This window comes from Bubalus kerabau, chromosome 1 (genome assembly GCF_029407905.1).
Source record: "Bubalus kerabau isolate K-KA32 ecotype Philippines breed swamp buffalo chromosome 1, PCC_UOA_SB_1v2, whole genome shotgun sequence".
Lineage (NCBI taxonomy): Eukaryota > Metazoa > Chordata > Mammalia > Artiodactyla > Bovidae > Bubalus > Bubalus kerabau.
In genome coordinates this window covers 170,367,506-170,428,453 of record NC_073624.1, presented here as the reverse complement: position 1 = coordinate 170,428,453, position 60,948 = coordinate 170,367,506, and the positions used below count along the sequence as shown (strand labels likewise).

The following is a 60,948-nucleotide window of genomic DNA, read 5'->3' as shown; positions in this document are numbered from 1 at the left end:
CTCCAGAACTGGCTCTCTGGCTTTCTATCTTTCTGCCTGATTCTACTAATAAAATTGGTGACTTTATAGGATCATTGGGGAAAAAAGTACAAATCTGAGTTTCACCCCTGTGTGCTGTGTGCAGGCTCTGGGCAGCCATCTCAAGCAGCATAACCTCCTCCAACATCTGTCGAGTGGATTGTCATTCCAGAGTTCCAAACCTCCTGCATTTTGTTCCACTCTGTTAACACAGTCCTCATTTTCCTCCTAGAAGCACACAGGTCATGGGTATGGGGACAATGCCAGTGACTACCAAGAAACAGGGCTGCCCCCATGAGTTACTGCTCAGTTTGTTTTTGTTTGTTTGTTTTTTTTGCTCAGTTTGTTTTGAGGAGCCCTCAAAAAATATGTACACGAAAAGAACAAGATTAACAAAAATCACACACACACACACAATTTTACTGTTATTTATTGTCTTAAAATTGCATAGTACTTTGATTGTGCATGCTTTTAAACAGAGGGCAGGGTAGCCCACTTGAAACTATTCTCTTGCATGGGATTTTTCAGGCTGTTTTTACTCTGGGCAGGAGCAGGGACCAAAATACTGCCTGGGCTTAAAAAGAACCATGATGAGATGAAAGAGAAGTTGGAGAGTCAGAGAGATTAAGATGAGAAGATACTTTTGAAAGGAGCTGAGATCTGATAGGACCTATGGAGGCATAGGAAGATGGGGGGAGGGGGCTTCCCCGAGGTCAGAGGACAGGACTCAGTAGCAGCCAAGAGAGGATGGGAAAGGAGAAAAGAGTCCAGAGGGGCAATGCCTGGCACTCAGATCTGAGATGTACATTCCCTGCCAGGGGACTGGGTGCACTAGGTAGCCTGAGGGCACCGTTGGCTACAGAAAGCCACATACTAGAAAAATAACTTAAAAGCTATACAACTGTCATTATAAATATTTTGTCTTTAGTGTTGGTTAAAAAAGGTTCACAGTTACTCTGAAGAGAGCTGTATCTCTATTGCACGGTATTGGAAGAGTCTGCTCAGATCCCCATGTGTAAACAATGATTCCCTTCTCCTCTGGCGACTTCAGGACACAGAGAAAACACTACCTGCTGTAAGCAAAGCACTTGGGTACAAGGCACATCAAAGCTGTCAAGCTCTATTGGGATCTACTGAGAACACGCCGAATGCCAGCTTTTCTTCCCACTTGGTTTCACTGGGACAGGTCTTGAAGGTGGTAGTGGTCTCCTCTCGGTTCTCATTCCACGGTTACAGACTTGGCCAGATTTCTGGGGAAGTCAACCTAAAACGACAGAAGGTAGCTGCTCAGACCCACAGGTCTCAGCAACACACTGCGTTGTAAAACCAGCTCTCAAAGTATTTTACAATAGGAAGATGAATATTCCTGGGCACCTCCAACCATGAGCTCCTTGAGACCTGCATCTTGGAAGGGATTTCTTATTCTAGAAACAATTATGTTTATTCAGTAAATGTTAATGCTGCACCTGATATGTGTCATGCAGTGTTAACACTATTAAAAGGATATGATTCATGCTATTAAAAACAGCTAGCTCAATTTTTTGGAGAAGGCAATGGCAACCCACTCCAGTACTCTTGCCTGGAAAATCCCATGGATGGAGGAGCCTGGTAGGCAGCAGTCCATGGGGTCGCTAAGAGTTGGACACGACTGAGCAACTTCACTTTCACTTTTCACTTTCATGCATTGGAGAAGGAAATGGTAACCCACTCCAGCGTTCTTGCCTGGAGAATCCCAGGGACGGGAGAGCCTGGTGGGCTGCCGTCTATGGGGTTGCACAGAGTTGGACACGACTGAAGCGACTTAGCAGCAGCAGCAGCAGCAGCTCAATTTGTACTGTTAAAAATTCACTTTTCTTGGAAGTAGACACACTAAAATATTGGTTAAAGGTGGGGCTTGGGAAGGAAATGTGACTGAGGATGGTTGATAAAGGGGGCTTCAAGTTTGTCTACAGGGTCTTATTTTGTTTACAATAACATTAAAGAAGAGAAGAAACAAATATAACAAAATGCTAGCGATTGTCAATGATGGATGACGTATGTACCATTGGATGTTTGTTATATTGTTTTTGGTGTTGATATGTATTTTTTAAAGCTCCTCAAAATAAAATTGTAATAAAACTTCTATATGCACACACACTTTCTGGTGAGATCATAAATTGGTTCTTTTCTGGAACAGAAATTGAAATATGAATCTCAAAATGTTGAATGATTTGCTAGATTGAGGATAAACCTTCTAATATGGGAGGAAGATATATATATATGCACAAAGATAATTCACTGCAATTGTTACTTATGCAAATATTCCAAAAGATTAGAAAGAGTTTAAACAACAGAAGACTGGTTAAGTCATTGTTAAAATCTATAAGACTGTGGTGGAATATTGTGCAATGATCAAATGCTGCTTACAAGTTCAAGATCTGAGAACTTGTAATGTGTTGTATACACTTGTATTAAAGAGAAAGTTGTGAAATTTCATCCTTGATATTATCTCAAAAAATCTTTAAAAATTTACAGGCACAAGGAAAAGAGCAAACTAAAAAATTTGCTCATCAAATTGCCTCTGGGTGAGGAGCTTATGGTTTAATATGGTCTTTACACATCTTGCAATTCCTGTCGTTGTTTTCAGGGGGTATAAGTTACTTTAAAAAATTATTTTGAATGAAAATATTTCCCTTATGAATATTTATACCCAGTAAGTATTTAAGAACCAAATGGAACTCTGGGATTATGTCTCTCCCCTGTGCTGGATGAGGTGCAATTTTTAGACGTACGTCATATCCTCGGAGTACAGCCAGGTGGAAGGAGAGGAGCTGCAGTGGAATCACACTCAGGATGCCCTGCAGGCAGTCTACGGTGTGGGGCAGCTCGATCGTTTTATATGCAAACTTGGAGCTTTCAGTGTCGTCCTTGGAGCACAATATTATCGGGCGACCCTAAGACAGAAAAATGTGATCACAAGATGCAGGTCATCTCTGAAAGGAGAAAAATCTGTCACACACAGCAGAGTTTCTAAGATCAACATATTGCAATAATAATATTGTGATCTTTTGTCTTTGCTGGAGTTATGAGTCAGGTGATGTATCTGATTTGTGTAAAGGTCAAAGAGTTTGGAGGCTTTTGTCAAAAAGGTTCCTATGCTTCCGTGGTTGTGGTGGTGGGGCAGCCTCCTGCTGCATTAATTCAGCACCCGTTTATTGAGTGGCTTCAGTGTGCCTTGCAAAGAGCAGGAGTTCTTACCCCTTACTCTAGGGGCTCATAGTCAAGTGGTAGGAAAACAAAAATGTCAATAAGCAAACCAATAAATAGCAGTGAATTTCAGATAAATGTAACCAAGGCAGTAAAACCCCGTAACATGATTGGGAGACAGTGGGAAGTTTGAGAAGTTCTCTGAAAAGGAGGCATTTGTATTGAGACCTGAATGATGAGAGGCCAACTGCTTGAAGAAAGGTGGGAAGACTGTTTAGGGCAGAGGAAGCAGCCTGTGTTTTCCAAGTTCTAGTGGATTACTGCACCTGGGGGTGGGGGTTGTTTTCAGTAATGGAAACTCCTGAATTTGGATCCAGTTGGTCAGAAATGTGGGTGGGCTGAGAAGCTGAAAGACCGCAGTTGGTGGCTGACGTGAGGGTGGTCTTGTGGAGGACAGAGCCCTTCACCTGTGAAATCTAACTCTGGGTGGCCAATATCAGAACTGCCCCCAGGGATCTCCAACAGACCTCCTTTGGTCTCATGTCTCGGATCCAGGAACCCCCAGGTCATCTGGATCACTGGGCCTCACCTAGGAGCTTCTGTGGGCATGGCTGCAGGCTGGCCAGTCCCTTTCTGAATGTGCACCATGCACGAGGGACCCCAGAAGTATGTGCTCACACCTGCTCACCAGCAGGAACGAACACTCATTGCTGGTGCTGGCCAACAGTGGGTGAGGTGGGCATGAGTGGAAGAGAACAGGAGAGAAGTGACCCAGCCTGCTGGAGGGCCCTCACCTGGCGGGCTGTGACCTGCTGCAGGGCGTTCTGGCATTTGGCAAAGCAAGGATCCTTCATGATGACCATGATGACAGGCATCTGTTTGTCAATCAGTGCCAGGGGGCCGTGCTTCAACTCTCCAGCCAGGATGCCTTCTGAGTGCATGTAGGTTATCTCTTTAATTTTCTGGGGAAACATGAGGCGGAATCAGTGTCATGCTGCTAATGGGAGCAGATCATCCAGTGGGGAGAAAGGGAAGCCAGGGAAAGGATGATCCAGGGAGCAGGGAGCTGAGGCCCACAAGGCAGATGGACACACTGGAGTGGTCAGTGGTACTGAGGGTAGCCAGTGAGGCCAGGCCCAGGGAAGAGGGTTACCTGCTGCCTAGCGCATGCACAAAGCCCAGCACACAGCTTGTGTCCTCAGTCGAGCTCTGGGGCACAGCCACCCTGCCCCCACCGTGATGGGCAAGTCAGTGTCAGTCTAGCTTGTCCCCTTCCCTTTTGAGCCAGCCCCATGGTTTCCCTAACAGTCATAGTTTGTAATGATGGCATTGTATTCTACACCTTCATTTAATTATCTGATTAACCGACCCCTCAATTCTAGATGATTAATAACTTCTAAAGTGTTGCTCCAACTTAACTATCAAGCAAAATGACACACACTGGGGTGTTATGGAGTTTTCCCCCTATGTTTAGAGAGATCCCTTTTTTTTTTTTTTTCAGTTACCATTAAACCCATGTCATTGAACTAGTGAAAGTGTCGAAGAAAACATTTCTCAACTCCCCTAGAACTACTTGGGTCAGGGAAACATTGTCAGAAGTGCGGTTCCACTCTGGATGCTGCAGACGGCGGAAGTACTGTACCCAAGCGACCACAGAGGGGCCACGGGCTTGTGGCAGCAGCAGTGTAAAAGCTTCCTTCTTTCCTCCAGGACTAACTTGGAGACACAGTTGGATATGCATCTTTCGCCAGCACACTCAGGAGCTGCAGCTGAGCACCCCACACTAGACAGCAGAGGCATAGCTGTGGGGCACCAAGAGGGTGCCCCACCCGAGCACTGAGTCTATTGCTCCTGAGAAGCTGTGTGCTTGGCCCCTCACAGGTGCCAGAGTCTGCACTGGCAGGATGTGGGAGCTGAAGCTTCCTGCAATCTGGCAACTCATGGCTAGCACCGCACCCCAACGCCCTGCCTGCTATAATACTCTGTTTCCCACTGGTGGCATCATTCTTCCAAATGGGGGTGGTGGGGGGTATAGGCAGTTGCTCCCACAGGGAGAGGAGGGGAGTCTAGCTGAGTTATAGATGCTGCCGCACTTGCTTGATCATCTGATCCGTAAACAGCAAGTGGATAGTGAGTAAGGCAAGCTCTAGGCTCGGGTCTCTGTACATCTCTTTCCACCCTCTTAGTAGCCCTGTGGTCCTGGTATCTTGCCCCTACTCTATCAGCTTTCTCTCAAGCCACATCTTTATTGCTGCAGTGGGCAAAACAGCCATTGATATTAAAAATGCAGGGCTTTCTATGCTTATCTCCTGCAGGCTCTCACCTCACCTCAGCAGTTTGAGGAGTAACAGGGGAAACTGTAGAGACTTTACCCTGCAGTTCTGGTGTGCCCAAATCCTCCCACACAGGCTTCTTGTGGTAATAGAAAAAAGCAAAGGTTTTTTTTTTTTTTTTTTAACTGAGTTTGAATTTTAGGTTGATCACTTCTACTATGTAATCTTGAGCGAGGTGAATTTTTTGGAGGCTCAATTTCCTTCTGGGTCAAACATGAACAATAACTGCCAGTCTCAGAAGATGCTTGTGAGGTATGAATGGACTATCCCAGATAGCGCCTGGTGCAGGCGAACACCCCAGGGCTCTTGGAAGGGCGCCCAGCCCCTCTCTGCAGGAGACTAGGAGCCTGCATCTCCATGTCAGCAGGGCTCGAACACTGGGTCAGAGAGCGATGCCCTCCCCTCCCCAGCCCAACGCCCTGGCCTCCTTCCTGTGGGTTTCCTGGGGTGTCTCCCACGCCTGCGCTCACTCAGGGGCCAGTGGAGGAGGGGGTTGGGCAGAGGGTGCTCACCAGGGCTCCTTCCAGGCATGTGGCATAGTTGTAGCCTCGCCCCATGACCAGAAGCGACCTTTGTGTGTAGAGCTCCAGGGCCAGGTCGTGGATCTTCTCATCCAGGGACAGCACCTCCTTGATCAGCTCTAAGTCAGGCACACAGCAGAGGGGGAGAGCCAGTCACACCAATTATAAAGCAAGATTCACAAAGAAAAGTCACGGTGTATAAGACAAGGCTTCCGAACTCACATCGCTTACACGCTTGTCTCCCTTGCATTAAAAAAAATTTATTTATTTTATTTTATTTTTTTAAAATAGCAATTCTACTTTATTATAACCATGGTATGAATCATAAGCCATGATACAGAAATTGATAGGAACAAGCAAAACAAAAAAGATAGGAGCAAGTTAAAATGAGAAGTAATAATGTGGCATATTTAAATGCAGATTAGGGGAAACAGCTTGTGTTATCGGCTAGGATTTTATTGTGACGGTGGTTCATATTTGTGCTCATATTTTCCTGAGCACAGAAGGTAAGCAGGGAAGTGTTATTTCTCGCTCCATTTTACAGGCAAGACAACAGAGTATCAGTGAGGCTAAACCTCCAGCTGGCCAGCCAGAGCTGACACTCCAGATAATACCCCTCATCTGGCCGTGTGCTCTGTCTGGAAAAAGCCTGTGTGAGATGGACCAGCACTTCTCAAACTCTTTGGTCTCAGGATTCCTTTATAATCTTAAAATTTATTGTGAATTTCTAAGAGCCTTTATTTTTGTGGGTTTTATCTATCAATATTTACCAGATTAGAAACTGAGAAAATTAGTTATTCACTCATTGATAAGTAACGATTTAAGCATGAAATTAAAAAATAAAAAATAAAAACAGTGAGAAGAGTGGCACTGTTTTACATTTCTGTAAATGCTTAATGCCTGACTTTTTCATAGAAGACAGATTCTCTTATCTGTTTCCTCATTCAATCCATTGCAATATGTTTTTTGGTTTAAGAAAATCTGGTCTCACAGATTTGTAGTTGGAGAAAGAGTATTTAAATAACTTTTTCAAATAATTGTGAATGTCTTTGATATTACAACAAACTTAAGAAGTGACAATCTCTTAAAAGGGAGATCATATTAATAAAAATTTCCTACTTTGTCAACTTAAAATGTATTAGTCTATTGTGTACTTACTTAAATGGATCTTTTACATGTGCATAATTTTGCAATACTGCATTGGCCATTTGCAAAATATTGGTTCACTGGGTTATTCAAATCTTCCAAAAATGGACACATGCATTATAAAATATTTTTTTTAAAAAAAATAAGACTTGTTAAAATCACTGTGGGCTTATCAGAGATGTTTCTGAGTACTGGGAGGTCATCACACTCGAGCTGACAGCTACAAGTTTTCCATATCCTGTTTTGGTTGAAAGCTCAAAAGTTATCATCGGCAATGGATACTATCATCAGCTTTTCTCGAAGTTTGGGGCTAACTCGGTTCACTTTTGAGAAAATGTCTGCCAAGTACCAACTCAGCTTGCTACTCAGTCAACCACAGGGTGCTTTCCTCTGGAACAACCATCAGACTTCAGGGTGCAGCAGAAGCACTTGCTGCATACCCCCCACGTGTCACATAGAATACTAAAAAGTATTACAATTTAGTAAGATTAATGCATTTTGCCACATAATCAAAGACATCCCTAAGTGAAGCTATTGCATTTTGGTCATGAGAACAGTTGTGCTGCCTTGGCCCTGAAGACTGCTGAGAGTGCCAGTGGCGGCCACCAGCGCGACTGCAAATGTCCACAGTGAGGAAGGCAAAGCATCTTCTTTATCATAAAAACTGCATTACTACAAAAATAGTTTTCACTGAAAGGGTCTTCTATGCCCCCAGGATCTTTGGGTCACATCTTGATAACTGCCCACTTACCAGAAGAGAGTCCTGTTTTTGCAGGATTATTACCTGGCTTAAAGTTAAAACGCTTTTCTTTTTAATAAAGAAAATTTTAATAAAAATTTAATAAAAGAAAATTTTTTATTTCTTGTTAATAAAAGAACATTTTTAGCGTGTTGTCTTGGTCCGATTCAGACCCTGAGGCCTTGCATGGCTACACAGTGGTTTTCCCTCACTGCCTTCTCTTTGCCCTTGGTTCCAGAAGAAAGTCTGGTAAGACTGGGAATGGCTCCACCCAGAAGAGCCTTGGGGCCATTCACTCCTTGTGTGTTTCCTGAGCAACTACTGATTGTCTGCCCCTGGCTGGACACCTGTAAACTAGCAGTGACTCTGACAGAGAGGGTTGGTGCTCGCTAAGTTGACATGGCTGGGGAAGACAGGTCAATACACAGAAGAACAGGTAATTTCAAATCATGGCATGTGATACAAAGAAAAGAAATGGGCTCCTGTTTTATAGAGAGCTAAGCATGGATTGGGCTTTTCTGGTGGCTCAGTGCTCCTGCAATGCAGGAGACCTGGTTCAATCGCTGGGTTGAGAAAATCCCCTGGAGGAGGGCATGGCAACCCACTGCAGTACTCTTGCCTGAAGAATTCCATGCACCGAGGAGCCTAGTAAGATACAATCCATGGGGTTGCACAGAGTTGGACATGACTGACTGACTATGCAGCAGCAGCAGCAAGCAGGGATTAAGTTCCCTATTAGGGTTGCCAAGGAGGGTCTCAGGAGGTGATTTTTGAGCTAAGACTTGGGTGACGGGAGCTGTTTGTCATATGAAGAGCTGGAGGAAGAGGGTTTTGGTAAAAGAAAGAGCCAGGACAAATGTCTTCTGGTGAAAAGCACTTGGTATTGCTGAAGATCAGAAGGTTGGTGAGGGAGGCCCTGGAGGGGAAAGGAGCTGGAAAGGGTCAGAGGCACAGGGGCCCAGCGTGCAGGGCTACGCAGCCTGAGGACAAGTGTGGACTGGAATCTTGGCCCAGTGGGGGGCTGCTACAGGAGTTTAGCAGTAAGGAGAAGTTTTGAGGAGAAGGGAATGATTAACAGTATCATTTATGGAGAGAGTCAGGCAAAGGAGCAGCCAGGAACAGTCTACAGGATTTGACAATGAGCAGGTGAGCTTGGAACATACCGGGTAGAGATTTCAGGCCACGGATGATCTCTCGCCTTCTGTTTTGCAGTGAAATGCGGTCTTCAGACATCATCAAACCAAACATCACCAAGGAGATGAACTGACTGGTGTAAGCCTGAGGACAGAACAGTGGCGCTGGCAGAACTCGGGCGATGTGCATGTGGTGACCACTCAAGATGAGACAGATCCCGGGGCTCCCCTCCAGGACCACCCACCCAGCGGAGGCCTCCCGTGGGTGCCCACGTGGCTCCTACCTTGGTGCTGGCCACACCGATCTCCGGCCCTGCGTTGATGTGGACGCCGCAGTCCGTCTCACGGGAGATGGAGCTGCCCACAGTGTTGGTGACGCCCACGGTCAGAGCTCGGCGGTCCCTGCAGTAGCGCAGTGCCAGGAGGGTGTCTGCCGTCTCCCCTGCCACACAGGTCCTTCTTTTCAGTTCACAGCTGTGTGGCTCTGCCAGCCTTAACCTCCACCCCGACTCATTTACTTCTGGCTCTCAGGCAGAAACTGGTGCCCAGACACAGTTTGTGTGTGCTTAGAATGGAAAATGTGTGCTCAATAATTTTTTCTAGTTGATTCTCTCTCTTTTTTTTAATGTAAGATGTTCTTTATTTAAGGGTTGCTAACACCAGAGACACAATTAGCACTTAGATCTTGAAAAAAGGAGAATTCTTTAGTCTTAAAAGTAAATAGGAAATAAAACATTCGTGGGGATTTGGATTCAAAGTTTGAAATTAATTTATCACTTCTCATTTTACCCTTTAGTGTGAAGTGCATGTTCTAGGGATGTTAAAACCTTTCTCATGAAAATTGGTAAATTATTCAACTGGATGGGGCCTCCACATGCGGACCACAACCACAGAGGCATATGGGAATCACTTGATCACTTGGGTGTTTAGTAATGCAGTTAATGTGGTTTACTGTGATCATTTCTGTAATTAGAAGATGAAAGCTGATTCGTAAGTGGACCTAACTTGGAAGGAATTTATTAAAAGTTTGTGTGTGATTGAATGTTAAACAGAACATTTAAATTCCATAATTGAGGTTTTCATGAAAAATATGTGAGACATGTTTTTCTAAAAATGGCTTAAGACTCTCTTGTCCCTGGTCTTCTCTAATTTTTCTTGAATCGTAAGACAGAGTGGTTTATACTTACTCTTCGGTTATCTCACTTCCCATTTCCTATTTAACCCACTCTGTCTGGCCTTGTGCCCTGGTGGATTCTCAGATTCAAGATTTCGCTACTATTTATGTGACAAGTAGTTTCTCATCCACTGTCTCACTGAATTCTCATGACAACTCCTCCCCGATGGGAGGCATCACCTCCATTTCCCCTTTAGGATGAGGTGTTCAGAGACGGAGGAAGTCAATGCTTCACTTGCTCAAGGCCAATTAGCTGTGGGTGATGGAGTAGACCTGGCTTGGGCCTGGCTCCCAGTATTCTTTTTTGGACTCTAAACGACCTCATTCAGAATGGGCTGAAATTTAATATTTAAAAAGCAAGAATGCTCCTAAATGGTGCTTCTCAAACAGATCTTGTTTTAAAGGAAAACATTTCTTGTAGCCTCCGAGTGTGGACTCAAATTATTTTTATTGAAAAAAAAATTTAAATAGGTTCTTGAATAAACTGGCAAGAAGTCCCTGTTGGTAAGTCCTAAAGAACTCAAGTGAAATTAGACATGATGCAGAACACAAAATCAAACATTCAGTGTCCACACAGCCACCACTCTTGGTTCTGCTGCCCTGACTTTGTTCCAGTGCTGGCTGGAACTGCGGCCCACTGCTCCTCTCCTGTTTCCACTCAGACTTGCATCTAGCACAATGGGCCACATGGCCCTTTCTCAGCACCAGTGGGGGCCAGGGCTGGGAGCTGGGGACAGATCTATATTCATCAGTGTCCCCATTTTTGATAGTTTAAAAAATTTTAATGTAAAGAGCTAAACAAAATGAAACTTTAAACTCCTTCTATGAAGTCACTCATAAGGTAAAACTGCATTATTTCCACATTAAATGCACCTCCATTCTTTGATTAGTTGAATTGGCTCCCACCAATTCACGAAACATTTTTAGGCTCTGACAGAATTATAAACCCAAAGGTAAGTGGCAACTGAAGTTAGAGGGCAGCACCTGGGAACGAGGTGGTCAGCTAGATAGTGGGTATGTCAGCGTTAGTTTTTCTTAGCTTGTCATTGAAGTGGAAATACTATTAAAAATTCAAACTGAACACAGCATAAAAAGATACGAGGGATTGTGTTAATGCTGCAGTTGTGATAATGATACTGGTGTTATATTTTTTCTTTTATCATTTATAGACACGTTTTGAAATATTTATGGATAAAATAACATGTTTGATATTGACTTTTAAATAACCTAATGAAAGGGAGAGGTTAAAGTGGCTTTGATAATACAAAATGGGTGAGGTATTTCATAACATAACTGCTTAGCCTAGGCACTTCCTCATGTGAGTCTTTCTTCTATAAAGGTTTGGAATTCTGCATAGTTAAGTGTTATAAGAATTCTCCCAGAGCTCATGCATATGAGTTCCAAGCACATGGCTGTGGATCACCTCTCTGACCCTCTGTCCTGCCTTGAGCTGGAGCAAACGCTCCAGAATGTTAGAAAGGCACCCAGACAGGGTTTCCTGAGCTGGGAGAGGGTGGTCTGGACTCTCTACATGTGAACAGTGTCTATGCCCCCTACTGCTGGATTGCTGGTGCCCAAACAGTTCTTAAAGGTACGACCAACCAGTAGCATGATGAAACTTTCCTCTAATTTAAACCCAGCACACATTTATGAGTACCTCAGTGAGGGGGCTCTTAAGTCCTGGACTTGGAATGTCAGGAGAAGGAAAAACTTTGCTGCATGGCCCTCCTCATAAAATGGGACAGCAGTTGATGGCTCTGAGGGTTAAATGACCCTGTGCCTCAGAGCATGTGGCACACAGTCTGTGTGCAGAGAACGTCGCTGGACGGAGGAGGCGAGGAGCTGTGCGGTGCCTCACCGAGAGGACAGAGCCCTGAGGTGAGCTAATGAAAACCTACAACCCTTACCTGACTGGCTTATGAAAAAGCAAACATCGTCCCTGAACACAGGTGTGTTCCTGTCCAGAAAATCACTAGCAAGTTCAACCATCACGGGGAGCTCGGTCAGTTCCTCCAAAACTTGCCGCGTCTAAAGCCAACAAAAAAGGGAATTAAAATCAGTTACGGACACTACAGGGACAAAGACAGCTGAGCTTCTAAGACACCACTGCGTGCAGGTGGGCAGGGAAATTCAGGCATTCACACACCAAACTGCAGGAGAAAGGGCTCCACGCCAGCTCTCATACTGGCTCATGGCAACGAATTTGGAAGCCCAGACACAGGACAGGATCTAAGACTCATCTTGCCCTAGCCGACACTGCCTCCCAGGCACTGTCGAGGGTCCAGCCTGTCACACTTACGGCCACAGCGGCGTGGTAGCTGGTCCCACAGCCAATCACAATGAGCCGCCGGCATCGTCTGATCTCCTTCAAGTGGTCTTTCAAGCCACCCAGGAGCACTGCAGGACACACGCAGGGCATTAATGCTGACACGACACAGGGACCACGCATAGGCCTAGGGCTTGGATGAGGGATTACCTGTGTTGGTCTCAAAATTCACTCGACCTCTCATGGTATTGAAAACGGATTCTGGCTGTTCAAATATCTCCTTTTGCATAAATGCACTGAAGTTACCTGGTCAAACAAACATCAACAAGATGAATCAATTTTAATTTTGTTACACTACCACTGCTTAGCTTTCAAACAAGAAGAAAAGTTGTTATGCAGTCACAGGGACACGTATGAAGGCCACTACAGATTACGAAGGGTATCTCCAGGTATTGTCCCATCTGAGACTCATGGTGATGAGTCAGGTCAGGCATGATTACTGTCTTCAGTGTGCATAGCATACCCCGCAGCTTGAGGGAGGGAGGGATGTAAGCAACAGATGCATGGCTGGCCTTCCTGGGCCATGCTCCTCTTAGCAAGGCCACAAGAAAGTACGATGCTTTACTTCCTACTACCCCCCTACTTAGGAAAGTGCACATGAAGCAAGTCCAAGGAAATAGACCACTTTTCAAAACCAAATACACTCCTAACTTCTGTATTGAAACAAAAAAGAAAAAAACCCTTTGAGCCACATTTTTCCAGGGCTCTGATCTGAATGAAACCAGATACTATCCCAGACCTCCTGACAGGTGTTATGCCTGATGCCTGTCAACAGATGTGCAAACAGGCTGGGAGTGCCTCTGTGACACACAGATGCATGATGTCCAGCATTGCAGCGTCCTTGAATGCTGCCCTCGGCAGAGGACTTGTACAAAGAGTGACATGAAGCAAACAGAGCAAGTGAGGAGAGGTGGGGGCCGCTGCAGATACAGATCAGGGAAGGGCTTTCTGAGGGAGTGACGTTTCAGGGGAAATGATTAAGAGAAGCCGGTCCTGTGAGAAGCTGAGTGAGTACTCCCTGCAGGTAAGTAAGCATTCGACTTGTCTGAGCAACGGTGAGGAGGGCGGGATGGGTGGACAGAGGCATAGTGAGAAAGGGTTGCATGAAGTGGTGCCCGGCTGGATGTGGGTGGTTGTGGGCTGTTGCTGGGAGGGTTTTATTCAAGGAGCAGTGGGAAGCCATTGGAGGGCTTTACGCAGCAGGATAAGAGGATATGATTCACGCTCTTAAAAGTTTACCCCGGTGGCCCTGTGGAGAAGAGTGTGTAGGAAGACCAGTGTGCGTGCAGGAAGACGGGCTCCCCTGGCAAGGAGAGAGTAGTCCACAGTCTCCTGTTACTGCAGGCCTGTAGGAATGTGTCCTATAGAGTTCTAAAGGGAGGTAGTTGATGGACTGGGGTCAGATCAAGCAGGAAGACCTGGTACCTGGACACAGTCAGGAGTTCCCTTTGGAGTAGCCAGGCCAGGCACCCCATAATCCTGAGCTGCATGAACCACAGACCACCTGCAGCCCCACCCCAGTGCTTAGGGCAGGCAGGAAGGCTGTGGTGCCCACCCTGGACAGGGAAGAGAGTCTCCCTCACAGAGTACATGCCCCTGAGGTTGCTGCACAGGGACTCTCAAAAGACACTTGCCTTTCATGATTTGCTGCAATTCCATCTGCAAGGTCTGGATGGCTCGAGATGGGTCATCACTAGCCAAACGCTTGACCCGGTGAATAGAGAGTTTCCCATCAGCCACTGCAGCAATGTCATCATCCTCAAGGAAGATGACCCGGTTGGTGTGCTCTATGATAGCACTGGAGCAAGGAAAAAATGGGTGTCAGAGACAGGGCCCACCCTTGACACTTACTCGCTGCATCTCAACTGTGGGTCCGTATCAGTAGCACTGAATTGCACTTTACAATATGCCATATTTACACTAACTCATATCTCCTGCCCCTTAAGCCAGACCCAGACATCAAATCATCTGTAAACCTTTTGGCTTATAGCTCTAAAAGATAAGAATTATTTTGAATCCTACTCAAATACCATTATCACGTCTAAGAGTAATAGTTATTCCTCCATATCATCAAATATCCAGTATGTTTAAATTTCCCCAATAATCTCATAGATGTCCTTTTATAATTGTTTTCTTCAAACCAGGATCCAAACAACGTCAGCTTTGGAGAATGTTCAAGAACTAACACATTATTCCGAATCATAAAAGGAAAGTATGAACATTTATCTTGCCTTTCCAAATGATCTATCTTTCAGAATAACCACATTTTAAGAAGGCAAGTTTCTCTTTATAGGAGGGAAACACAGCTAATAAAGAAGGACTGACAGAATTATAATAACCAACCTATGAACTTATAATTGTTAATAGCCCTAATCAAGGTCTATCAGTGGCTACTGACACGAAGAGATGAAAATCTGAGAGCTGCTTTATAATGGATGAAAGAGGCCGGTGATGCGGATTTTAACAATACTACAAAAAGACAATGAAACTTAGTGCCTCCTGATGGAAGTACACACTACCTATTCAATAGTCTTGCCAAAAAAAAATCAAACCTGATGATCAAGCTTCTAATGCCTGTAAACTCCTGTTTGCAGGAAATACAGAAGAACACGGAGGAGGCACACAACAAAATCCATTTAGAGGGAAACTCATTCGGACAAATGACTTCTGTTATACACACATACACATGCATGCAAGCAAAGGGGGGGAACTTAAAGGTAACTATAAGATCTATCCATTAATGAAATGTGCAGTCACTGTGTTTATTTTTAAACTAACTTTCTCTGTGTGGAAAGTAATAACGATTTTTCCCTTGAGATGGTAAATGAAAAAGAAAGGTAATCAATAGTACAGGTCGTACACAGATATGGCAAAAGCCATGAAGGCAGGCTTTCCTGGTGGTTCAGACAGTAAAGAATTTGCCTGCAAATGCAGGAGAGCCCTGGGTCAGGAAGATCCCCTGAAGAAGGGAATGGCTACCCACTCCAGTATTCCTGCCTAGAGAATTCCATGGACAGTCTAGCTTGGCAGGCCATAGTCCATGGGGTTGCAAAGAGTTAGACACGACTGAGTGACTAACACTTAACACTATGAAGGTGGTACTTGAAGGACCATGAGAGAAAAAAACGCTCATTCCACCAAGTGCTATACCAATATGTACCCTGTGCAGAAAAATGAGCACTTAAAACTGCTGGTACAAAGTTAAAAAGAGAAAACAATCAAGTTTATGGCTCTAAGAGAGGCATCTCCATATCCTAGCGAAGAAAGATAAAGTAGGATGGAAAGCCCTTGCACTAGAAAAAGTATTTTAAACAATATATGTTTTTTGAATAAAAAGCAGAACACACAAGTCAACAAGAGGAAGAAGTAAAAATGGCCTGATTCAATCTCCAATAAAGAAATACTGCTTACACTGTACTTTCCTTCAGACAGGGCTTAATATGTGTGTTTGATTTACATGTGCATGTAATCTGCATGTTTAAATATAATCATTGTTTTAATTTACAGAATGGATGGGGAGTCATCAAGATTATAGGTCCAGGAGTTAGACCTGAGGTGGAGTCCTCATCCCTGTCTCTTACCAGCCTGTGGCCTTGGACAGCACAGACATGACCCCTCTAAGCCCGTGTTGGGTTCCTCTACTTCAAAGTGGAAGGTGACCACTGTGCCTTCTCCAGAGGCCTGTCGTGACGACTGCACGGGAGAGTCTTGGTAAAGCCTTCCGCGCAGTGTCCAGCTGTAAGTGCACAGTGCATGCCGGTCACTGTTGTCACGAGAGCGCCACAGCATGCCTTCATATACGAGAGGGTCACCTCCGCCACTCTTATTTTCCAATATGTACTTTTTCATCTATACACACTACACTGTAGAATCACTTTTTTAAGTTCCAAGAACTTACACAAACAAAAGAATGTCAGAGATTTAATGACAGCATTGAATTTACAGATTAATTTAAGAAGAGTCAATTTCTTTAAAAATAATTTTAAATTATTAAATTAACTGTAAACCAATTAATGTCTTCATAATAATATTAAGCCTTCCTACCAAGGAATGTGGTAATCTCTCCCTTAATTCAAATCTCTTCTTGTTTCTCATGGTAAGTTTTTGCAGTCTTTTCCAAATAGGTTCTGAATTATTTTTATTTAAATTTATTTTAGGGCTGCCCTGGTAGCTCAGCTGGTAAAGAATCTGCCTGCAATGCAGGAGACCCCAGTTCAATTCCTGGGTCAGGAAGAACTGCTGGAGAAGGGATAGGCTACCCACTGCAGTATTCTTGGGCTTTCCTGGTGGTTCAGACGGTAAAGAATCCACCTGCAATATGGGAGACCTGGGTTCGATTCCCGGGTTGGGAAGATCTCCTGGAGAAGGGAACGGCTACCCACTGCAGTATTCTGGCCTGGAGAATTCCATGGACTGTATCGTCCATGGAGTTGCAAAGAGTCGGACATGACTTTCCTACCAAGGAATGTGGAATCTCTCCCTGTGTTCAGATCCTTCTTGTTTCTTATGGTAAACTTTTGCAGTCTTCTCCAAACAGGTTTTGAATTATTTTTATTTAAATTTATTTTAAGGGAGTACAACTTTTTTTTTTCCCCCAGCCATGGTAAATATATTATTTTTTCCATCCAACAAAGGTTTGCTGAGAGCCAGCCGTACCAGTCACTTATGGAGACATGAGTGGGGGACAGGGTGGATGTGGTCCCCTAATACCCATCTCATTGAGCTGACAGCAAAGTGGCTACTGCTGGGATGTCAAGTTTCCACATCTTTATACTCTGAAGAGCCATGAGTATTACTTCTGACAGCCTTTCAGGTGGATTTTATATAATTATACAAAAGTATATAATCATATTGCCTATAAATAATTGCTTACTCTTTCATGTACTTATGGCTTTTTTTTTTTGAGAAACATCTACCATACTTCAATGAATATAAGGTAATATTGATCTTAAGATTGTGATTATTTTATGCACTTCTAAAAAATTAAAACTATCAGATCAGATCAGATCAGTCACTCAGTCATGTCCGACTCTTTGCGACCCCATGAATCGCAGCACGCCAGGTCTCCCTGTTCATCACCAACTCCTGGAATTCACTCAGACTCACATCCATTGAGTCAGTGATGCCATCCAGCCATCTCATCCTCTGTCGTCCCCTTCTCCTCCTGCCCCCAATCCCACCCAGCATCAGAGTCTTTTCCAATGAGTCAACTCTTTGCATGAGGTGGCCAAAGTACTGGAGTTTCAGCTTTAGCATCATTCCTTCCAAAGAAATCCCAGGGCTGATCTCCTTCAGAATGGACTGGTTGGATCTCCTTGCACTATATAGCTAATTATAATTGTAAGATGCTACTCGTAGATACTGGGCTTCCCTTGTGGCTCAGCTGGTAAAGAATCCACCTGCAATGTGGGAGACCTGGGTTCGATTCCTGGGTAGGAAAGATCCCCTGAAGAAGGGAAAGGCTACCCACTCCAGTATCCTGGCCTGGAAAATTCCATGGGGATAGTTCATGGGGTCGCAAAGAGTCAGACACGACTGAGCGACTTACACTTTGACTCGTAGATACTAAAATCTATGAGATAACTATATGTCTTAGAACCATTGAAATATTAGTTTCTCATTGAAATGGTGCACTAAGAAACACAGTTTGGGAACCGCTGCCCTTTCCTAACCAGAATTAAGTACAATGCTGGCTGGGGCTGAAATAGGCCTTGCAGCCTGGGCTGCAGCTCCTGTTACTTCATGTTTCCCAGGAGACCTCACCCGGTGTCCTCCTTGCTTTGCATCGAAGCCCTACCAGAGGGTGGTGGGAAAAAAAGGCATAATCAAGATTTAGATAAAGGAGGTGGTGTTTATGATGGTTTTCTAGGGTTTCCCTGGTGGCTCAGCTGGTAAAGAATCTGCCTGCAATGCAGGAGACCCAGTTCGATTCCCGGGTTGGGAAGATCCCCTGGAGGAGGGCATGGCAACCCACTTCAGTGTTCTTGCCTGGGGCATCCTCATGGACAGAGGAGCCTGGCAGGCTACAGTCCATGGACTTGCAAAGAGTCGGACATGACTGAGCGACTAAGAGCACATGATGGTTTTCTATTTCAACCAGCAGGAAAGTGCTGCTGTCTTTTCTGAGTGTATTTGTGTGTATCCATTTTTTGGATACACTAAAACGGCCATGAAGCGTACTTTCTCAAGTTTCAGAATTACTGTTTGGCGTACAGATGAGAACATGGACTTTGGGATCCTTTGGGCCAGAATCCTCAATCTTGGCTCTTTTATGAACGGTCAGACGCTGGTAAAGGCAAGCAAGGTTCAGGAAGGACCGCAGGTCTGGAGACACTTGCCCCATCTAAAGGGAGCAGCCTTTGAATGGCCTCAGGAAGGACTGGAAGGAGCTGTCTGGTGTGCTCAAATCTGCTGGTTTTCCAGGAAAGTTAGATGTTTAGATTTTTATGGAAAATTTCCCAGTTTTACATTGTTGGCAACTAATTCAATTATTCCGTACAGCCCCACATGTTGTTAGATCAGTGGGCTTCGCCTTTGGCCAGCAGGGGTGCTGATGCCAGCCAGGCTAAAAGTGGTCACTGGACGAGGACTCCCTCGGGAGGGCCGTCACCTCTTCCCCTTGCTGAGCCTTGAGAAAACAGCTCAAGTGGGGGGTAAGTAAGAAAGGAGGGTGTTCAGCCAGTCTTTCTTGATTACATCATCCTTGGAAAGAAAGGAAACAAGGTCTAGCTACCTTGCATCAGAAGCAAAAAAGAATTCCACTGCTTTATCGCCCACAGCGTGAAGGCAGGTCGAGCTGTCCAGCCTCTTCATCCTTGTTTTACAGATATTCTTCACATTCTCAATATTGCCTAGAAAATGAAGGGAAGGATCACAAATCCTGTTCAAACTATTTCCTCTGAACAACAGGAAGAAGCCAGTTTCCCGTTTGAATACATGTGCAGAAATGTGGAAGTTTTAGCTTTGTCTGTATCAGCCAAATTGTGTAAAAGATCTTCAAATAGGAAGAGCTCTGAATTGACTGCTAACAAAACAAACCAAATCAACACTCAAATCAGGACATGGGTGCCTTTATGTAACAGAACCACATGGGGCTCCCATGGCTTGTGTGCATATTTGAAAATATACATGATAAAAAGCTTTTGAAAACATGGAGACAAGCCTCAGTTGCATGAAAACCGTTTGGACCTGGTCCCAGCAGAGTGAAGGGACGCATCCTGCCTCTGAGGGGAGCTGCTGCCTCTGGAACAGTGTGGCGCTGCTCAAGTCCTTCTCAAGAAACTTACGTGTCCTATATAAGACGGGGATCTGTTCTGTGGAGAGTTTGTATTTGCTCCTTACTCCGATGAGTAGGGGACTGCCTCTCCTGTAAGGATAAGAGGGAACTGAATTACCTATTGCCTTGACACTCTGGGCTGGGCTGGGTGTCCTCTGAACATGAGATGGTATCCACATCAAGCCCCCTTCCTAGGGCAAAGTAACCCCAAGACATCCCAAAGATTGTCCCAGAAGTTATAGAACCACTAATTATAGATAATTTAGAAAAATAAAGCTTTATTGCTTCTTCACACTACCTTCTTCTGCATTCAAAATAGTAACATCATGATAACAGATTTTTAAAAGGAGTTTCAAAATGTGACAGGGACCAACTAGCATTTTATAATTCTATAATTTGAAAGACTTAAATTCCAAATGGCAATTTAGTTCCTGATCCAGAAAAAATAAAATTATAGTACATTCACATAATGTCCTGCCTTGATATTGTGATGGTCTGGGCCACAGGTACATTCTCCATGGCTCCCCGGTGCCTTCAGCAGGAAGCCTGCAACCACAGGGCACCCTAGATCCTACAGAGCTGAGCCTCTGCCCACCTCCCAACTCCCCACCAGCTCCTGGGTTTCACGGGGTAGTGTCCAAACAACCTTGTTCGCTGCTGTCACCCATGCCTGGCACATAGAAGGTGTCAGTAGGTACCCACTGAGACTAGAGGAGCCTTAAGTCCCACCAGTGCCCCTCCCTGTCACCACCCTGGCCTAACTGCAGATCCCTCACCCGAGGCTCTGAGCTTTTTGCTCATGCTGGTTTCTCGGCCTGCCTTACCCAGGCCAACACCTGCTTCCCCTTGGGCCCCCTGTGCACTGCCTCCCAGCCCCCATCACAGAGAACGACATTCTCAGCCCAGCTCTGTCCTCCTGCACAACCGTCCAGTCCTTAAGGGTCCGGTGGCCCTGAGTCCCCAGCTCAGCACACAGTAAGTATCAACAAATATTGGTTGGAGTGATGGATAGATGAATGGGTAGACGGTCAGATTGACTGTGGATGGACAGAAGGGATGGACAGATGAACGGGTAGATAGACAAATGGTGGATGCACAGGTGGGTGGTTACATGACGGCACTCACACACCCGCTTGTGTGACCCACACAGTACTGGGGCCACACAGCGCAGGGCTCTGACAGAAGGATGTGTGGGCTGACCCAGGCCTCTCAGCTGACTCTTGGGTCACACCCGGCGTGAAGGTGATGAAGTTTAAGCTTTCAAGGCCTCTTCTTTACTGGACTCAAATCAACATTCATTTGTGTTCCTGATTTCATGTTCATAATTTTACATACTTTTTCTAAAGGGAATTTCTGAAACTGACCTGAAACCTGGATCTGCCCTCGCTATACAATTTTATTTTTAGTTTGAATTTGTTGTCAATTCCTAAAAAAATCTAGAGATTTCAAATAAATATCCAATTTTCTAGTTTCTCTTTTAATTACATCCGAAACTCCAGCCACGGCTGTCCCTTAGTCCCTTCCACTCTGCCAGAAGCCCTGCTCCTACATTGTGCCTCAAGCTAAGTGATTTTATTTATTTGTAACTGGAAATGTCAGGGCATTCCACCTTACCTTGTGGCCACGGCTTCTCCAGGGTAGTGGATGCTCTTGAAAACCAAGGCAAATGCGCCTTCCTGAAAAGACAAGAAAGGAGAGTGAAGAACAACTTACTCTGGCTAAGCTAGGCGGCTGCAGCCCAGTCAGTCCACGAGTCCAGACAGCTCTCCCGGGGCCTCTTCACTGCAGGTGGTCCTGGGGTCACTCACCCAGGGTACTGAATGCAGGACGGTATGTGCACAGGGATGTCAGGAGGGGAAAGAGAAACCGACCATACCACAATCAAGTGCCAAAGACCGGAACTTGGGGATTTCATCATGAGCAATACGAATCACCCTGTCCAGGCCCAGAGGAACAGTTTCTGGCTCTGTGATGAGCTGGGTGGACTGCACAGCTAGAACCTCAGGAAATGAGAACTGCAGCCAGGGGTGCTGCCCTGGGCCTCAGGGACTGTACCTCCTCAGGGAGCAATCGTGAGGATTAAAGGGGCTAAACTAGGACCTACATTTAGCTCAACACACGTTAGTGCCTGGGTTCAAATTCTGGCTTCTCCCCTAAACTGGGCAATCGTTTCAGCCTTCTTTGTGCCTCATGGCTATCTTGTATGGTTTCTGTGAGCCAAAGCATTTTAAGTGCCTAGAACAGTGCCTGACATATGGAAGCATGAGTTGTTATAATTATTATTTCTATGGCAATAACGACTCTGTGTCTTATCTTGTTGGTTTGTGCAAACCAGAATTAGAATATAGCTCTCCTAACTCAAGACTCCAAATTTTCTCCCTATTTAAAGCCTTGATGCAAAACTCTCTCCTACATTCTGACCAGCCATACTAACCAGGATCCTACTTGACTTTATGTACAGCCAGCTATCAGTCTGGATTTCTAAGACTTGGGAACCTGGGCAGACCCAAGGTCTCATGCTATGGCCAGTGTGCCAGAGATATCCCAGGGCCAGCAACTCTAGGTTTCTAAGGGTCTTTCAAACTGCCCCAAATGAAGGGGGTTTAGACAGAATCTGAGGAGCTTGATATTCACCCTGCTGGTTTTGTCAACAATGAAGTAGGACTGAACAGAAAAGTTCTTCCCAGTCTCTGCCAAAAAGAGCTCTGTGTTGCTATGGGTACACTGCTGACGTTTAAAAGGGCCACCACTGGGATGCATTCCCAAAATTTAAAATTACAAATGGAAAAGAGTAAATACTATGCTGCAAACTAAACTGGTTCACTGTGCATTAGTTATGGGACAGGCTTTTATTTATAAATTAAGATCCCCTAAGACAGGAGTCATAGGGCAAAGGGTTTAACAGTAGACTTACTTAAAAAAAAAAAAGACTGAAAAGACCAAAGGGTCACATATTTTAAACTGCAGTGTTTGTACCCAAAGAAGCCTCTGACCCCAGATGTTCTAGACTCTTGGCCCTGAACACTGTCTCCAAACTGTCCCCATCTTGGGGGAGCTATGGATGGCACCGATGCTCAGAGGGTGGACTCTAGCAAGTCTGGAGCCCTCTCCTCCTCCCTCCACCATCCCACGAGGGCCTACTCTACCTCCTCCTCCAAGGAGGGGTCTCTCCTGGGCAGTTCCCCCACCAAAACCTCAGAACTCCTCCCATATCTACAAGGATGCAACCTTTTAAGGCCAGACACTGTAGATAAGCCATCTTTAATCCTCAGGTACCTGGTGCGGGTTTGCCTAATAAATGCCGATGAAAACTGAAAAGGAATGAAGGGAGGATTTAGATAAGTGAGAACTGTAACTTACCAGCTGCTGAATGACTCTCTCCACCAGTGTTGAAAATGTAATGTCCTCAGTTTCTCTGTTGTCGAACACATATTTAATCAGCTTCGCAATGGTTTCTGTATCTGTTTCTGACTCAAACTCATAGCCTTTGCTTTCCTGGAATATTTGGTTAGACAAACTGTCAGATAACGGTCATTGTGCAATGCTGGCCTGGCCAGCTCCCTCTCCTCCCTTATGACTTGTCCTTGGAGTGACTTAAAGCGAGAACAAGGAAAACAGGGAAGGGATGAGAAATGTCTGCCTGAATCCCACAGCCTAACACAGCTGAGTCACTGTAGTCCTCCCTGAGATCATCCAGCCTCAGAAGCTTGTCCTTGCAATTAATCTGGATGTTGCAAAAAATGTAGCAATCAAAATGATCAAATACACTGAGTCAAATCCACCACCTCCCAACCAATACCACAACCTCTTCATACTTGAAACACTTGCGTCTGTCTTCCCACCCTGCATTCCATTTGGTGTATGAGTCGGTATGTTATTTAGTGAATACACTTTGTTCTTTAGATTCTGCTGTGAATCTGAAACAACCTTTGAGGTAAATGAAAATGCCCTTCTCTCTCCTCCAGCGAGATCCGGGAAGGAGGCTGAGCTAGGGATAAGGTCTGCGTCCAGTGTGGTGATATGGCCAAGAGTGGATGGCAATTCGCCCCTGCCTTTTTTTTCCAGCAGGAAATAAGCTGGTTGGAAAGTTTCTGGGAAAGACCAATATCACTTGACTTAGACTTTACCCAGGGGAAGTATCTTACCAGAAATTTCCTCAGGTCTTTGTAATTTGTGATGATCCCATTATGGATGACAACGAATTCTGGAAGAAAAGTTTAGTCAAGAGAGAAATGTTATGAAGACACGAAGTTCAAGTCAGATGTGAAGACAGACAATTTGACAGTTTGAAACTCTATGAATTTTGCTTATACAGACACTTGTGTTGAGCAAACTTCATTTATAGAGATGAGAACTGACATCTGCCACGACTTTAGTTTAAACCTGAGGAAATAACACATTACTCCTTTGATAAAAAGCATCCATCAGGCTGGCCATGCACTGAGTTCTGATTTGTGGGCTACAATATCATGAAATAGACTTTGGTATTTATGTCAAGTGAGATGATTAACCCTTCATTCTCTATTAACCGTCTTCATATCCACTCCCTTCTCCATTTTTTTCATATCTACTGTGACATTGTTTCCTCACGTTGTTTTCTTAACTCTGTCATACTTTCTCTCATCAGAGCCTATTGTCTTAACTTCACATCAGTAATTTGTTTTCAGGAATCTGTGTTTTCTTTGTAAAAGACTTCTTTGTGTACTTTTTGTATGCAATGCAGCTGGTGGGTATAAGTCTTCCTTGAAGTATGCTCTTCAGCTATCACTGATGAGTTAGAGAAATCTTATAAATCTTATTTCCCAGTTGTTTTATTTTCAATTACTCATCCTGAGTCAGGGCATGCACTTCCAAGTTTGGGTGTGGGGGGATCTCCTTGGAGCCTCCCTGCTTTGGGGACACAGACTCACTGTCTGCAGTGAGGTGGGGTCCACCCTATCCTGTGAGTGGGCAGGAGGCTGGGGCTGATGTGGCTGCTCTGCTGAGAGGCATGCGCCGGGCTTTCCTGTTCTCTGGAAGACGCTTCACCCTTCCAAACTGGGCAGGAGGGAGGTGCCTCCAGGCACCACAGTATGAACAGGGGCAAAAGCACGAGGGAGGTGCTATCTCCTGTGGCCTGACTTCCACAACAACTAATAGTAAGTGAGGCTTGTCAAGTGTTTAGTTAATAGTATTGAGTGGGCCAAAAAGTTCGCTTGGGGTTTTCCCCTAAGATGTTACAGAACAAATTTTTTGGCCAACACAATAAATACCCCTGGTGGCTCACATGGTAAAGAATCTGCCTGCAGTGCGGGAGAAGGAAATGGCAGCCCACTCCAGGGTTCTTGCCTGGAAAATCCCAGGGACGGGGGAGCCTGGTGGGCTGCCGTCTCTGGGATCGCACAGAGTCGGACACGACTGAAGCGACTTAGCAGCAGTAGCAGCAGCAGCGGGAGACCAGGGCTTGATCCCTGGGTCAGGAAGATTCCCTGGACAAGGAAATGGGAAGCCTAACCCTGCAGAATCCCCATGGACAGAGGAGCCTGGTGGGCTAAGGTCCATGGGGTCACACAGAGTCGGACACAACTGAAGTGACTAACATGTTCAATGTGTTCAATAAATACCCCACAATGACTCTTATGTATCTGATCCCTGCTCTGATACGATGCTTGGCAAGAACTTCCATTATGCTGTGTTCGGGAATCAGCCTGGGGTTGGGGGCCCTGGCTAACTCCAGAAATTATTCTCTCTCCCGGACACTTTTCCCATTATGACTGGGTGTGGGCTGTGGGGGCTTCTGGCCTGACCAGGCCCAAACTAGAGTGGAGACCCTGTAGATGATGTCTCAGACCTTTGTTGCCCTTGAAGGAGTCAGAGATTATCCCCTTTCTCCTTCTCATATGCCCGGGTGTCCTGCTCCCAGAGCCCCTGACACCCCTGGGGGCTGAGCACAGAGTCTCTGAGAGTTTCCAGCGGTAGCTCCAAACCTACAAGTCCTGCCTGCATGAGAGGGACCTGGGGGCATCACTTAAGAGAACTACCACACAAAGACCTATCCTGGGGGCTCAGGCAAGTTATGTGGACCCAGGTCAACTTGGGGCTGACATGGTGCGGAGGGAGTTGGAAGGTCAGGACTGGAGCAGGCACCTCAGATGTCAGACAAGATCAGCACTTCTACCTGCCCTGGCGCGGACCACTCTCTTCAGAGGCAGGGCTGGGTACAGCTGGATGAGAAGTGAACTCAAATCTTCCCTCAGGCACTCTGCCCTCTGGAACACCCTGGTCACTAATTGAGAAATAATCCCCACATCTTCAACCCTCTGGACCACCAAGTCCCCCTGAGGCTGGATCCCCAGAGCCAAAAGAATCTGTGGGAAGGGCCACTGTGTTCCTGTGGATGCCCGTGGGGTCAGCACTACCCCACAGGCATCTGCAGATAGGAGGCCAGGTTGAATCTGCCTCCTGTCCAGGGCCCAGGGTCACCAGTTTGGATACTCAGGAGAGACAGGGCTGCTGAGAAGCCAGTTGGTGTTGAGAGTGGATCAATTCTGACACACACGTCACGGGGCCAGTCACAACCACTGGGACGGGGAGCAAGGCTGAACCACATACCGTTGCCTTTGTCTGAGCGCTGCGGGTGGCTGTTGACAGCACTGGGGACCCCGTGAGTGGCCCACCGTGTGTGGGCAATGCCAAAGTGGGTCTCAAACTCCACTTTTAAGTCCATGCTGTCTTGTTCTAGATGAAGGAAAAATGTTTGCCACACTTTAAAAATAAGCATTGACATGATGCTGTTACCTAAGGTGGCTTCATTAAATGGAGACACATTAGCCACATCAAAAGTACATTCCATCATAAACCACAAAGGCCCCCATTCTGGGGGTTTCTGCCAGACCTTTGCATTACTTAGTACTTATCAATAACTTAACTCACTTACTTGAAATAAACTTACTTTAAAAATAAAATTATAGGTCCTTATCATAAATGGGAAAGCAGTATCATTGGCCAGAAAAATTAAAATATACAAGTACTAAATATTGAAAAAAATTCTCAGAGCACCATCACCTGAAATAAACCATCCCATGTTCTGGGCAACAGTTTTGCTCATGGTTTTAACCCTCCTTCCATTTTTGCATGCTTGAATAGGTTAAATTTTTAGTCTCCAATGCTGTTGGAATGAAAGATTTTTAAAGTGACCTAGGCTATATTTATTACTCTCACTTGGCAAGTCTTCCACTTACTGTAAAGTTCTTCATCAAGAGCTTTGACATTTCCTCTTTTCTTGACTAGCTGGATATGCCTTTCTTTGACTTCATTATTATTTCCATCAATTGCCACACCTGTAAAGTAAACATGATCTTTGTATTGGAATTTGTTTTGTCTCTCACACTTCATTGTAGGGAGCAACCCAGGGTGAGGGCTATAGAACTGAATTTATTAGTTCTCCTTCTTTAGGCTTGCAGCCCAGAAGAGAATCAGACAGTGTTAGAATATCAACTTGGAAACAAGAGGCTATGCCTGTGGCAGTGCTTACCAGCAAGCAGGGAATCCACGCTTAGAACCCCTGCTGCGGCCGCTAACCCAGGATAACTCCTGGAGGCCTGCCTGCAGGAGGTGTGCCACCACGTCTGCCACCAAAGGCAGTGGGCTCATTTAAGAATGCTTCTGTGCTTTGCATTCTGCTACCTTAGCAACGGTGTTTCCACTGCACTAGTGTTCCTGCAATCTTTCATCTTGCTTTCTATTAAGAATTTATGGTGGTGGTGGTGGTTTAGTCGCTAAGTTGTGTATGACTCTTGCGACCTCATGGACTATAGCCTGCCAGGATCCTCTGTCCATGGAATTCTTCAGGCAAGAATGCTGGAGCGGGTTGCCTTTTCCTTCTCCAATTACGAATTTATAGGGATATATAATTATCTGGCTCTTGTTTTCCTCCTAAGGCTGCTTAATTAAAAATGGGAACAGACTAAATAGCCACCTCTTATGTGGATGGAGAAGTGAACTGTGAGATAGCCATCCAGAAGAGTACTGTGCAGTCACTTAGATTATGTTAGGCAGCATTGAGGATAATGGAAAATGAAGAGGCAAGTGAAAGAAGAATAAAAAATTACAGAACTGCATAATCGTAATTAGGTAAAAACAATAAATAACTGCACGACGCCTCTACTGTCCCCAGACCCCAGATGACCAGAAGAGGTATTGATATTGATGGGGGGTGCTTTTGATGGATTTTTTCTTACCCTTGTTTTTCCTTTCTATTTTTCTATAGAAATTTTCAAATTTCTTTAATGAACAAACATTATATTTGCATGGTGGTCTCCTGCAGAGCTTACCTGCTGAGTCATAGCCTCTGTACTCAAGCCGCTGCAGGCCCTTGATGAGGGTTTCAAAAATCTCCTTCCTTGTCCGGGGGACTCTGTAATTCATGTAGGCAAAGATTCCTGTTAAAAGAGGGGGAAATCATACATTTTCAAAACACTTGGTTCATGTTTAGAAGAAAACACTGCTGGGGACACAGACACCACTGGAGTTGCATCACTGGAGGGCTTCCTCTGACTGCAGAGGAAGGTGTGGCCTTCCCCAGACACAATGGGAGAAGAGCCGAACTCCGTTCCTGCTTCGAGAAGGGCATGGTATGCGGTCCTCCTGCAGTGACTAAAGAACCCATGAAGCCTGTGAAGAACACGCACACACACAGCACGGCCTTGCGATTCCACGATTTCTCCAATGGACATACTTGCAGAAGACATCGTTCACTGTGGCAGCATTTATGACAGAAAAGATCAGCAACTACCTAGGGACACCCGCCAGTCCCCGCTATGTGAACTCCTTGGTTTGCACTGAACACTCCTAGGAAGCGTGATAAGGAGATCACCCCAGCCTCCTGCCACAGGCAGAAGCAGGGGCTGGGGCCTTAGTTTCACTTTCCACTTGGCCTTGTGGCTTGAAGCATTACATTCAATAAGCACTACTGTTATACAATCAGTTCAGTTCAGTTCCGTCGCTCAGTCATGTCCGACTCTTTGCGACCCCATGAATTGCAGCACGCCAGGCCTCCCTGTCCATCACCAACTCCCGGAGTTCACCCAAACTCACGTCCATCGAGTCAGTGATGCCATCCAGCCATCTCATCCTCTGTCATCCCCTTCTCCTCCTGCCCCCAATCCCTCCCAGCATCAGAGTCTTTTCCAATGAGTCAACTCTTCGTGTGAGGTGGCCAAAGTACTGGAGTTTCATCTTTAGCATCAGTCCTTCCAAAGAACACCCAGGACTGATTTCCTTTAGAATGGACTGGTTGGACTGGTTGGATCTCCTTGCAGTCCAAGGGACTCTCAAGAGTCTTTTCCAACATTACAGTTCAAAAGCATCAATTCTTCGGTGCTCAGCCTTCTTCACAGTACAACTCTCACATCCATACATGACCACTGGAAAAACCACAGCCTTGACTAGACAGACCTTTGTTGGCAAAGTAATGTCTCTGCTTTTTAATATGCTATCTAGGTTGGTCATAACTTTCCTTCCAAGGAGGAAGCGTCTTTTAATTTCATGGCTGCAATCACCATCTGCAGTGATTTTGGAGCCCCCCAAAATAAAGTCTGACACTGTTTCCACTGTTTCCCCATCTATTTCCCATGAAGTGATGGGACCAGATGCCATGATCTTCGTTTTCTGAATGTTGAGCTTTAAGCTAACTTTTTCACTCTCCTTTTTCACTTTCATCAAGAGGCTTCTTAGTTCTCTTCACTTTCTTCCATAAGGGTGCTGTCATCTGCATATCTGAGGTTATTGATATTTCTTTCGGCAATCTTGATTCCAGCTTGTGCTTCTTCCAGCCCAGGGTTTCTCATTATGTATTCTGTGTATAAGTTAAATAAGCAGGGTGACAATATACAGCCTTGATGTACTCCTTTTCCTATTTGGAACCAGTCTGTTGTTCCATGTCCAGTTCTAACTGTTGCTTCCTGACCTGCATATAGGTTTCCCAAGAGGCAGGTCCGGTGGTCTGGTGTTCCCATCTCTTTCAGAATTTCCCACAGTTTATTGTGATCCACACAGTCAAAGGCTTTGGCATAGTCAATAAAGCAGAAATAGATGTTTTTCTGGAACTCTCGTGCTTTTTCCATGATCCAGCGGATGTTGGCAATTTGATCTCTGGTTCCTCTGCCTTTTCTAAAACCAGCTTGAACATCAGGAAGTTCACGGTTCACATATTGCTGAAGCCTGGCTTGGAGAATTTTGAGCATTACTTTACTAGCGTGTGAGATGAGTGCAATTGTGCAACAGTTTGAGCATTCTTTGGCATTGCCTTTCTTTGGGATTGGAATGAAAACCGACCTTTTCCAGTCTTGTGGCCACTGCTGAGTTTTCCAAATTTGCTGGCATATTGAGTGCAGCACTTGCACAGCATCATCTTCCAGGATTTGAAATAGCTCAACTGGAATTCCATCACCTCCACTAGCTTTGTTCGTAGTGATGCTTTCTAAGGCCCACTTGACTTCACATTCCAGGATGTCTGGCTCTAGGTGAGTGATCACACCATCGTGAGTTTCTTGGTCATGAATAGCAAGCATAAAATCATCTCCTGGCCCCACAGAGAATCCTTATCATCAAGGAAGTCCTACCAGTCAAGAAGATTTTGTTTGGCTTTATTTTCAGCATTCATATATCAAAACAAGATTTTCCCAAATAGGAAAAAAGTCATCATGTTGGTTCTTTTCAAATTCCTCCACTCCAGTGCTTGAGACTATGAACCCTAGGTCTGTGTCTGTCTTGCTCTGGGAGTGTTCCAAAACATCATCTCTCTGTCCTTTTGCCCTACATAGGAAAAACTTGCCTCTCTCACAGTTCAGCTCCAACCCCACCTTCTGGGGCAGGCTCATCCGGGCCCTGGCCAGAAGTGTTCGCTTGCTCTGGTGGCTGCCCAGTACTCTTATATCGTGAGACAGCTAAATCTCCTGACAAAGTCACAGGCAGGTGCTTCTATCTTTATATTTCTTACTGTATCTTGGCACATGGTCCTTGTTCAATAAATGCATGTGGAATAGTGTTAAGTAAGGAAATAAGGGTTAGTTGCTCAGTTGTGTCCGACACTTTGAGACCCCATGGACTGTAGCCTGCCAGACTCCTCTGTCCATGGACTTCTCCAGAAAAGTATACTGGAGTGAATTGCCATTCCCTTCTCCAGGGGATCTTCCCAATCCAGGGACTGAACCCAAGTCTCCTGCATTGCAGGTGAATTCTTTTACTGTCTGAGCCACCAGGGATGCTGAATAAAATGGCCACAAATCTATATTAACTTAAGAGTCCATTGATGGATGAATGAACAAAGAAACCGTAGAATATATATATGTAATATTAATGGAATATCATCCAGCCATAAACAAGAAAGAAATTCTGCCATTTGTGACAATATGCATGAATCTTAAGGGCAATATGCTAAGTGAACTATATCAGACAGAGAAAGGCAAATATTGTATGATCTCACTTATATATAGAATCTAAAAAAATGAACTCATGAATAAAGAAATCAGATTAGTGGTTTCCAGAGGTAGGGGTTAAGGGGTGAGGGAATTAGGTGAAGGCGGTCCACAGGTACAAACTTCCAGTTGTAAGATTAATTCTTTGGATGTAATGTACAGCATGGCAACTACAGTTAATAATATTCTATTGTATATTTCAAAGTTGCTAAAACAGTAGATCTTAAATGCTGTTATCACAGTGAAAAAATTTTAATTATGTGAGGTGATGAATGTTAATTAATCTTACTGGGGGTAATCATTCTGCAGTATGTATATACATGCATGAATGCGTGCTAAGTTACTTCAGTCATGTCTGACTCTTTGCAACCCCATGGACTGTAGCCTTCCAGGCTCCTCTGCCAATGGGGATTCTCCAGGTAAGAATACTGGAGTGGGTTTTGCCATGCCCTCCTCCAAAGGATCTTCCTGACCCAGGGATCAAACCCACATGTCTCATGTCTCCTGCACTGGCAGGCAGGTTCTTTACCGCTAGCATCACCTTGGAAGCCCATGTATATACATAAACAGATACATATACAACACATACCAATACATATATACATATACAAATCACTATGGTGTGTACCAGTCAGTCCTAAATATTCATTGGAAGGACTGATGCTGAAGCTGAAGCTCCAATACTTTGGCCAACTGATGCAAAGAACTGACTTATTGGAAAGACCCTGATGCTGGGAAAGACTGAAGGTAGGAGGAGATGGGGATGACAGAGGATGAGATGGTTGGATGGCATCACCCACTCGATGGACATGTGTTTGAGCAAGCTCTGGGAGTTGGTGATGAATAGGGAAGCCTAGTGTGCTGCAGTCCATGGGGTCACAAAGAGTCAGACACAACTGAGCAACTGAACTGAACTGATGTTGTGCACCTTAAACTTACACAATGTTATATGTCAACTATATCTCAATAAAACTGGAGAAAAAATTTGCCAAAGATGAACCTTGGAGAGGGCAACCTGCCTGCATATAACTGAGGACTGATAATAACTATATAGCAAACCACTCATGTGATATTTCTGTAATGTTTCTAGATTATATTCAAGTTAATACTGTATAATTGAATGAATGATTAAACTTCAATTAAGTAAATATTATATTCCACCGACTCGATGGATATGAGTTTGAGTAAGCTCCAGGAGCTGGCGATGGACAGGGAAGATGGCTGGACAGCATTACCAATTAAATGAATGTGAACTTGGGCAAACTACGGAAGATGGTGAGGGATAGGGAGGCCTGGTATGTTGCAGTCCACGCGGTTGCAAAGAGTTGGATACGACTGAGCAACTGAACTGAACTGAACTGAAGCAGTAACAAGGGCCACATCACATGAAATTTAACTTGCTAAAATTAATCTAGACACAGTCAAAAAAAGATGATAAAATTATACAGTGCTAAATATTATATTTTGCATTTCTAGGTACTTTATGCTACTGTATATAGGATATATTTGCACACAAGTATTAAGATGCAGGATTTATGTTTTAAAACATGTGCAGTGTGCTTTCTGAGCAGTTACAGATGTTTTCTTTTAAAAATGTCCAAGGATAATTTTGGTAGTCAGTTATTTTTGTCTTCTAGGTCAGGTGAGAAGCACTTCCACAGCTAAGCATCTGTGCTTCAAGAGCTCACAATTTATCCTACACTTCAAACCTAAACATGTCTGGCCAGAAGATGCATTTTTGTCAACTTACTTAAATATAAAAAAAGACCGTTACTTTTTAGTGTAAAATTTTAACAGCTCTATTACGATACAGGGGCTTCCCTGATGGCTCAGTTGGTAAAGAATCTGCCTACGATGCAGGAGACCCAGGTTCAATCCCTGGTTTGGGAAGATCCCCTGGAGAAGAAAATGACAACCAACTCCAATATTCTTGCCTGGGAAACCCCATGGACAGAGGAGCCTGGCTACAGTCCACAGGGCTGCACAGAGTTGGACATGACTGAGCAACTAAACCTGGAGAAGGAAATGGCAACCCACTCCAGTGTTCTTGCCTGGAGAATCCCATGGACGGAGAAGCCTGGTAGGCTGCAGTCCATGGGGTCGCACAGAGTTGGACACGACTGAAGCGACTTAGCAGCAGCAGAGCAACTAAACCACCACCGTTGGGATACAAATCATATGTTTTTGTTGTTCAGTTGCCCAGTCATGTCTGACTCTTTGCGACCCCATGGACTGCAGCATACCAGGCCTCCCTGTCCCTCACCATCTCCCGGAGTTTGACCAAGTTCATGTTCATTGCACCAGTGATGCCATCCAGCCATTTATCTTCCTTCTGCTCTCAATCTTTCCCAGCATCAGGGACTTTTCCAATGAGTTGTCCGTTCACATCAGATGACCAAAATACTAGAGCTTCCGTATCAGACATTCCAGTGAATATTCAGGATTGATCTCCCTTAAGATTGACTGATTTGATCTTGCGGTCCAAGGGACTTGTAGCAGTCTCCTCCAGCACCACAGGTAAAGGCATCAATTCTTTGGCGTTCTGCCTTCTTTACGGTCCAGTTCTCACAACTGTACCTGACCACTGGGAAGACCATAGCCTTGACTATATGGACTTTTATCAGTAATGTCTCTGCTTTTCAAGGCATTGCCTAGGTTTGTCATCGCTTTCCTGCCAAGAAGCAATCGTCTTCTGATTTCATGGCTGCAGTCACAATTCACCATGATTTTGGAGCCCCAGAAGAGGAAATCTGTCACTACTTCCACTTTTCTCCTTCTATTTACCATGCAGTAATGGGAGTGGACGCCATGATCTTAGTTTTTTAAAAATATTTAGTCTTAAGCCGGCTCTTTCACTCTCCTCCTTCACCTTCATCAAGAGGCTCTTTAGTTCCTCTTCACTTTCTGCCATTGGAGTGGTATCATCCGCCTAGTGGAGGTTGTTGATGTTTCTTCCTCCTATCTTGATTCTAGCTTGTACTTCATCCAGCCCAGCATTTCTCTTAAGTTACATACCATAATATTATACACTTGAAATAGTGTATAATACAATGGTTTTTAAGTATATTCACAGAGTTGTGTAGCCATCACCAAAATCTATGATTAGGTAAAACTTTTCATAAAAAAAAAAAAAAAAAAAAAAAAAGGCAGGAAGTTCCCTGGAGGGATATAGTGAAATTCCAGTCAATGTAAAGAGCACATAGCTATGAGAGATGGTTATATGAAGGACGGAGCAACTCACTAAACCATTTTTGTATCTTTTAAACTGCGAAACTTTCCTGGCACCTTGGGAATTGTTCTAGAATTACACCTGCACCTCACAAAACAGAGCTAACAGCCACTGCAAATGACACAAAGGCCCACCCACAGGCCAGTTCTTTTAAATCCAAAATGCTCTTCCCAAAGAGTGCTGTACGGCTCTGCTCTCCAATTCCCCCCTGTAATTCCCCTTCCTCTGGGTCACACTTTACTTCTGAACTCATGTCAGGCACATATACATCTCCGGCTCTGAGATCTGCAATAGCCTCCTTGGTTGCAGCTGCCTTGACTGCTGCTCCACAGTCCCTGATGGGCTGGAACAAGCTGGAACGGCTGAAGGGTCCTGGCCCTTAGGAGCACCAGCTGTGTCCACACCCAGTTGGGAGGCTTGGCAGCCACTCAGACACTGTTTGGTTGATTACTGTGGTGAGAGGGGTTGCCAAGAAGTGGTTTTCAAGGTTTTTGCGCAAGAAGGCATAAATCTAACTTTTAACATGAAATCTCTAGCATACCAACATGTGTTCAGTAAGTTCTTTTAAGCACTGTTTCTCTCCTCTGCTCTTGGCTGCACTCTCCCTGCATGCTACCAGATGAGAGCGAATAAACCAGCACTTCCATGAGGCTCTTACTGTTTTAAAAATAATGAAATATAATACAAAGCTTCTTGCTTAGGAATCTTGCTTGCTATTCATGTCTGATTTCCCTTCTGGAATCCCTTCCATCAGCACTAAGAGCTGCAGAGAGAATCCATTTTTTACCTATGAAATCAGTTAAGATCAACCAGTTTTTGACAATAAGAGTTTAAATTTGTGCATTCTCTTGGAAGGCAATTTGCAATCTCTCAAATTAAAATGTACACATCTGGTGATCAAGCTTCTGCGCTTCTAGGAATGTATCTAAGCAGATATCTGTGCTGAGATTCAAGTGTGCACGTATGAAGATCATTGCTCAGAGCTGTTTGTAGTAGCTGAAGACTGGGGACAGCCTGATGCCTGGCAGGGCGCAAGTAAGTGATGGCACAGCCACACACGGCCACTGCAGGGCCACAGGCAGGCAGCCCTACACAGAGCATAAGGGAAAGCTGTGTGTTCTCTTGGAAAACAAGCTACATCTCCAAGATGTGTCAAGCGAAAAAGTGGCCTGCAGAGTATGTGTAAAGGTGGGGCAGGAAGACGCGTAGAATATTTCTGGGAGACCCAGGGGCCTCTGATGAGGATGCTGGACAAAAGGTAGACATTTCTTTTCCACTGCATATGTCCTTTTTGTACAGTCAGGATACTTAGCCGTCTGCCTGCATATAGTATTTTACCATGTGCTGCTATATATATTGAGAGTGGTGGGTAGATTGTCATCTAGCCCAGTTTGACCTCACTGTAGCTCCCCAGCTCTGCTCACCTGGAGGAACAGTAGCCTCAGCAAGGGAGAAAGCACTGTCTTACAGCCAGTCTCATATGGAAAAAGACAGCCACCTGAGTGACTCCTCTTTCGCCTGCTCACTAGTCTGTGACAGTGAGAAGCACAGAAGGTAGCAGCTACCACCTGCTGCCTTTGCCAAATATTGATGTCAAATCCCAGCCCACCCCTTGTTCTGTCTGTGTGGCCTGGAGCAAGTCACTGAGCTCCCAGGGGAGCATGGTGATGGCAGCACCTGCTTCCCAGGGTTGTTGAGAGAATTCACAGGAGTCTTTGTAAAGCAACAGGAACAGTATCTGCTGCATAGTCGTGTCTGTGTCTGTGAAAACTGAGCAGGCAAGGAGCTTCTTCCTCCTGGGGAGCATGTGGCACAAATGCAGGTATGCACAGGGCATACAAGAAGCTCTTGAAAAATGATTAAATAAAACCACAAGGAAAATAGTACCATTTTACTGTTACTTGTTTTTGGCTTTCTCCTTGGAGAAATGATGGTTAAACCAAATGTGTGATCTGGTGACAACTTGATTAAGATGTAAATCATCCCATACACATTTCTCTGACCCACAGGGGCCACATCACTGAGCTAGGTGCTGCTGAGACGGACCAGTCAGGGGGCCTTGCAGGGTGAGTCATGAGAGGACGTGGTACACAGGGACCACCCTCCCCGCTCAGGAGATTTGCAGGCAGAGAGGCCAGATGCTGAGAGGTGGGTAAGGGGCAGAGGACTCTGGGACTGGCTTTCTGAAGAGGTGGCTTCAATTCATCCTGCAGGTGCCAGCTGACAGGTCACCCACCTGGCCTATTGTAGGCTGTCCCCTCTCCCAACTTTTAAAAAGTCACATAGCCCTTTATTTCTCATATAGCACTTCCCTTCTTGTCTTCTGTCTGACTCCCTTCCAGATTATAACCTTCATGAGGATGGAGACCACACCTGTCTTGTTTATTTGTCTTATCCATTGCTTATTCATTGCCCGGAACCCAGAGCAGAGCCTGGTACATTTTAGATGCTCAATAACTAGTTTTTTGAATGAATAAATGCATCAATAAATGAACGGGTTTAGGGAGTTGATCTTAGAGAAGGTGACCTTTGAGCTGGGCTGGAGACAGCCACTCTCAATGCACAAGCAGCGAGAACCCCAACGTGTAAACACGGGACAGAAAGGCCAGAGAGGTAGGTAGTGCTGAGCCTGATGTCCCTGCGTGTTAGCTCCTTTCACCAGGGCAGGAAGGCACTGCTCCCGTGGTAATCCCAAGACAATCAAGCACAAAGACATATGCCCCAGCAACACCCACCCCCAGCTACCATGTACTATGAGCATCCTAGGGCTGGAGTGGACAGCCGTCTAGATAAATGGACCACGTCCTGGGGAAGGATCCCAGAAGGGGCTGCAAAGTAAATCACAACCATTACTACGATCAGTTATGAAGCCTTCCCATGCGTCAATCTCATTTTATCTAAACCTCACAATGCCTATGCTCAGGCTGTGGCTCCCACGGACAGACAGGGCATTTCTGGCTCCAAGGCCAAAGAGCTGAGTAATTCACAGCTAGGTGTACCTGACTGCAGGTGGCTTAACACTGCTGCCCCCCAAATTAGCATAAGACCTGTCTCAGAATCCTATCCCAAGCGATGAGAAATAGCAGATGGGATTTGGCCTGTGGGGAGATGCCCCCCTGGCTGTTGATGGACACACTCAGAACTCCCTGGTGGGGTCCAGGCCATCCTGATACACCCTCCCCTGACCCCTAGAAGGTCAACCCCTCCATGGGACACTCCTTTTTCTGACTCCAGCTTTCTCTTCCCATCCAGCCCCCTCTCCACAGGGCAAAGGCAAGCCACAGCAAGGCTGGTTCTCACTACATACCTCCCTCTCTTGCCCAAGAGGGATGGCAAAATCCCTCCAAGCTGGTTGGAGAAATGCCCAGTCCTGGAGCAGAGGCTGCCTTGGCCCAACCACTGCAGCTCAGGGTATATCCTGTGCCCACTCTGCCATCCTGGCATCCAGAGCCTCCAAACAGCTTTTTAGGGTCTTTTTAAAAAAATTTATTTAATTGGAAGATAATTACTTTACAACATTGTGATGGTTTTTGCCATACATTGACATGAATCAGCCACATGTGCACATGTGTCCCCCCATCCTGAACCCCCTCCCACCTCCCTCCCTACCCTATCCCTCTGGGTGGCCCCAGAGTACCAGCTTTGAGTGCCCTGCTTTAGGCATCAAACTTGCACTGGTCATCTATTTTACATATGATAATATACTTGTCTAAATGCTATACTCTCAAATCATCCCACTTTGCCTTCTCCCACAGAGTCCAAAAATCTGTTCTTTACATCTATGTCTCTTTTTCTGTCTTGCATATAAGGTTGTTGTTATTGTCTTTCTAAATTCCATATATATATGTGTTAGTATACTGTATTGGTGTTTTCCTTTCTGGCTTACTTCACTCTTGCATAATAGGCTCCAGTTTCATCCACCTCATTAGAACTGACTCAAATGTATTCATTTTTATAGCTGAGTAATATTCCATTGTGTATATGTACCACAGCTTTCTTATCCATTCATCTCCTGATGGGCATCTAGGTTGCTTCCATGTCCTGGCTATTGTAAACAGTGCTGCGATGACCATTGGTGTGTACACGTGTCTCTTTCAATTCTGGTTTCCTCGGTGCGGTATGTATGCCCAGCAGTGGGATTCCTGGGTCATATGGCAGTTCTATTTCCAGTTTTTTAAGAAATGTCCACACTGTTCTCCATAGTGGCTATACTAGTTTGCATTCCCACCAACAGTGTAAGAGGGTTCCCTTTTCTCCACAGCTTCTCCAGCATTTACTGTTTGTAGACTTTTGGATGGCAGCCATTCTGACTGGCATGAGAGGGTACCTCATTGTGGTTTTGATTTGCATTTCTCTGATAATGAGTGATGTTGAGCATCTTTTCATGTGTTTATTAGCCATCTGTATGTCTTCTTCAGAGAAATGTCTGTTTAGTTCTTTGGCCCACTTTTTGATGGGGTTGTTCATTTTTCTAGTATTGAGCTGCAGGAGTTGCTTATATATTTTTGAGATTAATTCTTTGTCAGTTGCTTCATTTGCTATTATTTTCTCCCATTCTGGAGGCTGCCTTTTCACCTAGCTTATAGTTTCCTTCATTGTACAAAAGCTTTTAAGTTTAATTAGGTCCAAACTGTTTATTTTTGCTTTTATTTCCATTACTCTGGTGGGTCATAGAGGATCTTGCTGTGATTTATGTCAGAGAGTGTTCTGCCTATGTTTTCCTCTAGGAGTTTTATAGTTTCTGGTCTTACATTTAGATCTTTAATCCATTTTTGAGTTTATTTTTTGTATGGTGTTAGAAAGTATTCTAGTTTCATTATTTTACAGGTGGCTGACCAGTTTTCCCAGCACCACTTGTTAAAAAGATTGTCTTTTCTCCATTGTATATTCTTGCCTCCTTTGTCAAAGAAAAGGTGTCCATAGGTGTGTGGATTTATCTCTGGGCTTTCTATTTTGTTCCACTGATCTATATTTCTATCTTTGTGCCAGTACCATACTGTCCTGATGACTGTAGCTTTGTAGTATAGCCTGAAGTCAGGAAGGTTGATTCCTCCATTTCCATTCTTCTTTCTCAAGATTGCTTTGACTATTTGAAGGTTTTTTGTGTTTTCAGGGTACCACTCTTAAAACTGATGAGAAGAGTGAGAAAAGGTTCTAAAGGGAGAAAAACACAGATAAACATAGAAGGACTCCAGAAAAGACTGTACATGTGATGCGAGACAGACAAGCCCTTTGAGAGGAACTGTGACCCCTTGGCCCAGCCCACCTTGGGGGTCTGCGAATACAAGCCCTTTGAGAGGAACTGTGACCCCTTGGCCCAGTCCACCTTGGGGGTCTGCAAATTCTAATGCTCCCTTCAAATACGGCTTGAGAGATTATCTAGGGACTCAGGACCAAAGGCACCACAGAGGTCTATACATGAAGGCAGGGGTGCTTCAAACCTTCAAGTGAATTTGTTATTATAACAATGACCAGATGGAGGGGCAATGTCTCTAGATTTCTAGCCAGAACTAGGATCACTGAACTTCTGGAACCTACCACCCCTGGAGTGTAGGGGTACCAGATGGGGAAAGGGGTCATTTGGGGCTTGGACAATCAGGGAAGAAGGCCTAAGTTCACAGAGGGTGGATTGGGGTCCATATTCTGATTCTGTGGCTATAGTTTTGGAAAACGTCTCCATCTTTCCAAGGGTCAGCTTCTCAATGAAAAGCACTGCCCTATGATTGAGGGTGGACAGTCCCAGACAGAGTACCACCTGTACCTCACACAGGGTAGGGGCTTACTCCCTTAGGGCTATGTCACCACTCAGCCAGGCTGGCATCCTCCAGTCAGAGGTTGCTCTTTCCACTACTACCAATAATGCTTTTCAGAATTGAAGCATCTGATGTCCTTAGTCCATGAGCCTCATAGAGATTAGATAATATTCTGAGTCCTAAATTGGAAGACACGGCCAGTGAGATCTCTGCCTCATAGAATTCCTGTGTGTGTGTGGTGTGTGTGGGGTGTGTGTATATGTGTAAGAGAGTATGTGTGTGTTTGAGTGTCAGGTATGTGTGTTGGGTGTGTATTGTGTGAGTGAGTACCTGTGTGTGAGTTTGTGCTTGAGTGTCAGATGTGTATGTGTGTGTGGCATGCCAGGGGAGGTAGGAGTATACTCGTCCAGGTGAGGCCCCCCAGGATGGAGGCCACCAGGCCAAGAGCAAGGGCTGCGAGAGGGGGCTTTGGACTCTCTGGATGTCCAGGCCTCCCTCATGCAGACCAGGGGAGGCTACTTTATTCATGAAGCCGGGAGGACAATTCCTGCTGCTTCCCTGCAGAGTGAGAGTAAAGTGAGTAAAGACGGAGGTGTGAAGGAAGCACAAGATCCCACAGCTGGGTCCTCAAGCAGAGGCAGAGGAGCCCCCAGGCCTGGCTCAGGGTCAGGAGGGGGTTGGCTCCTCTGGGGACAGCCTTACTCTACTTCAGGCCTCCTCGGGACTCTCAGGGTTAAAGTTACTATAGCACTCGAACCCCTGGAATAATAGGAGACTCTGCTTTCCATGGTAAATGTGAGCAAGGCATTTTTCTTTTTAACAAAAAACTCGTGGTGTCCCTGTGGCATTAGCATTTCACCATTTCACCAATACAAAGGGGAAGCAACACATAAATACTCTGTACTGAAAAACTTTCAAGAAAAAAGTTCAAACTGTCATATTTGGCTAAACTGTTTTTTTTTTTTTTTCTTTTCTTTACAGTGAAACATTTCCTTTGAAAATTAAAGAGGCAGATGACTAGATGAAATTACTTGGCTTTGCATCTAATATACCTTCAGAACTTTCTCCCAAGAGTGTTTGTAACTTCAAGTTCCTATTCTTTTATAAGCAAATTTTTGCTAAATATAAAAGTAAACTCAATTTAAAAAGCCCCATTTGCTAATCTTATATCACAAAATCTTCAGAAGGTTTCTTGGACCTCGGGAAACCCCTGATGAATAAGACTGAAGGGGAAATGGCATGATGATGGAGAGGAGGAGGAGCAGGAGGAGGAGGACGAGGGTAGCAGCCTGTGCAGAGCCCCTGCTCTGCTGGCCTCGTTGCAGCCCTCCACATGAGAGTGCCAGAAAAGTCCCACAGGTAGGGGCGCTGGTGTTCGGAAGCTGCTAAGACTGGCTCCTAAGGACCAACTGTGTGCATCTCTTCCCAGGGCTAAGCTCAGGGACCTCATATTTGATGACCTACTTGAAATCAGCCATGGTAAGAGTATTCTTACCACAGAAACTGATGAACTAAAGAGCTAAAGAGTTGTTTAACATTTATCTGCACATCACTGGGTAGGGGGTTCTGTTTCTCAAGATTCCTGTAACTTGGAGAGGCAACAAGCTAGGTGACTTGACCCCCGAGTCTGTGCTCTGTCAACTCAAGCCCAGTCTCTTCTGAGGTATCCATTCATGAACTGAACTGTTACAAGGAGGAAGGGAGTGTCAAATATGACAGGGTTCTGAGAGCCGAAAGAACTTTGGGACAGAAAGATGAGCTCTCCTGAGTCAAGTAATCTCCCTGACTTGCTGTTTCCTCAGCTAAGACAAGAGGCAAGCAAACCCCCATAAGCACCTGACAAACTCTCCTGAAAGACCCCTGTGCAGATGGTGTGTGTAGTGTGTGTGTATGTCCTGGCCTGCCTTGATTCTGGGGAATAAAACCATGCCTGTGTCTTGCAGAAAGAGGTAGGTGAAAAGGGTATTACCTACATGCATGGAGAGCAAGATGCACATTATCTATATGACATGGGAACTGACTTTTAGAGAAAGTATGAAAACTACTTGGTCCAACTGGGTATGTAGCATGATGCCAGTGAAGGAAGGGATATTTAACTGATGCCCGGGTTCACCTTCTGACTGCCGTGGCTCTAGTTTGAGAGTGGAGTGCTGGGACCAGAGGAGTTCGGTGTTGACCAGGAGCCCTCTGGTCAATATGCTTCTGGCTATCTGGACAATCTGTGGCTATGTGGAATCGGCAATACTGGACTATTCTTAGGGAAAGCATCTGAAAGCAAGAATCCAACTGTAGTAGGATGAATAATGGCCCACAAAAAGGTTACTAAACATATATGGTTATAGTAGGAAATGGCAGCCCACTCTAGTACTCTTGCCTGGGAAATTCTATGGACAGAGGAGCCTGGAGGGCTACTGTCCATGGAGTTGCAAAGAGTCGGACATGACTGAGCACAAACAGACATATATATGAAGGACAGCGAAGATTTAAGAATTCACAGACAGGACATGCAATTCTTTCTGTCAAATCCCCACGCATGCATGCCACCATGCCCTTGCATATGCTGTGCCTTCAGTCTGGTATGCCTAGCACCCTCTTCTCTCTGCAGAGCTCATTCTTGAAATCAGGCCTGTGGCACTGTCCCAGGTCCCTCCCTCTCTTCTGGGAAAGTCAGTGTCCCTGTCTCCACTATGCTGGGGTCCCAAGCTCAGACTGCATGGGGGCCATCAGGTAACATCTGTGAGTGAGGCAGCTGAGTCAGCGTGGGAGAACAAGGGAGTCTGCACCTGTCATTCCAGGGGCCACTGTAAACTATTCAGAAACATGGACTCAGAGTTGCTCATCTTTGGGTTTTTTCAAGGGAAGTCAAAATCCTACCTAACTATGTGAAATCTCCCTATTGTGTAGCTTGGTAAGTACAGTAATTAAAAAAAAAAGTTTCTGCTTCTGCACCAAACAGAAAGATGTCTGTCTGCTGGTCTGGCATGGGGCTGCCAGGCTAAACTTCTCAGTTCACTGAAACTTTGAGTGTCATCTGCATAGTGCGCGAAGGGTCAACTACAACTGGGTCTAGCTTCCTGTGGGAGAAGCAGCAAAGAGAAGGGGGATCAGGAGCCACTGTGAGCCTGGTCATCAGCAACTGATAAGGAAAGACCTCTAATTCAACTCCTGCTGACCCCTGCAGAACCAGCTCCAGAGATCTGAGCTCTGAGATGGCTTCAAGGTGGCAGATCCCAGTGGAGCCACAGCCAGTCCAGAGAAAACAACTGCTCAAAGATGTGCACAGATTTCCGTGGGCCTCAATTTCCCTGAATGTAAAGTAAAGAGGGTAACTGGTTTATTCCAGGAGCACCTTCGTGATTTTTGCACTATCTTGGTATCAAACGCACAATCATTTCTTGAATATTTTTCTATAAATTTGACAAAAGTTCCAAAACTTAAACAAGTTCATTACAAAAGGAAAACAAACATAAAGGAGAACCAGTATCACTTGCCATATATATACAGACCATAAAATAATCCAAAAAAACACTAACAAACCAAACCAATGGGTTCAATTCCAGCCCACTATTGCTGTAAGCTCCGAGCCCAGGACAGCTTCCTCTGCACAAGAATCAGAAATATGTAAAAGACACATTGCTATTGCTATTGCTAAGTCACTTCAGTCGTGTCCGACTCTGTGTGACCCCATAGATGGCAGCCCACCAGGCTTCCCCGTCCCTGGGATTCTCTAGGCAAGAACACTGGAGTGGGTTGCCATTTCCTTCTCCAATGCATGAAAATGAAAAGCGAAAGTGAAGTCGCTCAGTCGTGTCCGACCCTCAGCGACCCCATGGACTGCAGCCTTCCAGGCTCCTCTGTCCATGGGATTTTCCAGGCAAGAGTACTGGAGTGGGGTGCCATTGCCTTCTCTGAAAAGACACATTAGCGCCCAGCTAAGACTTTCTCTTGGCTACAAGAAAAGGTAACAACTTTCCCAGGCAGGAATTCCACAAGACTTGACTTCACTGAGGGCTGGAGGGTGGGGTGTACCAGTGTGGAGCCCTGATGGGTTAGTTACAAACCAAAGTTGAGATGGAAAGTTAAGGTGGTTGTAAGGGCAGAAGGGCATCTGAGAGGAAGAAGGAGGGAGAAGCTGCTCATGCTAGAGGGGCAGGCCCAGTGGGAGGATCTCAGTGTACCAGTCTGGCTCTAAGACCACCAGGGGGCCAAGGGCCTTGAATGTCACACTAAGGAGTTTGGAACCCAAAGCCTTTTGGCAAAATTGCCACCTTTGCCTTCTCTCTCTTCCCAGGAATGGCCTACAGGCAGCCCATTATATACAATACCAATGATGCCCAGGAATCTTGACATTTTTGCTGAGAGTTATGGAATTTAAATTGATGTCTGTTTGGCCTGGGGCAGGCTGCATCCCAAAAGTCGGCTGCCTGCTCCTCCGTCAGTCGGTCCTTTTTCACTTTTACAGGAGCGCCTGGCCTCAGAAACAAGGCCTGTACAGACTTTGGCCCACAGCTCACCGCTGGCACACTCCACCCCAGTAGCCCTCAGCAAAGTCAGACAGAGGCCTTTCATGGCTTCAAACGTTCCAACAGGTCCTCCACCCACAGGAGACTGAAATGGGTAACTGAATCCCACTCAATTGAAAAAAAAAAAGAAAAAAGGCACAGTGACCTTTTGTCCCAGCAGAAGTTCTCAGCCCTGTCCCCAGCAGGGAGGCGACCCAGCAAGGAGAGTAAGGGATCGCTGATGCGCGCGGCGGGCCGGGCCGCCCTCCCCACCGTTAAGGGGTCACCGCGGTACTCAAGAGGTGGGGGGCCCCAGCCCTCTCCCAGTCTAGGGCTTCTTCTCCCAGATTCCGCTCGAAGCTCGTGGGTTGGTGTTGCTCCTTCCCCGCGCCTCGTCGAGCGCTTTTGCAATAAAGGGGCGACAATACGGAATCCACCCTTCTAGGGACAAGAAGTTCACTTTGGGACGCGAGGAGGACGCGCAGGCCCTTCCCGAGCGCACCAGGGGCCGCTCCCCACACCACCGGGGCGGAGCAGGTGTGGTCGCCTCCCCTCAGTTGCTGGAGATGGAGAGGCGGGATGGGCACCCCGAGCCCGGGGAGCACGCTAGCTTGCGTTTGGCCGCCTTTGTGGGAGACTTGGGGGAGCTTTCCTCACTGGACATGAGGTGCAGAGGAAACACACCTCTGTGTTTCGAGGGCCCAGGACAGGACCAATTCCCTCCCCGCTGTGGGATGCAGACTGGGGTGAGGCGACCCCCTCCTTCACCCCGCAGTGGGACGACCAACTCGGCGGCAGGCCCAGTCCGCGAGAGCCCCTCCTCAGTCGGCGCCCCCATTTCGCGCCGCCTTCAGTCCCAGGCACTCGGCTCTCGGGCCCAGGCTGTGAGAGGCTGGGACTCCGGAGCCCGCGGCCGCCGCGGCGGTGGGAGCTGCACTCACCGCACATCTCGGCTGCTCCTCGCACCCCTCCTGGATCCCGGTCTCCGCTCGCCGATAACCGCCGATACTCCCCTGCGCGCCCGGGCCTCGGGCCCTTATAGTGGCAGCCCGCCGCCAGGGGCGGGGGCGGGGCGGGGCCTCTTCCCGCCTGTCCGCTCCCCATTGGCCGCCGGTTGTCGTGACAACGGCGGGCACCCGGCCCCAGGGAGTCTGCAAGCCGCAGGCGAGGGGCGGCTCCCCGGGTGTAACACGTGGGTGCAGAAAACAGGTTGGTGGTCGCAGCGAGCTTACGGAGTTCAGATCGAGACGCAGGGGCCTGAGTCGCTCTGTGCTTCAGTTTCCCCGTCTGTAGAATGGGCATAGCAATGAAACTCACCTCCCGAGATGTAATGTGGAGTCATTTAATCAAGTGTAAGTCACAGAGCCCTATGTCCCGCATAATAAACCGCGTTTCGAGTGTGAGTCCCTCTGCGTGCTGGATCCCTCTCAGCGCACAGGTAGGCTCAGAGATGGAGTGGGACTTTGCCAAAATCCGGCAGCGGGGGCGCTGTCAGAACTTGAACCTGGGATTTACTGCAGAGCCGGAAATCGGAGGCCGGGATTCCCCAAGAATTGAGCAAAGCTGGGGGAGCCTAGGAAGCCACCCAGTCCCGGAGGTGTGCTGGCCCACTTCTCGGAGCAGCTGGCCTGCGCTCGGCCGGTCTAATCTCGGGAACCGTAATCTGGCCCCAAAGTGAGTCACCGAAGCCTGAGTTCCTGGCCTTCCCTTCCTCTCCCTTCTGCATTTTCAGCTTGGTCTCCCGAGGAAGGTCACGAGAACTGGCCCAACGTTTGAGTACTTTGAGGCCATCTGGTGTTTTTTATTTTACTTAAAAAAAAAAAATTCTGAAATTCTAAACAGATACTCTTCAGTCGTATTGGGGGGAGGGGAGGGGAGGGAAACGAAGCTTTTTACGTCTTGTCTAGAACAGTTTTCCTGATGTAATCTGTCTCTAGCGTCACAAGACTCTGCAGGCTCTGGCAGGAGGATGTGTTTATTGTACCCATAGGACCTTTGAGAAAACTGAGGCTGAGCAACAGTGAGGAGGGGGTTGGTGGAGTAAAGCTGCTGGAAAACAGGTGGTTTTCAGGAGCTGCCACATGTGCTTTTCCCCCTCCACATTGGGCTCTCACTTTCACTCACTCCTTCCCTCTTTCCTGAGCAGGAGGCTTCGTGCCTGTCCTAGTAGTAGGGACCTAAAGATGAGTAAAAGTAGATCTAGCTTGGGCCCTCCTGGTGCTTACAAAGTGGTGGGGAGGCAGACACTTAGTCCAGTGTCACAGAGAGCTGGGCAGTTCCAGGTGGGATATAGGGAGAGGGGACAGACCTGGCTGATGTGGAGGGTGCCAGGCTGCCTGGAACTAGGCAGGGGCTGGACTCCAGCTGCTGCAAGTGAGTACAGAGCCGGGGCAGTTGCCAGAGGAAGTCAACAGACTCAAGAAGGGAGGTACTGATATGTGCAAAGATCCTGTGGCTGAGGGCTAGAACTTGAGTTGGGAGATGAGGCTGTTCTGCCCCAGACTGACCTCCACCCTCTGTAACTGAGGTGGGAATAGGGTGATATTATTAAGCCCTCTGCTAGAACCAAGACACCAGGAGCCCTGAGGTCCTAGCAGGGTCCACATCTGTCCCTTATCCTCCCCAGGAATTCACAGCTCCCTCTGGTGAACGGCATGAATGCTAGGACCCCTGTAGAGGTATCTGCAGTGCTGCCCTGCTTTGGGGGCCAGTCCCTGGGAGACTTTTGGGAGGACAGTGGCCTGGGGCTGGCCACATAACCGATAGGTAACTTGGGTGTTGGTTCAGGGATCAATGTGTGGCCCGTGCTGGCCCCTTGACAATCTGCTTATGGACATGAGGGAGGTCAACAGAAAAGATGAGCTTATCCCTTGTCCAGCTGGCTAGAGGGTAGACTGGTGATGCCAGGAACCCTCTTGTCACCTTCAGGGTTGAGTGGGGAGAGGTTCTCTGACAGCAAAGGACCCAGAGCAAAGCAAATCCCTAGGATGGAGAAAGATACATATTTTTGGAGCCCCCGGTTTCATCTCAGCCTGAAGCCACAATCTTTCCCTAGGCCTCTTAATATCAGGGCTCAATAAATTCCTGTGCCTCACTTGAGGCGCTCTGAAGTGACTTTTGTCATTTGCAACTAAGTCTAACCCTAATTCCTTCAACCTGTTGGAACTGGGATCCAGAGGAGGTTCAGGGGAACAATTAGGTAGCTGGTGGCCCTAGCACATAAGGTCTTGCTGACTGGAGCCCCTTCCTGGTCTCACCTTGTCCAGGACCTGTCTGGGTGGGGGCAGCTCAGGAGGCCCTGAGGTTTGGTGAAATTAAGCAATCTGACCAAAGCCACAAAGCCAGGAGCCAGGGGGCTGGTCTGGATCAAGAGACTCAACTTGGTCCCTCTCAGGAGGGAGTATATGAGACCATAGATCCCTTCCCCAGCCTGCCCCTGTCCTTGTGCTTCCAGAAGGGTGAGCCTGGGTAGCTGGAGCCAGAAGCCCACAGGGCCTGGTGGAGCAGGGCCCTGAGCCCACTCCTGGTAAGTGCTGGTTGTCTAGTGCCCAGGCTGATCACCATGGCTAGCTCTTTCGAGGAGTGACCCCTGTGGCCAGCAGGGAGCTTACCCTGGCTTTGCAAACAGCAAACACAGACAGGGCTTCGTTTTCTGCACTTTTTTTCACCCTCAAGTCAACGTTTAAAGTCAGGTGATTTGCTCATTGATCTGATTTCTCCCAAACAGCCCAAAGATCTGCTCTCCTGCACCCCATACACAGTTCTTCTGAGTCCTGTGGCTGTTCTGGGGGACATGGAAGGTACCTGCTATCTCCTGGCCACCAGCCCTGTTCAGCTGTTTTCCCAGCTGTGACATTTCTTCCAGAGCCTAGAGAGGATTTCAGGGTCCATGGTATGATGAAAGCCACTCTCTGACTCCAGCAGAAGTCCTGACTGGGCTGTCACCTGCTCCCAGGGACTTCCATCAAGGACCTTTCCACCAGTCTCCAACTGCCCCAGCTGGGCTGTGGCCCCTGGACAGCTTGGAGTGATGACCTCTTCCTACTTATTTCTTTGTACTCTTCTGGGAGCAGAAATGCCAAGAAAACCTTGATATTGGCTCCTTTTGCCCAGACCCAACCCTGCCCACAGCTGTGGAATATACTGCTTCCCAGGCCTCAGGGGCATGTCCACGAAGCTAGGGAAGTGCTTGGAGCTGGGAGCCCTGCATGGCATCACTCCATCTGGGGAAAGGCATGAGATTCTAGGGGGACCTTGAGTGGTCTCCACAGCAGATGGGGTTCAGGGAGCACGGGCCAGACAACCCAGATGTCATGACTTAGATGGAGTACCCTGCCTCGGTGCTGGCTGAGCCTCAGCTCAGATTTGAGGTGAGGAGAACAAGGAGCAGCAAGAGATGAGATCAGACCTGGTGGGGGGGGCAGGTAGTCACCCACTGACCTTTCATCACCTCCCTCCTGATAGGCTGGGGTATGCGGATGGGGTGTGAGTGGGGTGGAGAAATATCAATGACCTCAGATATTCAGATGACACCATCCTTATGGTAGAAAACAAAGAGGAACTTCTTCGCTAAATAGGCTCTTGATGAAGGTGAAAGGAGAGAGTTAAAAAGCTGGCTTAAAACTCAACATTCAAAAAACTAAGATCATGGCATCCAGTACCATCACTTCATGGCAAACAGATGTGGACAGAATTTATTTTCTTGGGCTCCAAAATCACCACAGATAGTTACTGCAGCCATGAAATTAAAAGATGCTTGCTCCTTGGAAGAAAAGCTATGACCAACCTAGACAGTATATTAAAAAGCAGAGACATTACTTTGGCGACAAAGGTCCATCTAGTCAAAGCTATGGTTTCTCCAGTAGTCATGTATGAATGTGAGAGTTTGACCATAAAGAAAGCTGAGCGCCAAAGAATTGATGCTTTTGAACTGTGGTGCTGGAAAGACTCTTGAGAGTCCCTTGGACTGCAAGAGATCAAACCAGTCAGTCCTAAAGGAAATCAGTCTTAAATATTCACTGGAAGGGCTGTTCCTGAAGCTGAAGCTCCAATACTTTGGCCACCTGATGAGAAGTACTGACCCATTGGAAAAGTCCCTGATGCTGGGAAAGATTGAAATCAGGAGGAGAAGGGGACAACAGAGGATGAGATGGTTGGATGGCATCACCGACTCACTGGACGTGAGTTTGAGTAAGCTCCAGGAATTGGTGGTGGACAGGGAAGCTTGGTGTGCTGCAGTCCATGTGGTTGCAAAGAGTCCGACGTGACTGAGCAACTGAACTGAACTGAGCTGATGACTGGGGTGTACAAAAGGCCCATGGGGAGAGTCTAAGAGACTGACCTGGGACGGGAGTTCAGGGACAGCCGAAACCTTGAGCCAGGAGGGAAAGTGAGGTAGGACTCTTTCCTCAGAGTAAGGGCCTGGGGTAGGAAGGCCTCAGAAGTTTGGCTAGGGCATGGGTAAGGGGGAGCTCAAAACTTGCAGCTCAAGTTTTGGCCACCAGGTGTCTCTACTCCAACCACCCCCCACCCCAGCCCGCCCCGCAACAACACCGCAGCTCTGAGGAAAGACAAGACCACCCTTTCAGCACAGGCTAGGCCAACACAGAGGTGACTTTGCTGAGGAATTCCTTGGGGAACTTGTTTCACCTTCTCTCCCCTGCCAAAAGAGGTCTGCCACAAGGGTGAACTCATGTATTCTTTTATAATTGTAAGTTAATTAAAAAAAAAAATAGGGCTAATTATAAATCTTTATAGCTTTGTTCTTCCAGAAGAAATATATATTCATTTAGGAAATATAGAGTAAAAACAATTTTAAGGGTTAACCATTGTTGATGGAAGAGCAGGTGTCAGAGAGGGCAGCTGTGGGAGAGGCTGCCAGACAGAACTGAAGGCCTTGTGGGGGAGAGGATGGCTATCCTGACTGCACCCCCCAACTCCAGGCCTCCTGCTTGGTTTCTAGAGCCAACTAGAAGTCAGAGGGCCTGGGACCCCAGATGAAGGCCAGCTTTCCAGGGCACAGAGCAGCAGGAGAGTGAGGGTGAATCTGGTACCCTTTTGTTTCTGAGGAGATGCTTATCTGAAATATGGAGCTTGAAACACTGCATTCCTTGGCACAGGTTGAACTTGGGTAGTGTCATGCAGGTGTTATCATCACCAGTCTAGACCATAAAGCCTCCATGGGGTGGGCCTGCTGCCCCCCACTCACTACCATCCCACATCCAGTGCTTGATGCAATCTCAGATTTCCGCTCATCCCACGTAGGCACACACCCTCTCCTGGCCAAGCAGGAGGCCCAGCTTTCTCTGGGTACAATGGCACCAGTGGGACATCAGGGCAAAGCTGGCATTCCTGGGCCAAATCCAGGCTTCACAAGACAATTTGAAATTCTTTCTAATCACAATTCAAATGTCAGCTACAAAACAGTTTTTGCAGTAGGACCATAATGTTGTTTAAATAATGACTATATATGCAAAAAAATGGAGTTTGTAGTGAGGGCATGGGGAGGTGACATAAAAAGGTTTCTGAGTGGTTATGCTTGGGCTGAGCACCCCCTGATGCTGATCTAGCCCTGTTGGTCTCCTAAACCCTACACATTTCCTTTAGGAAATGCTCTAAATCCCTCTGTCCAAGGGCATAACCCAGGGTGATATGAACTGTCTGAATCTGCCTGGGACTGTTCTGGTTTTCAGAGAAGGCAATGGCACCCCACTCCAGTACTCTTGCCTGGAAAATCCCATGGATGGAGGACCCTGGTGGGCTACAGTCCATGGGGTCGCTAAGAGTCGGACACAACTGAGCGACTTCACTTTCACTTTTCACTTTCATGCATTGGAGAAGGAAATGGCAACCCACTCCAGTGTTCTTGCCTGGAGAATCCCAGGGACGGGGGAGCATGGTGGGCTGCCGTCTATGGGGTCGCACAGAGTCGGACATGACTGAAGCGACTTAGCAGCAGCAGTTCTGGTTTTAGCATTAAAGTTCCAATGTTCCAGGAACCCCTCAGTCCTGGGAAAACTATGACAGTTGGTCACTCTGGCTGCCACTTATCCCTGCAGAGACTCTGACCTGCATTCTTGTCTCCTTGTTTTCCCCTCTACCAAGGTGAGGTTAAAAAGGGCCCAGGCTATGCCTCAGACTTCCGGTTTCTTGTGATCAATTAGAAGAACTGGAGAGCCTGGACCCACCCTGAGGGGCAGTGGCTGCCCAGCACCAAGTGGAGCGGTGTCCCAGGAAGAACCTGACTCCCATTTCTCCCCATCTCCCCTCCGAGGCTGGTGCTGGCTGGCCTCCCTGCCTGGGTTTCCTGCCTGGCCCTAGAGGCAGCTGGGCCAGCTACTCCTTCATACTGCTGGTATCATACAGACTCTGGGTGAGGGAGTGGAGAAGGGGCTCTCCAAGGATAGTGCAAGTGTCCCCTCCGAGTTGTTCAGTCTAGAAGCAGAATTTGGTTGTGATTCTTAGAGCCCAGGGAAAAGACAGAAGGTGGAGGTTTGGGGTCCAGAACCCTCTGGTGTCCTTCTCCATCGAGTGGAGAGGGTGTGCTTCTGGGTGGGCTACCCTGAAGGACAATGGAGGGCATCCTCCATAAAGGTGAGTTCTACCGGGGGGTGGGGGGGCTGTGCACCCCAGCGTTCCTGGAGCTCCTCTTGACCCATATGTGGCTTCATGTCATGTTCCTTGAGGCAGTGAAATGTGAGGTCTTCCCAGCCCCTGTTGATGCAGGAAGAAGGCTTCAGAGAGTGAACACCATCTGGGTGTTCACTAGGCAGGCAGGCAAATGTGCCTTCTGGAGTAACCGATGGACAGAGGACACACCTGGGCCTGTTTCCCTTCCCTTTGGGGACAACAGCCTGGATTCCTCTGTGGAGCTCCCCCTTCCCTCCTCTCAGCCTGTTGGAGCACAGGGGCTGATTTGCCCCCTGACCCCTGGGGTGAGTGCATGACCCAGGCCTGGACAATGAGAGCACCATACTCTGAACATAGGGGTTGGGTCTGGGCCAGGTGAGGGGCCTAAATCAGGCCCATGAGAACCAGTGAGTGTCATCCTGGAGGGGTTTCTCTGGACCTATCAGAAAAGAGGGCCTTTCTTTCTGTTGAAGTTACTAAGGTATGGAAATGTAAGACTGGATGTCATTTGTAATCAGCTTGACTCTGGTGGGGGAAATCCAGGAGTGGAAATAAAACAGAGGAAAGCACATTTGTACACATGGACCCAGTCTTGAAATCATGCATGCTTGGATTTCTGAGGCACTTTGTGCTTGCTTGGGGAGGGGCCCTGCCTTCCCTGGTAAGGCTGACCCTGCCCACAGGGACGACTGCCCGTGTGCCCTCTTCTTGGTCCCTGCTCAGGGGGTTCCAGGCAGACTGCCTATTCACGGAGGAGGCATCCGCTCCCTTTCTGTGCACTGCACTTTGCGGGTAGGGCTTTCTGTCCTCCATGAGCTGGACATGGTCCTCCAAGTACTGATCTTCGTGAAATACACTGAGGGCTCTCACAGGATACAGGTAGCATCACCCCCTGTTTATATGACCTGTGAGGCAACTGTTACTGAAACTTCAGCCTTCTGTGAAATGTGGGGACCTGGTGAGGTCTCACGCCTTACAGTACTCCAGGAAATCAGCTGCCAGAGAATTCAGGGGCCCTGGCTGAGCATCTGTCCACCTGCGCATCAGTGAAGTGGCTCTGTTGTTGGGGACAGAAATTCACTCTACCCAGCATGAGCTGACATAAAGGAGGACCTTGATGCCTCTGATGGTAAAAACACTTCCTTCAGAGACAAGACAAGTGGGACAATAAAGCAGGTCTCCCTGTTGTGCTGGCATGGCAAGGCCTTTCACGTGTTCTGAAATAACCCTTCTACAAAAACCCTCTTCCTTCTCTTGCAAATGGAAATCAGATTGTGCAGTTTTTTTTAACTTCCTCTCCTTAACAATACTATCTTTAGAAAATCTTTTTGATCTTAGCAGTTATGAACACATGTACACATATTTTCATTATGATGAATTTCAAAAATAATCTAAAGAGTGTGCTGTTTTGCTGGAAGAAATCCTGACATGATTTGATTTGTTAATAATTTATTATGTGTATTTACAAATAAAGGCTCTTATGACTTCAATTCCATGATCCAATCAAACAAAACTAATAGTAATATCTTAATATTATCAGATACTCATTTTCAACGTTGATATATATTGGAATATATTCAATAGTCCTCAATTGTCTCAAAGTGTTTTTTTAATAACTTGTTGATTCAAATCAGGATACTAATAATGTCGATACTAATAATGTTGTGTGAGAAGACTTTTATTATCCATAAAACATACACAACCACCCCCATACCGCTGCCTGCAGCATTTTTATTCCCCACAAGGCCTTTCGTATTGTTTCTTTGGATACATGTCTCCTGTATGTCTCAGAGCAGGCAGAGCAGCCTGTGTTGGGACCACGTGCTACTGGAAAACCAGCATCTCCAGGGCCTGAAGCAGGCAGGAGATGTAGAGACCAGGAGGGGATGAGATGCTGGTGCGAGCCAGAGGCAGCCATGACTGCAGAGAGGACACTGGCCCCAGAGTCGGGCTGGTCAGGTGTGAACCCTGGCTTTCTGCAAACTTATATGTGGTCTTGAACAAGGCAATCTCTCCTTCCATAAGATGAAGACCGCAGACCCTCTCACACAATGTCTGAGAAAGTGTCAATGGGTACAACTTTCTAGAGAGAAATTTGGCAATATGTATCGACAATAGACTGGTTTCATGAAGAGTGCAAAGTACCACTAAGAAACACAGCACAGATACATTGTTCAGGAGAAAAGAGGGCTCCAAAGATGTTATGTAGCATGTAATCCTCAGTGTATTTGGTTTCATAGGTAACAGTTTTATTGAGATAGAATTCACACACCATGCAACTCACTTACATAAAGAGCATGCAGTTCAGTGGTTTTAGGCATATTCACAGAGTTGTGCAACTGCCAAAATCAATTCGAGAACGTTTTCATCATTCTCCTGAAAAAAAAATCAAGAGCCTCCAAAGCTGGTGGGAAAAGGCTTCTTGTCCTTAAGGCTCATGCGCTCTTGGGGAGCAGAGAGGCTGGCGCCTTGCCAGGGAGTAGCAGTGTGGGTCTTCTGTCCTGCCTGGAATGTGGCCAATGGCAAGCCTGTGACTCAGGGCTAGTTGGTGCTGGGAGGCTGAGGGCTGTGGACTACGTGCAGGCCTGAGTTCTGGGCCCCACAGGCTCACTGGGGAGGGACAGTGTCCATGGAGGAGTTCTGGGCTCAGCATCCCCTACACCACCAGCTCTTCGCAGTGGCCCCTGGCCCCTCCCACACCTGTGTGCTGGCTGAGCTGAGATCTTGGCCTTCTTGGCCCTGCCTGGCTGGCCAGCTCCTCAGCAGAGAAGCTGGGACAAGGAGAACAAGGAACTCTTTGTCCTACAGGGGTACAAACCATCCCATGTCCTCAGGCTGACTACATTCACTCTATGAAGTAAAATACTTTGGAAATTTTCTTGGGTCTGCAGACCCACATTTGTGAACCAAAATAACTGAAAACAGGTTGACATCAGAACCCATTGCTTCCAGCCTGACATGTCCATGGGTATATGTGGAATGGCAGAGATAGTGGTAACAAGAGAAAACAGAAGCCTTTCTTGGAAGGGACCTGCTAACCCTGTCTTAGCTCCCTAAGCACATAGGCAGACTGTGGTGATTGCCGGTGCCAGGGTCCTGGCTACATGTGACTTTGTGCCAGGTACCATCCATACCTGGCTGGCTGAAGACAACGGACGTGACACTGGGTTGTCTCAGGTCTTAGGCATGTTCCCCTTCCGGCTGGAGTCTATACAATAAGCCACCCTGGTGAGGGGTGAGAAGTGAATTTACTTCCCCAGTCATGGAACTGAACTGGGAGCTGGAGACTGGAGTTCACCCCAAGAACCACCTGGAATGAGAGATGAAAGAAAGGGTCCCCAGATGGGAAAGGGGAAAGATGCTGACTGGTCCATATCTGCCCATCGAACTTGCTGAGTGTCTCAGGGGGTAAAGGTGGCCATTGTTGCTTGATCACTAAGTCACGCCTGACTCTTTTGTGACCCCATGGACTGTAGACACCACAAGGCTCCTCTGTCCACGGGATTCTCCAGGCAAGAATACTGGAATGGGTTGCCATTTTCTTCTTCAGGGGATCTTGCCAACTCAGGGATGGAACCCACATCTCCTGTGTCTCCTGCCTTGGCAGGCGGATTCTTTACTACTGGACATCCTCAAGTAAAATCTGAGGTGCTGTTACCAGACTAAGGGCATTGCTAATGGGGAAATCTTTTGTTTCTCAGAAATCGGTGGGACAGATAAGGTCAGGCAGAAGAGAGATAAGTTGGAAGCCCACCCAGGGGGAACCAGACCTCAGGTTGAGCTAGTGAGGCTGGGGTTCCTTCTTTTTTTTGTATTTTTGACAAGAAGAAAAGTTTATTTTACTGTCCGAGTATTTTCTTTAAAAATTCAATTTTGATAAATCAGTACCATAGAAACCTTTCAACATGTACTTATTCCTATGTACAACTTCAAAAGAAAATGCTTCCAGCTCCAAGTAAAGTGATATTGAACACCCTGACTATACTTAAGCTGTACGATTGGCTATTTCCTAGATGGCCAATGCTTTCCTCAGCTTGGAAAAAAAAATATACAAGTGAAAAATATAAATAAGATCTTCAATCAGTTGAGAATCATAAAAATGCTTTCTGAAGTTTAATTAGAACTTCAGAGTCTTAATATAAGTCTTTATGGAGAAGTCACCTGATGGGTTTTGTACTTTAGAAAGATTTCTGGAGCAAGAGGAGACTGGTGCAGGCCTGGGGTGAGGGAGGAGGTGAACAGGAGACCTGGGAGGTTGCCCAGGCAGAGATGCCAGAAGCCGGCAGTGGGAAGAAAGAGAGCCATAGCATGGCCCCCCAGTGTCCAGCTCTAGAGGCAGCAGAAAAGCCATTTGCTGATCTTTGAAATACAAATGGTAGCAGGCTGAGTGGGGTGAGGACTATTGGTTGGGCCCTGTTGAAACGGAGGTGACTGTGGACACCTATCCCACCAGAATGGTCCACAGTCTGTTGGACATGAGTCTGGAGCTCAGATAGGGGACTATGCCGGAGACAGTGTTTGGAGTTGGGGACCCGGGTTTGAAGAGACGGAGGATATAGAGGGGATGGGAAAGAATGCTAAGGAATTCAAGTCCAGGGGTTTGATCAGACTTCTGGTGCTCCCTCTTGCTGGCCTGTGGCCCTGTAAACCCCTTCATCTTCCTGAGCCTGTAAAATAGGGCTGAGAAATCCTAGCTTCTGTGCAATGATGAGGATAGATGAGGATGTCCTCTGCAAACCATGAAGCACAGAGTAGGGGCTCAGAAGATAGTGGAGAAGGCCAGAAAGATTGTGAGAGCTGTAGCCCAGGCAGAGGCTGGGCCATCCATGGAAAGGGGACTGCTGCTGCTGCACCCTGTGATTGGAACCAAAGTGGCCCCAGCAGGGACCAATGGGTGGAGCTCCAGCCAGGGCAAGGGACTGTAATCCCTGAGGCCTCTCTGCTGGGCCTCTGCCAAGGACAACCACAGAGTCACCCTGCTGGCAGCTTTTGGAGTCTTATTTATTTTCTCCTAAAAACACAGCTGGGAATGAAAGATCACTGGCAATGGGGATGGGTGTTGGCCAGATGGCCTTTCTGTCACCCTTCCCAGAACAACAGGATTTTTGGATTTTCATCTTGTCTTTAACAGAAGAAGAAAATAAGCTGTGTGTATTGCTTTTTTGCAGAGTTTGGGTGAGTCAGTCTACAGCTGGCTACAAGAACTCCAAGGCCTTCTGGGCCAATCCACCCATTGGACAGATGGAAAGGGGAGTCAGAGAAGCTCGGTGTGTTGTGCAGAGTCATCCAGCTGCCGGGGGGCTCTCGAGTGCTCACAGGCTGGGGCTGACAGTGGCTCTTCAGGTGTGGTGGCACCCTCGGGTTTGGCATATGCTCCATCACTCATCATAAGTCCCCGTGGGCCACATTACTTCCGACTGTTATCAGAGGGGCCCACCATGTGCTGGGGAGTTTGTGTGTATAGGTGTGTGCACATGCATGTGCTTATGGGAACCTGTGTGTATGTGTTTGAAAATGTGTTTAAATATGTGTAACTATAAATATATGGATGTGTGTATGTGTATGTTTGAACAAAGAGCAAAGCAGAGGCAAGGAGATGGTATGAAAGACCTCGAGGGCTATGCTTAGATGTGGTAAGGAGTTGACAGCACAAGAAGTCACTTGTTCCATCTTCAAGGCCTTGGCCTTTGCCATTCCCTCCACTTGAACATTTGTTTGCCCTAACTGCTGCACAGGACTGGCTCATGTCCCTCCCCTCAGTGAGGCCTCCCCTGACTGCCCCCCTGTTAAAAAGTGGCTACTCAGTGGTCCTGGCTACTTGCCTGACACCCACTACTTGCCCCCTGCTCACTGTGATGCTTCTGGGAGTACAGGATGGAGTGAGCAAGGCTGTAGGTAGCCTCCCTGCCAGTGCCTTGCTTCCTCTGCTGTGCTGGAGTGAGAGCTAAGTGGGGCCTCTGCTGCTGAGATCTGAGGGGTGGCTTCATAGGCCTGAGAGGGTAACGACATGTCTCTGACTAGGCCACCTTGTTTCTCTGCTGTCACCACTGAGCGGAGGCAAAGTGCAGGTCAGTGCCAAGAAGCAGCTGCCAAGCAGGCTCTTCCCTGCCAAGAGCCCCAGTGGACTCCTCTCATGGCAGGGAAGCAACTTTCAGCTTGCTGGGTTAGGGTTGAGTCTCTGCTCTACCCCTAAGACCCTCAACTACCGGCCGTTTATGAACCTCCATTTTCTCATGTGAAATGGGAATGATACTGTAGCTTGATGAGTTGTGAGGGTTGAATAAGAGAAGGTGACAGGAATATTTTTATGAGTACAATAAAAGGATAGTTAAAAAAAAAAACCTACTTGAAAATAAAAAGCACAGTCTGTCTAAATATCCCTAGAAGAAGAGGAATTAGAGCAGAAATTGTGTAAGAATGTATGTATTAAAACCTGGGGGATACAACCAAAGTGGTATTCAGAGGAAAGTTCATAGCCTTTTAAATACCTTTTCAAAAATCAGAAAGAAGAAAAACCCTTGCAAGCAGCACTTTTCCCCCGACCTCTCACCCCCATTTTGTTTACTGACACATCCCAAGTGGCTGTAACAGTGGGCAGAAGAAGCTGAAAGAAAAGAAGAATGGGGAAGGCTCTGTTTCAGGAGAGATGAGGATGCCACTGGAAACTGCAAGGATTGAAAGTTCAGGGCCAGACTAGGTAAAGGGGTTTATGCCAGCTGGAGAGTCCGGACAAAGAATGAGACTGTCCCCCAGACTAGCCCAGCACTTTCTATAGAGGTCACCACATCGTCTACTGTCTAGACCCAGCACCATCTATGTAGGGTCACTACATTATTGACTATTTAAACTGGGGACTCTAGAAGTGAAAGTGAAAGTCACTCAGTAGTGTCCAACTCTTTGCGACCCCACGGACTAAACAGACCATGGAATTCTCCAGGCCAGAATACTGGAGTGGGTAGCCATGCCCTCCTCCAGGGGATCTTCCCAACCCAGGGATTGAACCCAGGTCTCCCACACTGCAGGCAGATTCTTTACCAGCTGAGCCACCAGGGAAGCCCAAGACTATTGGAGTGAGTAGCTTATCCCTTCTCCAGTGGATCTTCCTGACCCAGGAATCGAACAGGGGTCTCCTGCATTGCAGGGGGATGTGAAGGAGGGCATGATTAATAGCAATGCTAACACAACAGATGTCAACTGGAACTACAGCCTGCAAATCAGTTGTAGGGTCACTCTACTTACATACAACCCCAAAGAAGGCAGGGGCAGCGGTATGTGATGTATGCATAACTGAAACCCTGAATCAGTGGGGATTAGGAGGAATCTACTAAAATTGAACACAATCCTGAAGGATTCAGTTTGTTTCATTGTAGAAAAAATAAGCAGTTATATTTTGTACCAGTCAAGGTTTCTGCAGGATAAGATGCCACCCTTAAGGTGGGTGGTTGGAGAAGATTTTCATACAAGAACCCACTGTGAGGGTGTGGAAGGGTGTAGGGAAATCATAGGCAGTACTCTCATGCTAGTATCAGCAGGGAATGTTACTGTCCCTTGACCTGAAGGAACGAGGGAAGGGAGGAAACCTTTGGAACTTTGAGACTGAGTGGGTGGTGTGGAGAAGACTGTCTGACAGAAGCTGGGTTCTTGGGTTGTGGGAGGCAGGTGGCCTGGCAGGAACAGTCTCACTGTCCTTGCTCCCTCCAGTTTCCTGCTAAATGTCTCCCCCTGCTGAACTCAAATGGAAGCCAAAGTGAAAGAGAGCCCTTTGAGGTGGTCCATACAGACCAGCCTCCTGGGATATAAAATAGGCTGATGGATGGTAGAGAGTGAATCTGGAGGGGATTGCCCTCAACATCTACTCTTTCAGGGAAAATTTCATTGGTCTACAAAGGGGCCAACATTTCATAATAACAATAATAAGTATTGGCCAATTTTTCTTTTTTATTGAGAGATAATTGACATAAAATATCATTTTAGTTTCAGGGGTACAACACAATGATTCATATATACTAGAATGTAAAATGATCACAATAAGTCAACTTAACACCCATCACCTCACATCAGTTACAGTTTTTCTTATGATGAGAATTTTAAAGATTTACTCTCTTGCATGCGTGCCTAGTTGCTTCTGTCATATCCGACTCTTTGTGAGCCTATGGGCTGTAGCTGCTAGACTCTTGGCAATGGGATTCTCCAGGCAAGAATACTGGAGTGGGTTGCCATTCCCTTCTCCAGGGGATCTTCCTGCCCCAGGGATCAAATGCACGTCTCTTATGTCTCTGGCATTGGCAGACGGGTTCTTTACCACTAGCACCACCTGGGAAGTCCCTTAGCAACTTTCAAATATACAAAACAGTATTATTATCTATAGTCACCATGATATATATTATATCCCAGGCCCTACATATTTTGTACCTGGAAGTTTGTATTAATACCTTTTGACCACCTTCACCCATTTTGCACACTCCTTACCTCCTGCCTGCAGTGTGTTGGCAAACACCAATCTATTCTATAAGTTGGTTTTCTGTTG

The 60,948-nt window shown here is 46.6% G+C and overlaps 1 protein-coding gene and 1 non-coding gene across 2 annotated transcripts; one reads left to right on the top strand and one right to left on the bottom strand.

The window, feature by feature from the left end:
* Window positions 1–431: 431 nt before the first annotated feature.
* GFPT2 (glutamine-fructose-6-phosphate transaminase 2) lies at window positions 432–45,828 on the bottom strand. The gene is made up of 19 exons (XM_055539058.1): window positions 45,734–45,828; window positions 28,165–28,272; window positions 27,073–27,171; window positions 26,444–26,569; window positions 23,998–24,056; window positions 23,213–23,347; window positions 21,467–21,528; window positions 19,863–19,942; window positions 19,310–19,427; window positions 14,211–14,374; window positions 12,727–12,822; window positions 12,550–12,647; window positions 12,158–12,278; window positions 9,361–9,518; window positions 9,107–9,221; window positions 6,050–6,177; window positions 3,999–4,166; window positions 2,790–2,951; window positions 432–1,282 (listed from the first exon to the last, which is right to left on the bottom strand). Exons 1-19 carry the CDS (start codon window positions 45,738–45,740, stop codon window positions 1,238–1,240), a joined length of 2,049 nt encoding a protein of 682 aa, XP_055395033.1. The 5' UTR covers window positions 45,741–45,828; the 3' UTR covers window positions 432–1,237.
* TRNAR-ACG (transfer RNA arginine (anticodon ACG)) lies at window positions 33,127–33,198 on the top strand. Its single transcript has one exon. It is a non-coding gene; the product is annotated as a tRNA-Arg (tRNA).
* Window positions 45,829–60,948: the final 15,120 nt, after the last annotated feature.

Excerpts from the sequence above, each read along its gene's own strand:
- GFPT2 (XM_055539058.1), bottom strand. Across the intron at positions 19,428-19,862 it reads CCCCGTCTTATATAGGACAC|GCAATATTGAGAATGTGAAG; the intron begins GTAAGTTTCTTG and ends TTCATTTTCTAG. Across the intron at positions 12,823-14,210 it reads ATTGCAGCAAATCATGAAAG|GTAACTTCAGTGCATTTATG; the intron begins GCAAGTGTCTTT and ends TTGTTTGACCAG.